The 72,089-nt window shown below is 46.3% G+C and overlaps 1 protein-coding gene, 1 non-coding gene and 1 pseudogene across 2 annotated transcripts; 1 reads left to right on the forward strand and 2 right to left on the reverse strand.

Moving 5' to 3' along the window:
• Window positions 1-5,649: 5,649 nt before the first annotated feature.
• Trnas-gga lies at window positions 5,650-5,730 on the reverse strand. The gene has a single exon. It is a non-coding gene; the product is annotated as a tRNA-Ser (tRNA).
• Window positions 5,731-32,147: 26,417 nt separating this feature from the next.
• Window positions 32,148-35,476, forward strand: LOC115316418 (annotated as a pseudogene).
• A 1,110-nt stretch (window positions 35,477-36,586) lies between these two features.
• Window positions 36,587-49,410, reverse strand: LOC115328797. Its single transcript, XM_029990202.4, has 11 exons — window positions 48,990-49,410; window positions 48,466-48,703; window positions 45,545-45,677; window positions 43,729-43,797; window positions 42,999-43,377; window positions 42,652-42,816; window positions 40,983-41,169; window positions 39,331-39,573; window positions 39,100-39,271; window positions 38,890-39,035; window positions 36,587-36,992 (listed from the first exon to the last, which is right to left on the reverse strand). The coding sequence occupies exons 1-11, from the start codon at window positions 49,323-49,325 to the stop codon at window positions 36,814-36,816; spliced, it is 2,247 nt and encodes a 748-aa protein (XP_029846062.2). The 5' UTR covers window positions 49,326-49,410; the 3' UTR covers window positions 36,587-36,813.
• Window positions 49,411-72,089: the final 22,679 nt, after the last annotated feature.

Raw genomic sequence — 72,089 nt, forward strand, 5'->3', positions numbered from 1 at the left:
TTTCTACATTTTATTCTTTATTTATTTATTTTTTTGATGGGACTGCCGCGTTCTCCAGGTGTCTGAAAAGGTTTTCCCATCCTGACGGGCTTCGCGAGCACAGACAATGGACGGGTGGGCTCTGACGTCTCCCCCCCCCCCCCCCCCCCCCCCCCTCGCCATCTTGGTTTGGGGACGAGGGGCAGTGGGGCGCGCGCCCATTCTTTCGCTCGTCACCTCCAGTCACCACTTGGGCGAGACTCCGCGAAGAACTTTTAAAGTGGATTAATTTGTAACTTTATTATTGGAGAAGCGTCGCTACTGCCCCCTTACCTCTCCTGCCTTCCCCATTTCCCTTCTCCCATTTTTCCCTTACCGACCCTCCCCTTTCATCTGAAGTGAATACCTGTTGCCCGCATTTTTTTTTTTTTATTTTGCTACCGTTCTTTTGCTACGACGCTCTTCGGGGCTGTCAGTGTTTTCTGTTATCCATTTTCGCGTATATCCGATTCTTCGCGTTCGCGTCACGCTCTGACTGTCCGATCTGTATCTCCATTGTGAGATCCCTAGTCGAAATAAGAAAGTTGGAAGAACACGTCGGAGGGTGAGCCTGTAACCGCCGTTACTTCTTGTCCTTGGTTTAGGGGCAGAGGGACAGCAGCGCTATGCTGTGGTCCGTTCCCTGTTCCCTCTGACTGGGGGTCAAAGCTACGAGCCGTCTGCACCAATCCCGTACCCATAGCACTTCATGTGAGTCATTTGAAGAGCCTTTTTTCTGTGGACATAAGTCACGTGACACTTTAGAAGACATCGTTGCTGTCAACCGCCCATAGTTTTGGCTCTGAGTTAGAGGGAACGGTGAACAGAGCACGAGCTCGCCATTTGTTGATGGTTTTTTGAAGAAGTTGGGTTTTATCTGGAATATACTTTTATTTTGTACGATGGCCGGCTCTACCTGCAAAGATAAAGAATCTGTGATGAGTCAAGTGTGGCGCCCCTGCTTTGCGACATTTCCGTGAATAAGCACGACTTGGCCATACGCGACAACCTAGATGATGAGCGTGTATGAAATGTTTTTAGATACGTAGACAATCACCTGGTCGTTTTAAATAGTTCTGAGTTTTTCGGAGGACAATACTGTCACGGCAGTTTTGCATGTTTGCGCACAGTGTTCTGAAGGGCTTTCATTCGCTCTCAAACTCCAGGATGTTTTGTAGAACTTATAGACATCAGGGCGAAATTCACGGGTAGTCACGTCACGTCTCAGAATTAACATTTGGCCGAGTTGGTAGGAGCCAATAGTGAAAAAGCGCGCGACTGGGATGACGACAAAGAAGAGAGGTACACTGGACAAGCGCTGACAAGCAACTGAAATCTAATTTGAACAGAAACACAAAATTAAGCTGATGTTCGGGGAGGCACTGGCATGACGCGATCTGGCAGGAATACGAGATCACGCAGGCACTGACAAAGAAGTGTTTAACGATAATCATGTCATAAAACAGCTGAGACTGTGGTGGAAGAAATCGAAACTTTTTAGTAGAAGGAACAGACATAGAAAGGGACGTCTGAAACTCAGCTAACTGGGTTATTTACCGACTATCCTAGATATACCCACAAAGCCCTTCCCAACCCCACTCTACGCAGAAATCTCCTTTGTTGAAAACAGTTCCAAATGGAGAGAACATATACGACACACAAAGAGATCAAGCGCACGCACAGACAAAAGAGGCCCTTATCTGTAGGACACCTCGGGACATGGCAGTGACCGTGATAAAATTGTCGTCGACAGCACACATAAAACGAGGACATTGCAGAGCATCGCAGTGGCCTTGAAATTAAAGTGCCGAACTATCCTAAACAGTAGAAGCAAAATCACACGTACTGTCTTTTCACTTGTTTAAATATCACGTCGTGCCAGTGCTTTCACAATCATCATCGTCATTTTAGTGTGTTTTTCTTCTAACAACATTTGAATAAAAAAGTGTTTGAAGACCACGTCGTACCAGTGCCTGCACGAACATCAGCGTCAATTTTGTGTTTATATTCTAAGAGGGATCGGTGGCCGAGTGGGCTAGCGCGCATTATCTCGGAGCACGTATTGAGAAAGCTTGCGCTGCAGATCCCAGGGATCGTGATTTCAATCCGCACCTCTGTTCGCTTCGATTTGGATGAGCATCGTACCGGCGTGTGGTCATGCGGTCGCGGTGCAGTGCCTCTCCCGAGTCATTAAAGTTGATTATGATTATGTTTCACCACTACGGGGTTCACGTTAAAGATCCAAGGCTAGTGGTTGTACTGCACTGGCTAAATATCTCATCTACAGCTGAGACACCACGAGCCCGTTGGGGTGTCTAACTTCCGGCAGTATAGACATACACAAAACACATCTTAGATTGTAATAAAATTTGGAGAAAGAACTGTCTGAAGATCACGTCAAGCCAGTGACTGCGCGAGCATTATCGTCAATTTCGTGCTTTTTTTCTGACAAGATTTTAAGAAAGAAGAGTGAAGATCCCGTCGTGTCTGTGTCAGTGCGGGCACCAGCGTCAATTTCGTGTTTCTGTTCTAACAAGGTTTCAGTAGCTAGTCACTGTTTATCCAGTGCATCTCTCTTTTTGGTAACCGGACAGAAGCTCACCGGACAAAAGCTCACCGGGCGAAAGCTCACCCATTTTTTCACCAAACTCGGACAAAAGATCACCTAATTTTTTTTTGCTGCCCGGGCGAAGCACGGGCTTGGATAACGTGCGGACACGATACCAAAATTCAGGTCACCGAAACTGAGTGGAGCTGATAAGATCAAGCTTGCTTGACTCAACGTATGTCGGAGCACCCTTGTGCATCGCCCAAAAAACTTCTTGAACCGAAGTTTTTGAACCCGAAAAGTGACCGAAGAAGCGAAGTCACCCTTCGGTGAACTCGCTTTTTCATTGCGCTTATGTTACACGAAACGCGTATATAAAGATTAGGCTCAAGGTCTCTTCATTACTAATGCGTGGGTTTTCTTGGAATTCAAGGTAATATTTGAAGTGAAGGGGTAAGAAAATTAATTCTTTCCGTCATTGTGCGTCGTAAAGGTATTTGAATATTTTAGTGTCGCAGGCATGCACCTAAGTTGTCCGCACTTGTCTTAAGACGAACATTAAATTTTCTCGTGCTGAGCTTTTGTCCGGGTCTGTAAAGAAATGGGCGAGCTTTTGTCCGATGAGCTTTTGTCCGGGATTCCTCTTTTTTGTTCTCGTCCCAGTCGAGCTGTTATCCACTATAGTTACGATTCTTGGTCATATAACAGGCGTTCGGAAAAGGATCTCTTCCTCTTTGTTTCCTCACACTCGAAACTAGTTAAGAGGAGTATAGCTTCGTCTTCCCCACAAGCCGCATTTGAGAAGTCGTGCCAACTTGCGATGCATGAGAGTTTCGGCAGGCAGGCGGAGCGACTAATCGCGACCGGGTTTTCAATGTCAGTGCTATTGCCTGTGGCGGGGACGTTGTTTAAGAACGGGAGGGGAGAGTTACGGCTTCAGAAAAAAGTCCTACGAAGAGGCCACATCATCATATAACATTCCACAATCTAAAGGAAGTAGTGCAGCTATGCGGCGTACATACGATTTTTTCTGTACCGGACAAACTGAGGCAACCGTTGTCCAAGAGTAGCCAACAAAGGAGGGACGAAGGGTATTTGTTCAGTAAAACATAAGAACAAAAATGTGGCGTGTGTGATAGGCACCGTGTACTGCATTCCGCTGACATGCGGCAAAATATACGCTGGCCAAAATGGCAGATGTATCAGGGAGTCTTTGCGTGAGGGCACTTGTTCTTTGTGGCTGACAACGGGGGGCACTTGCCTCTTTTATTGCACAAATTATGGAGGCTACACCGACTTTCATCACGTCAAAAAAGTCGTAAAGGGCGGAGATCTGATGAAGAGATAAATTTTAGACGCGTACACATAAAAAAAGACGTTCTGCATAGCTGAGAGGTTATTATCTGGACACGTGCTGATTGGCCATGATGGTGTTGTTTGCTCTTGTTTATTTCAGTGTTTGTTTTTTAAAATTATCTCTTAAGTTGAGAGTCAGCGCTTGTCTTGCTTACCCTCGTTTACTTAGTTTTCGGTGTTGAAGGTATACGTGTATGCAGGTTGGGAGTCAGCGTGCTTTCAGATGTGTTGTTTTAGTTTCCAGCTGAGTAACCAGGCAACTGGAGAACAGGAGTGCTAGCCCAAGGCCTGCCACAGGCATTACCCATTGGAACTGACAAGGAGGGCCAACAAGAGTGCTTATGCAGCGACTTAGAACTCTGCCAATGGCCACCTCTTTTACGGCAACACCTGGATGGTAGCTCAGTGGAGCAAACAGAGGGGGGGGGGGGGGGGGGGGGGGTAGAGCCTGACGCCGCACGTGGGCTCCGGGGAGACTGCCGACCGACCACGCAGCTTGCTGACACTCTCGAGCAGCTCTAGTTGCCCTTCTTTACACTGACTACTTCTGTGCACCTATTTTGTATCCACTTCCCGATTTCGGTAAAGAACTTTATTCATGGGGTCCGCAGTGGCGATGCTCCAGAAAAAAGACTGAAGTGCCCGGTGCGAACTCTAAGCTCTTACCGCGTGTGCTTGAAAGACGGGGGGAGTTGGTAAAGAGGCGATCGAGGTATATGGAGAACGCTCAAATGGACAGTTACCGAGAGCGTGGGAGGGTTAGCGATACCTTGCTTCTGCTGGCTGCTTGCCCAGGTGGTCCCTGCCAACAAATACAACTGATGATTTTTCGAAGAGGCTTGGGAAATGCTAGGCTGTTAGGTGCTGCTCGCACAGGCAGCGCGCTATACTTTGAACCATTGGTCGTTTTGCTAGGAATAGAAATGCCTTTTTTGTTGTCAGGCTTCCAAATCTTCCAACATTTTTGCGGATGAGTGTGTTCTGATTTAATATTTTGTTTCGCAAAACAATCTTTAGCCCGCGTTTAATTGAAGCCACAAGAAACTACAGTCTGCTTGCTTCCTTGAGTTTAAAATCACGGAGAATATCTTTTTTACAAAACGTAGACCAGTTTTAAAGGTGCCATGAGGAGATTTTTTTTTTGACATCGCTTAATATGGCGGTAACCCCCTCCTTCTGGCTCTACGCTTCCTAGAAATCCCTAAATTATAACGATACGTAGCCCATTTCTATTAAAAAAAAAATCAAAGACTTCAACACAACGAGATGATCTCCGGCGATGCAAGGAGCCTGTTCAGAAACCAGGACCACTCTCAGCCAATAGTGAGCGAAGGATCCTCGCGCCTCCAGCTGGTGGAATGGCGGAGTGATATCTCGAACGCGCTCGGCTCGTTGCCCATACAGCCCGGACTACGATTCAACCCAGCAAGCGCACGCTCGAGCTCTCAAGAGCTGATCACCAGACAAGTCACTCCCATGAAAGAAAACGACAAAAACACACAAAAAAACTAAAACACAGTACGTTGTTTTTGAGACAATTTTTGCAGTACTATTTCCCCTGTCCGCAAAAGATTAACATTTCTGGACTTTTCTTATTAGGGGCGAAGCTCCTTAGCGTCTAGCCTTGTCCGTCCGGCGTCCGTGCTCACATCGATCTTGCTGGTGCTCGTGCTCCTGCTCATATGCTCGTGTAGGGCAAAAAAAAAATGATAAAAAAAATTGTTTTGCGCAGTCGACACGATTCGAACCTGTGCGGAAAGACCCAATGGATTTCCAGTCCATCGCCTTAACCACTCGGCCACGACTGCGGGACGAGTACGGGGCTCTGAGATGTGGCAGTAACTCAAGAGCTGGGGTTTCTGTCATGGATGAAACGTTGCATGTAGCCGCTCAACGTCTATACAGGAGATGGCGCTGCGGTCAAATGCGTATATAATCGCGTTAAACTTCGCATGCATTGGTTCAACCTTTATAGACGAGAGGACGCTGCGGTCAAATGCTCAAATGCGTATATAACTACGTTCCATACTACACATTTTCTTTCTGACATGGATGAAAACGAACGAAAATCTCAGCATGCTGCGGCTCAGCGTCTACGCAGACAAGCACCACCAGAGCTTCGCCCCAATCAACATCATTCGCCACGTGGAGATGCTGTCATCTTTTTGCTTTTATCATATGCAAAAATTTACCAATTTACACGTTAACCCCAAAAAGTAACTAAATGCCTTTGCTCCTTATTCGCTCAAAAAGTAACTACGGTAAATACGTTACTGGTTACCGATTCTCAAAAATAACGCTTTACTTTACCTCTAAAGTAACGAGTTGCATTTCTCGTTAATTTGACGGCCAAGTACAAAACTGTTTTGTCTCGCGATTTTATTGGTTTCTTTTCAGTAGTCGTTGCGCTTCAGCGGTAGCAAGTTTTTATCAGTTGTGTTTCTCCGCTTCATCGAGAATGCACCTCCGGCGTCGCTGTAGAGTCGTTTCACTGATGTGCTCGAAAAAAAAAACGGCAGTGTTGTGCTTCAGGGAGACCCGGTGAATCTTCAGATTCCCTTTTTCTTGTGTTTAATTCATTATCAAGTTTACAATGAATTATGTGCCTCCACGTGTTGGCGACCTCGGGGTTTACATTCGGTATGTACACGTGTGGTGCCTGGAGCGCGTCTCCGCCTTGTGTGTTCGGCGTCCTATCCCGCCCATACATCCAAAGTGGTCCCTAAGTGGCAACAAATGACGTCACAGAAGCCGGAGTGTCATCCTGTTTCCTGTCGCGATCCTGGCGGTTGGCCGTAGAAATGCTGGTGAAAAGCACGAGCGAACGTGAGTGTCGCTGTCGTCACGGCGTCCCAGGCGTCCCAACTTCCGGCTGCTCAATTGCTTCCGTGACCTGTCACAGTGGAGAGCGACCTGCAGCAGAACAGCCGTCTGCCATATACAACACAGCTGCTGGGACGCCGCCCGGGTCGCGACCGGCGACAGCATGACACTTCTATGACGTCATCAGGCGGAAATCGAGGGACCACTTTTTCGGCCGTGGTAAACAGTCCAGTCGGAGACGCGTTCGGAGCACCATAGTACATGGTTCCAGAAGGTTCAACCTTCACCCCGACGAAGCTAGGTCCCCTAGTGAAACTTCGGCACGCCGTTCCAAGGTTCACCTTCACGTTTTTCTGACAGCTTCGATCCCCTTCGTGTTTTGTTCGGACTTCTGGAAAGGTGAAGGAGATTCCTATCTGTAGAGTTCGACTGACGTGTTCAGCGATAAACATTGCTTCACTGTCATACTGTTTAGTGGTTCTTCGGGTTGCCAATCTGCCTTTATCGCAATGCGGCCTGCAAGTTCGCCTGTTCCTTGCTCACCTCATGTTGTTTGATTGCCCTCGAAATGCTCCCACGTGCTTTTGTTTCTCCCCGACCTCAACCACCCGAAGAGGCGCGCTTGTCTGCCTCGTCGTCGTCCCTCGTTCCGTGCCTGTTCTCGGGGTCGGCCTTCGATTGGCGTGCCCGTCCTGACGTTCCGGTGCACCAGACACGCATTTTGGGACACTTGCTGACCACATAGACGCATTCTCAGGTTAGAATTAAGGCTCGTTCACACTCTTGCAACCGAGTAAGACCGAGAGAAACAGGACCGGTTTTTAAGCCTCTTGCTAAGTCTTAGGACCGGGCGCGCTGCTGCAAGGCTGGTCCTAAGGCGTCGTAAGAGGATTAGAAACCGGTCTTGTCTCTCTCGGTCGAACTCGGTTGCAAGAGTGTGAACGAACCTTTAGAACGAGGCTGTTTAAATGTTGTTGTACACGTTACTCCCCAAAAGTAACGAAATACCGTTACTCGTTACTTGGTCTTAAAAGTAGCTAAGTATGTTACTCAATTTTGTTTTCTTAAAAAAGTAACTAAATAGGCTAGTCGTTACCAAAAAAAGTAACGAGGTAGAAGTAACTCGTTACTAGTAACGCATCACGTAAACGTCCCCATTTGGCACACCTTGCAAAATTCTAGCTCCTAACGTGCATACACGAAATTAGGCGTGCGAACGTAGTTTCGAATGAATTCTTATGCCTACTTTTTCGAGGGTCTCAGCTCGAAGGTAGTGAAATAATAAAAATAAAGCAAAATGGGCAGCCGTGCATTTAATGTGTCGTGTACAGCCTGTTCGTCATCTGCCCACTGATTTACGAGCTCGTTCCGAGGTGGTTTGTTGAGTGCAGAGACGCTGAAAACCAATAGCAGAGACTGGTGATGAGCGAGATAATCGCGATAATTAATACTTGTAACGAAATATATGAACAATGATCACCGGGAAGCAAGTTGAGAAACCAGTGTGCAGAGGAAAACCATCCGGTATAAGGCATAAGAAATGCACGACCTCCCGTTTTCGCTCTATTCTTAATATTTTATTACCATTGACTTGAGTTTTGAAAAATTACCTTAAAATGTTTGGCGAAAATACTTTCGCGTGCCAAAGTTAAGTGTGCGCGTGTTGGTCCTTACGGCCACACCCTGTACATAAATAATAAAATTATGTAAGACACGGTGTTAAGATAAAAAAAATGTACTCGTTTATGCTTAAGATACAAAGCATTTTAAATACTGCCAAGTCGTGTTTACCGATAACAAATCAATGCAATTCGTGAATTCTTTTCTCGTGTAGAAAACATTGTGCAGCAGCTTGAATTGAGGTTTATATTTCGTCCGTTCATGTGGCGAGTGCAGACATCCCCCGCTCCCATACACTTCCCTACTTTGTCTGCAGAAAGAGGAAAGACCAACCGTCCCCCGTTCGTATCCAGCTGGCCTCTATATGGCAGCCGGCTTTCTCCGTTGCGGGGGAGTAAACTCGAACGGCGGATTAAGGCAGACCGGCACTCCAACGAACCGTCCGTCGATCCCTGCTGTTTTGAAGAGGCGTCGAGGCTTAGTGACCGGCCTAGTTTTTTTTTAAATAAAAAAATAGGTTATTTTGGCTGAAGAAGCATTATTCACACTTGAACGAGAGACCCAGGAAGAGGCCAAAGAGAGGAAATAAGGCTGGTCCACACTGTCTCATTTTCTTCAGTTCAGTTACATTACGAAATATTACCTTTAAGTGACCTAGACCTCTGTGCTTTATATTAAGCGAGGCTACCAGTTCAAGGAAAAAGCCTGACACGCGACATTCGAGACACGAATGTTTCGGTGACTTATAAGTAACGTCACCTAATGGAAGAAAATGGGGCAGTGACAACCAGCCAATACAAGAAATATTGGCGGAAGGCCTCTCCGGAGCGCAAGTTCATCTAGTTCTTGCACAGGGTTTGCGGTAATGTCAAAACGCCGAGCTCTTATTGGCTGGTTGATAAAATGGGGGTAGACCTCAAGGCATCTAGCGTTGAGGTCTACCCACCATCCTTTCAATCAAAACCAATCAGAGCTCAGCGTCGTTCTGACGTCCCCGAAACTCTTGCGCAAGAAGGAGACGATTCACTTTTCTCATTTGTTTAAGGGGGGAAAGGAAGGGGGGGGGGGGGGGGAGGCAACCAATGCCACACAGTGAGTCCGGCGTGATCCTGCGCTTTTTTCTCGGCTTGATTGGTTCAGTTTGTCATAAGAAACGTACAAAGACAACGAGAGCCGTTACGATGCACTCTTGGTGACACTTGATTGGCTGCATCGGATCGCTAAGTGCAGAGTCGCTGAAAACCAATAGCAGAGACTGGAGATGAGCGCGATAATCGCGATTATAAATACTTGTAACGAAATATATGAACAATGATCACCGTTCCGGTGATCAAGTTGTGAAACCAGTGTGCAGAGGAAAAACATCCGGTATAAGGCGTAGGAAACGCACGACCTCCTTTTTCGCTCTATTATTCATATTTTGCCACCATTGACTTGAATTTCGAAAAATTACCTTAAAACGTTTGGCGAAAATACTTTCGCGTGCCAAAGTTAGGTATGCGCCCACTTCATAGAGAGTTTGAGGGAACCGTCTTCGCACGTCCGAAACGATGTGACGCGTATACGCGCAATTTGTGCCGTTTTGGCTAATTCGATACGATACGATTGGCCCTACGGTGCGAATTGCGCATGGGCGAGCCTTTAGCGGTAGCCCATGTGCAGTTCGTACCAGATAGCCCATCGTACCATATCGGATGTCGAAAAACGGTTCTGTAAAACTCTCTAGTGTGAGACGGAGTACAGTAGGAGATATGCAAATGGTCGAGATAAGCTGAATGACTATGCCATGCATAGCAGGCGTGGATCCGTTGACTTGTCCTGGGGTGCCCTTTTTTGCTCATCAGACGTACGATACTACTAGCATTGCGCGGTGGCTGATGTACGCAAATAGGTTTTCAAAATTCTAAAACATTTCGGAGTCGGTGATTCATGAAGACAGGCGATATGACCACGCGTTTCTCCGAGGTTCGACACGAGAGATGAGACGAGACGGCTGTCTCGTCTCATCTAGCTTGTCCCTCTACGTTTGTTCCCTAAGTTCAGGTTGATTTTTCCAAGTATGTACTAACTCTATCAACTCAACCCCGTAACTAAGGTCGCTCCCATTTCTGAAAAACGCAGTGAGACGACGCAACGTGGCAGAAGCTCGGGGAACTGTCCTTAATCGCGCACACGTTTGCAAGGCCGCGAGGCGTGCGACCGCTCCTGCGCGTGATGTCCCAGTCCGGCAGTGCCGCTGTCCTGAGGCACGCGAAGCCCGAATAAAATTTCGGCCCCCTTTCCGAAATTTTTCCCACAGATCTCTATGCGGAGCACAAGTTCGTCAGCTTCTGCACAGGGGTTGCGATGGAGTCGAAACGCCGAGCTCTTATTGGCTGAATTAATAAAAAATAGTGGGTAGACATAAAGTCATCTAGCGTTGAGGTCTACCCACTACTATTTCAATCAAGGCCAATGAGAACTCGGTGTTGTTCTGTCGCCACCGGAACTCCTGCGTAAAATGCAGATGACTTGTTCTCCGCCTTCTTCTACGGTGGTTAGAAGTAACAAGTTAAAGGGATGCAAAAAGATAGGTCACGGATGCGCGTAGTCAAATGCCATGGTGTGAATGGGTATTCTAGAATCTAAAAAAAAAACCGTTATGTCTTTATCTGGTAGAAAAAAATAAAATGTTACATTGATTGCCTGATTGCCCAGAACAGTTTCACAAATAAAACTGAAAACACGGAAGGTAGAAATTGCGGAAGTCTCGTTGCCAGCCACATCAGCAAATAGGAAGCGCCTGCGTAAATCCAGGAACATTCGTCGTCCAGCGACGTGCCGAGACCGTTTTTCTGACATCTTTGAACTATAAACATGTCTCTTCCTATCATATTTTCTGCTTCGCTTCTTTCTAGACGTCTGCCTTGGCGTTCCATGACAGAAAGTGCTTTATTAGCGCTGGCGGTCAGCGGTCATAGAATTCGTCCATGGCGCTGAACCACGATATATGTCAGCCTCTAAACACCAGTTAAACTAACCCTACTACACCGCTAAGATTTGTTATAGTCGGTGACAGGTCAAGAAGGAAGTGGAAGCTCTACCCACCCCTTTCCACTTTAGTAGAGCGAATGGCGAAAAGGGCGAAGAGGAGGTCGCCTCCTCTCCAGCGTCCGCTCTGCCAAAGTGGAAAGAGGTGGGAGGAGCTTCCATTTCCTTCTTGACCTGTCTCCGACTATAGTCGCCTTCCGAGTCGGTCGGGCCAACTAAGCCCTAAACACGGTCCGTAAATATCGAGTGCTTACTTAGCCATGATTACCACCAGCCATTTTCGACAGATTTCTGTCGAAAATGCTCTCATTCAACCACCAGCCACGTGATCAGTTTAGTTGACGTCTAATGAATACGAACGGGAACGTTCAAGAGCAAGTCTTTATGTAATGCAAACTGTCAGAGCAATAAGCTTGGATATCAAACGTCTACGCAATCAAAAGGACGAATCCTAAACCGTCCGTATATGAAAGGGTCAAATAAATGGCACAATCACGAATCAATTGAGATGCTAAGCGCCGGACACATGCACGATGAAATGCATCGTAGATGAATGATATCGGATCATGACCCTTAAGTTTCACCATGCGCAGTTGGCGCACCGGCAATCTCGGACTTTCCAACGCGTCGTATAACTTGTCAGACGTTTTGTTTGTTGGTTAATCGGTTCATCAGCTTGCTCTGCTTCCAAACTACCACAGAAATTCACTACCCCAAAGCATAGAGTCCGCGATACCTGATGTACAGAAAAGAGCGAGGTACTTTTATTTTATGCTTTTTAATAAACGGTTCTTTTGACTGAAAAAAAAATAGGGGAATAAAATTCACTGAATTTTGATTGTTTCCTTGATGAACGTTGAAGGTCAATGAGTTGAAGTTGATATTCATTCGAAAATGCATTTATCACGGCGGAGACTGAAGTCAGTAAGAATAGCAAGAAAATCGCAGGTGTTTCCGATATCTCACCACCAAGATTTTGGAACACTGACCCTTCTGGCAAAGGTTTTGAAATTTGAGTTTAGCCAAACAACTGCAGACATGGCTATACATGATAGACAAAAATCTTACAACATTTATTATTTAGAATTAAAAAAAAACCGAAAATGTATATTACTTTTTATTTCTAGGTTTAATATATTGTTTCCACCATTCTTTGTGATATTTGAAATTTATGCCTACCACATTGAGGAACCTTAATATTCCTGATTGTATCAGCTTCAGTCCGATAGCACGTACGCTTATAAATAATAAAAAAAATATTTCTGTTAACATCTTTTCTTCAGAAGAAAACAAGGTGTCCTAAAATCTTGTTCCTGCTCCTTGAAAAACCACCAAATATTTTTTGTATGTTTTGAGTGGTGTTTTAAACAACATGCCTTAGGTATGTTTTGAGTGGTGTTTTAAACAACATGCCTTAGGCATGTTGTTTAAAACACAACTCAAAACACACACCCGCGTCAAGTAACATATCCATCGCAAGAAGCAGAAACTCTGTGAGAATATGACGCCAGCGGTTGGGATAGAAAACGAATGCTTGAGAGCATACGTCACTGGATAGAAAGATAGCAAAGAAAGACCAAACTCTTCTGCCAGTTGGCATCCACGAAGCGGCTAAGATTAATGTCAAAACACCAAAAGCCATTGTTTGCACTTTTAGAATTTATTTAAGAAAAAAAGTCAGCAAAAAAGAAAACAATATTATCTTTTTTTGCTGCTAATTGTTCTTTCACCGATATTAACACCACATGCGTTGACAAGGTCAGCACTTATTTTGACAAAATTGGGCTCAGGTTTACGTGCTTGTGGAAGATTTTGTCTTTCTCATTTATCTTGTGATTCAAGTGGTGTCTTGTTCTCAAAATGATGATGAACAGAACTCAAAAGGACAGAACACAAGGAACGAACACAGAATTCGCATACGCACTGAATCACAGCTAAGATATAAAAAGAAGAAAAAATATAGTAGGACAACAAACGTAAATTTCAACCTGTCGTTCGAAAACAACCACCAAGGTTTCCTTTCAACCTTTCATTGTAGAATGTAAAAACGCGAGTTCCTTTTCTGATAGCGCTACAGATGGCTGGCCTGATACATCGGTCTCCTTACCTGGAAATGGTGAAGGCTTCCAGAACTTCCCTTGCAATCTGATCTTGATAGTAACCATGCAATAAATGCGGTACCAGAAAGTGTTGCGCACATCCATAGGAACTGCAATGAAGCGGCAAATGCCCTCCCACGGTGAATTTCAAAGGTAGATTATGGTTCCGTAGCGTAACATTTATACAGCATCCTGTTATATATGTATATATATATATATGTACAAGGTGTTTTTTTTTTAATTAACAGATTTGTTTAAAAAAGCCGTAAAAGTTACACTAATGCGGTTTGTGCAGGTGAGTTATACGGCCAGGTGGACATAGCATAGGGGACTAATTGTAACGATCTGTCGGCTAATCAATTAAAATTTGTTAAATAACTTTTTAAATAATTAAACTAGATTTATGGTTCCAATCAGAAACTTGCTCAGTGTCATCACCGCAAAATCAACTCTTTTTAGAAGGATATGGTGTAGGGGCAGCACCTTACGGCGTTTTAAAAAGCGCTCAATTTTGACGCGTTTCTATGTTTCGCTTTTTTATCGGGGCGCATTTTTGCGCCCGCGGTCCTGCCCCTCGGTGGTCGCGGCGCGAAGCCACACCCTCGCCTCCCTCGTAGCATGGAGGGAAGTATAGGGCGCATGTGTGTTGCGCGTCTCAGCCACTGGGCAGCAGGACCGCGGGCGCAGAGATGCGCTCCTATAAGAAATCGAAACCTAGAAACGCGTTCAAATCGAGCGCTTTTATGGAACGCCGTAATATACCGCCCCTGCTTTATTTCCTTCTAAAAATAGTTGATTCAGTGGTTTTCGATGACGCTGAGCAAGTTTCTAACTCGAACCATATGCCTATTTTATGAATAAAAACTAATAAACGAATTTAAATTAATTAGCCGACTGATCGTTACGAGTAACCCCCTATACTATGTCCCCCTGGCCGTATAACTTACCTGCACAAACTGAATCAATGTAACTTTGAAGGTTCGTTTTAAACAAATCTGTTAAGTTAAAAAAAACAAAAAAACACCCTGTATATATATTTCAGTTGTGAGAGAGCGCGTGTGCTTTGTGTTCGCCCCTTGTGTACCGTCATTTTGAGTACTGTTTATCATCATATTTATCGAATACCAGCTATCCCAGCTTAAAATTATGGCCTCAAACTTTCGCGTTTTCCTATCCCAACCACTAGCGTCACAATCTTATGGAGTCTAAGCTTCCTGCGATGCGTAATTCATTTACGCTGGCCGAAAAAAAAAAAACGTAGTTGCTTTTCTTTCCCTAAAAAAACACCCGGTACATTTCTACCGGCTACTTGCTCAAGGTAACATTTCGATTATCCCTCGGCAACCCCAGGCGACCGTTGGAAAAGAAGCATCGATCAGTGCACCGAAACCGCAGTCTTTTGTTTTACCTGTTACCTGACGGCCTGCTCTGAGTTATGCCGTCTTTCCAACAAAAAAAGCAAAGAAAAATAAATAAAAAAAGAGAGAAAGGAACAGGCAAAGAAGGCTCGAGATGGATCGTGTGTCCCCAGATGCAATTCCGGACCAGGTCGGCCCCCCGGGGGCCCATAAACAGGAGCAGCCGTTAAATTAATCTACCGGGAGAAATGATGCTGCTTCTGCCGCTCGGCCTTCTTCGTATCGCCCGCCTTATATGAGTCCCCTGCTCCCGCGGAAGGAGCCCTCACCACTCATCTTCGGCAGACACACTTGGCTGCAAATGGTCCCGTACGCGGAACTATCCGAAGGAGGGAGGAAGGAATGCAATTGGTCGCCCGCTGCCGCCAATGGGCACTCGAGAGTTCTTTCCTGGGCTTTTTGTGCCAGGTGGCATATGACCCTGGTCTCCCTATTGCGAATGCTTATACTACTCGTACTACTAAATATACGGGCACACTCATAACACTTCATACAAAATATTGTCTGCAGCCACTGTCTGAGGCGTAGTTCTTCCATGTATAGCAGTCCTTTCGCATTGATAAAAAAAAAAAAAAACTGCCTGTAGATATGTTTGAGGCATACATATTTCCGCGTGCATAGCCGAAAGGAATACACATGGCTGTCGCGCAGGCGTCCGGGGTTCGACGCCCGGCGCGGGATATTATTTTTATTAATCCGTTCTACTTCATACTTCTAGAAGATTCGAGCTTATTCTTAACACGAATGTTCGGCGCTCGAAGATTCTAGATCGAATGTTCTTGATACCGAGTGTAGTAGATAAGAAACCCAGCATGGCCTTGCCGAGGCAGTCCCGTTCTAGACTGCTGTCGCGCCGACAGCTCGATGCTCGTTCTTTCTTTTATTTTCTGCATAAGATTACCAATTAAACATTCATTTTAAGTTTTGCGTTTGTCTATTTATCTTCATCCGTGACATTTATGGTGGAGGTGCGAGGTAACTCTCTATGCACCCTCCGCGTACACCCCCAAAGAGCACCCCGACCAGATCGATTTGAAGAAGCGGAGGGCTCCCTTTTGTGAACAAGCCAAACGAAGCCCGAGCAAGCCGCCGTACTCATGGCCGATAGCCGGAATTCGGTTCATTGGGGAAACAACCCAGAAAGAAGTCGACGATCCCGGAGATGATTTCTCAGGAACAACCGACCGAGACCCCTGCTGTTGCCTCCCCGTTGCGTTCCCGCCCGTCGCACTCCGTGCGCCGACGCCCTTGTACGGAGAAGTTTACGAAGACGTAGACGACTGGATACAGGAGTACGAAGGGGTGACACAGCATAACCTATTGAGACTAGAGAGCAGCGCCCAGAGCATCTACTTCTTACGGGATGAAACGGCCCCTCTCTGGTTCCAAAACCGCGAAGTGTCAATCTCTTCCTTGGAAAAGTGTAAAGACCAGCTACGCCATGCCTTTGCGAGCCAGCAGCACCTGGAACGCGCCGAAGTACATTTCCTGGCGAAAGTTCAAGGAGTCAAGGATGAAATGAAAGCGTTGTCAGCTTCGTCGAAGGCGTTTTCTGTCTATTCAACCGCGCGGATACTCAACTGCAGGAAGCGAAGAAGCTCAGGATGATTATGCGAGGGGCAATTGAAAACATCTTAAGAGGTGTCGTGCAAAACCCGCCTGCGACCGTCGAGGTTCTGTCGACGGTGTCGACAAACACCGAGCAAGGGGGAGCCACCTACCCAATGTCGATGCCCCTGTGTTGGCTCGTTTCAATGCCGGCCCCGGCTTCCTTCCGGGTATTCGAGAAAAGATCCTCGCCGTCCTTCGAGAAGAACTCCGGAAATCGCTGCCTGCTACCGATCACTTGGTTCACTTTCCGTCGCCGAAGTAGTACGAGAGAAAGTTCACCGAGTCGTTCAACTGAAGGCTCCCACCAGTGCTACAACAGCACTTGAGGAAGCGTCGTCGGTGACGTTACCCACGATTGCTGGAAGGCCACCATTAGTTCCCCGTCAGCACCTTGCGCCGCCTCGACATGATAGCCAACCGAGGGTAAGCGCTTATGGCCCAGCTGACTCAGCAGATTTTTTGGCTAAGCCGCACAAGCCATCGTTGACCAACTGCCTACTATCCGAGACTAGCGGATTGACAGAACGGCTCAAAAAGGCCATCCCCAACATGATATCGACGTACGTAAATGGAGAACACAAGACGTGGGAGGAGGTGTTACTCTATGTCACGTTTGTCTAAAACACGGCAGAAAGGTAACGACAATGCTCGACGCGATGCTGCCCCACAGCCCTGCAGACGACAACGCCGACGATGCTCAGTTGGCCACCCAGCGGGCAGAAGAGGTACGCCAACTAGCCCGCCTTCAAATCCAGGCCCAACAACATTTCGACGCCGGCCCGTACAACCTTCGTCGTCGCGACGTCGACTCCGAGATCCGAGGCAGGGTGTGGGTGTGGATGCTTATTCGCCGCCGCGGCCTTGGCGAGAAGCTATTAAAACAGTACTTCGGACCCCACAAGGTTATTCGCCGCCTAGGGGCTTGAGCTACGAGGTACTCCCTGACGGAAGCCGATCACAAGGACGCCGCCAACCGCGATCCGAAGGGGTGCAAGTCATTCGTTTAAGCGGAACTATGATCGATAAGGCTTAGCATTCTTTATGGTTCAGAGAACCCCGTAGTTTACTGGGTACGGTCATTCGATTTCACTTCGCGTTTTTTTTTCTTTTAAAATGGAATCGGGACGATGTGCTCTTTAAAGGAGGGTGTAATGGAGCGTGCATGGTCGAGAGAGAACGCACGTAGCTCTCGCGCAGGAATCCGAGGATCGATGCTCGGTGGCGGACATTACTTCTATTAATTCGTTCGACTCCCTTCTCCTATAAAATTCTTGTTTATTATACCAAATATTTGACGCTCGAACATTCTAGGGCGAATGTTCGAGATACCGAGTGTAGCAGATAAGGAGCCCAGCATGGCCTCGCATAGGCAGTGCGCCCTCGCCAGCTGTCACGCCGACAGCACGACGCTCGCTCTTGCTTTCTCGACGCTCGTTCCGTCTATTGTTCCTGGTAGAAGTTCGTTGATTTTCAGTTTTTCGTCTGTCTATTCATCTATATTCGTGTCAATGTGCGTGAAGCAAACATGCTTCAAATACGCTTGAGGCGTGCCCTCAGATAATATCGTTATCATATCTGTAGCGAACACCCTGCCTTTTGTTGGATGCTTGAGCAGTGTGAGTGCGGCTTAGTTGACAGTGCTATGGCAGCTACGTGCTCGTTGGCCCAGTCAGTCGTCTGCCTTTTGCCACACAATCCATCTAGCGCTCACTCCCATGCGCAGGAAGCGTGATCAGGTGATGAAAGGAAGGCGGTTGGTTGGGCTGGCGAGCGCGTAGCGCTTACCGCGCTCGCAACTTAGGAGTGAACAAAGTATTGTGTGGCATCTGGCTCTGGCCCCTATACACTCCGTGCGGGAACTATAGGGGGCGCTTTGAAAAACGCGCAGAGCGCCGCTAGCGGAGGAGCTGGCGTTCGACTGTGAGGCGCGTTCAGCAGCCTGCGGCGTCTTTTTGCATGCCAAGCTGTGGCGGCGGAAGCGCGCACGGACGAAACTTTTGCTTTTTGAGCCGATAAGTTCAGTATGACGTTGCATGAGTGCTGGGGCAGAAGGGCATTTAGCTGTTCTCTACTTCTTATATATTGAGTTTGAGTCGTTATTAGGGGTAATTTCTCTAGTTGCGGCCGAAAAAGGAGTTGGAGCAATTTTCCGAAAAACAAGACGGCCGCCACCATGATTGCTCTGAGTGGGAAATTTATTTCGCTCGTCGCTGTAAACCTAGGACTGCTGGAACGATGATATTTGGAGGCGAGTGAGATGTTCACTAAGTTTGTGCACGAAGAGTGCCAAGTTTCTTTAAGACAACAGGTGGGAAAGTTATGTTTCTGACGAATTAAGAAATAAAGCTGTACGGGATATCCAATATTGGACCCAAAATGTTGTGTTATAGCGGGCTGTGCAAAGTGCAGATTTGGGCACACAGGTGCTTGGACTTGACAGTAACATGACACAGCACTTATTATACAAAAAGAAAAAGGTGGCATAGGGAAACCAGGTGAAAATTTGGTTTGGGCGGCGTACCTCAATGGGAACCGGTTTTGACCATGAAAAGGCTGTCAAGAGAATACCACTGGTTGGGGGAGGTGGGGACTTTAGAGCTAGGAAGGGACTAGTGGACTGTACTTCCAATTGAAACAACTTTATGAAAAGTGGTTCCAAAGCCGAGAAAACAAAGTTGTCGGCCAACACACGGTTTGGCCGCCAAGGGCTTTTGTGGTCAGCTGTTGTGTAATAACCTGTTGTGCGAGGTGCTGATTCTCGGCGCACAGGTACTTTGACATGACCGTCACTTGGCACGACACTTATTATAACAAAAAGAGTTGGCATAACGAAACCAGGTGGAAATTTAGTTTGGGAGGCGTAACTAAATGGGAACTGGCTTTGACCGTCAAAGGCTGTCAGATAATACCACTCATCGTGGGAGGTGCACACTTTGCAGGTAGGAAGGGACCAGTGGACAGTACTTCCAGTTCGAACCACTTTGCGATAGGTGGCTCTAAAGACGAGAAAAAAAAATGTTGTCTACAGAACTCGGGGTGTCCGCGTTTTCACATCCAAAAGGAGGCTGATCAAGAAAGAAAGCACACCACATAAACTTTCATACACAAACGTCGATTCTCCAGTGATTCCGAGTTTTATTGTTGTTTTCTTTAGATTTATATTTGTCACTTTTTTTACCGTTCGAATCTTTCTTCATGAAGTACAGATTGCGTGCCATACTTGTCCGGAAATATCATCAACACATACGATGAGGACGAAATTTTTTGGAGGGCATTCCTCCAACGAAATTAGCGGCGAGATGTTTTGGTTGCGCCCACCTATGGTTCCCCCTTGTGACATCATTACCTTGCGAACAACAAGTTCGATGGTGTTTGTAAATAGTACGGTGGAAGCCTGAAATCATTGCGCTCTCAAAGCAACACTGCCAACAACGTCGAAATTAAAGTTATTTGATTCCTCTTATTTCCGTCGATGGTACACCCTTTCCGACGTCATAGTCAGCTTTTGGGCCAATCGTAGAAGGCCGACCACAGCGACGCTTTCGGTCGCGCACGTCGCCAATTGGCACTGCATACCCGCGAGTGTGGGATGACATTTCAGTTCGTCCCATCGGCGCTGACACATGTAGGCGTTACTGGTACGAAAACAAACGCAGAGCGCAAAGCGGCAGTGTAGAATATGTCAGCCGTGCCGACACAGTGGCAGACATGATCGGGAGACCAAATTTCTCATGTCGTACGGCACGGCTCCATCGTTGTCGCTGTCCCACAAAACATCGGCGAAGTGAAAAACTGTGAAACTTTGTCTCCGCGAGATACGACGCATAACTATTGAAGCACTTAATGACGCAGCACAGGCAGCACTTCATGCTGTGAACCCAGCGCAACCGCACCACTCCGACTTTAATGCGTACCAACGTACGCGGCGTGGTTTCGGTTTCGTTTTCTCTGGGGTTCTCACGACCCGCCTTCGGTACCGGCCGCGCGGCGGCGCGCCAGTCGCGTCGCACGGAGTGTATACCCCTTTCTAGCACTTGTCACCCGGGTGAAAAAAAAAGCAGAGTCAATGTGCTGTCGACGTGTGCTCCGCATCTGCAATTTAGCAGAAGTAGCCGCGCATACCCAAAAACGCTACCTAGATTCCAGCAGACATTGATGACGGCAGTCGAAAAGTCGTTATTGAAATGGATTATATACTCCGCTTCGCTTTACTTAAAACCGCAGCCGGCGCTGCGATCAAATGGAACAGAACAAGCAGCGCCAATAAGGCATCGTCATGGTGCTCGGTGTCTATGTGAGTTTGGAAACATGGGCTAAACCAATCGCGAGGAGAAGGATCGCTGCGCACTCATTTGCGGGATTGGTTGATTCGGTGATAAGCAAAAGCACCAAGACAACAAGCGCCGTGGCGATGCACTTTTTGCGCTGCTGGATTGGCTGAATACGCCTCGCAAGTGGGCTGATTTTCGTCTTTTGCGCATGAGAAAGGAAGTAGCGGTGACGTCAGAACGCCGAGCCCTGATTGGCTGATCGCGACCCCCTATCTCAGCGTCGTCTGCTCCTTTGCAACGTCGTCTGCTCGCAACATCGTCTGCGTCTGTCTTACCTTTCCTGCGACTCTCGGAAGTGCAGGTCTTTACGAGCGAGCTCGACTTCGCCTTTCAGAAAGGGCTGACGAAATAACTCGAGCGGCATGCTGTTTTTGTCGAACAACTAGCACACGCGCATCAAGGAGGGAAGTCAAGGGACTCACTGGCGAGGTGTCCGAGGCGCCGAGGTTTGTTTGCTAAGAACCGAGAGTGAGCGTGCTAGTGTCCGCAAGTTCCCTCCCTAATACCTTTTCCCTCCTTTCGTGTGCGGCGAGACCCCTCATTCTTTAATGGCGTCGGCGGGCTGGTGCAGTTAACGTCGTCTGCTTTACGTCTGCTAGTCAAAGCGATGGCTGCTTTACCTTTCCTGCGTCTGTCGGAGATTCACCGCTTTTTCACCGGCGAGAGTCACCGTTGCCTCGGGAAACATCGAATCAAGGAGATAACAGCAGGAAGAAATTGACCTCTTAATCTAAAATTGAGGTCAGCGATCAAAGTATAATACGGGAAGGGTTCACAAGGGGTCGCGCGGGTATATTCCATTCAGCAGGCCAGCCGGTCGTGGGCAGACGGTCGCCGAGTCGAGGAGTGCCTGCTAGGCCTAACTGCCGTGCTCGCTTAATCGCGTTCGGTGAAATCGTGGCCGTTGGAGCTTTTCCCGGGTGTTTGTGGATCCAGCGTTCTTGTTCGTCGTGGTCTGTTTCAAGTGCTTCTACTTCTTTCTTGCTGCTTGAAGTCGGGACGCGTGAGAAGCGCAAGTAGAAAAATAAACGTCCGTGGGTCGTCGCGACCGCGACGCTGTCGGCCATGCTGATTTGATTGTAAGAAGTGCGTAAGACAACTTCGGAGCTGTCGTAGGATTTCGTCGTAACGTGCGCAAAACTTACGAAAATGTCGTTTCGTGAATACGAATTTGTTCTTAAGTTTTGTCTTACGCACATTTTTGGCGTAAGATCGTTTCGTGAATCTGGCCTCTGCACTTCCGAAAGTCGCAGGAAAGGTGAGACAGACGCAGCGGACGTTGCGAGCAGACGTCGTTGCAAAGGAGCAGACGACGCTCAGATAGGGGGTCGCGATCAGCCAATCAGGGCTCGGTGTTCTGACGTCACCGCTACCCGCTGCGCAAGAAGCAGACGGACTTGCCCTCCGCATAGGACCGTATACCGTCGGCTGCGGTCAAACCTATAAGAGAGCTTCAGGAAACCGTGTTTCCACATCCGATACGGCACGATGGGCGGGAGTTCCAAACTGAGTTAATCTCATAACGTTGGGGCAAACTCAGCCACGTCCTAATTCAACATGACAACCCCCCCCCCCCCCCCCCCCTGCTGAACCGAAAAAACTGTATACAGAGCGTTTTTTCGTGGCGTCCGCCGTGTTAAATTTTGACGTAGCTGAGTTGAGGCAAAATATCAAATCAATATTTTTTTTTGCCGATTTGGAGGCTCTAGTGTAAGTTTGTGCCGATAGTTCTAATTTTTTTCTTGGCTATACTTTTATATTGCAGTTTTGCTTAAACTATTTAATTTTTGTCGCGTAACACAACTAGCCCATATTTCAACATAGCAACAGTCACACGAAAACTCTTTATATGCAGAGTTCGAAACTTTCGATCTTTCTGCTGGTCATAAGATGTTGGCTTCCTTGGAGCCTAAATTTACAGGGAAGTGAAGCAGCTACAAAAGAGATTAAGAGATAAGGAGAGATATCTACGCACTCTCCACTTGATAGCATGCGGAGACAAACACAAAACAGTTGCGGAAGTGGCGATGAAGGAGGGAATATGAAGACGGAGTGACGAGGTCATGCAAAAGTGGAAACCGTCAAACGTACTTTTGAGCGTCATACGACCGCCTTTCATAAATTCTCGTTTCAGGCACCAGCAAGTACCAATATTTATCGTGGTCACGAGTAAGCTGTACCATATAGTTTTACAACTACATGCCTTCTGCACGAGCAGAGAATGAAAACAAAAGTGTCGGCACTCTTAATGTTGTCAGGTTTGGTAAAGTTGCCCGTCCGCCTTTTCCATGGCAACCCCGCGGATCAAGATGACACCTTTGTGGAGCGCAATCATTAAATTGACATCGCTTGTACGAAATGTTTTATATCGTTCTTCAGTTTTGCTATTATACCTCTTGACAAATCAGACGTCATATACAGTAAAATCTTGCTATATTGACCACGCGATTGTCAAAAATTGTGGAATCCTCGAAAGCGTCTTCGTTGGTTATTTCTACGAAAACGACGGCACCAAGGGTCTCAAAGAGAAAAGTGTCGCTACATGTTTGCTCTCCGATCTGCAAGAGTGGATCAAAATTTTACTGCGCGTTGCGGACGAAACAACAGGTTGTGGAAGTAGGTTCAAAAACATCTTGCCACAATGGCCAGTCGCCTCAGAGAGAAACCTTTTTCATATAAAGTTATAAGAGGGTCTATTACAAACCTCTGACCTCATTCAACGCGGCCCGATTGATTGTTTTGCCAATATATCGAATGGGTAGCCTCAATTATTTTCAATCACCGTAGCTCGCCAGATTTTAAAATGACTGGATAAGAATGTATTTCTCTTTTTATTTTGTACTGATTTCACAGCTACGAATACCGTTGGTTTATCAGGTTTCCGATAGCGGTAACTTCACGTTAAATCCATAGCTATCGTTTGTTTCATTTGTTGATCGCTGTCCTTTTTAAGCTTGTGTTTTCGATTGAAATTAAACTAACCTTTATCTCCTTCCAGAGACCAGGGATGAGAGGCTGGTGTTTTTATCACCTTGTTGTTTCCGTCAGAAGTAGTCCATATTTTGTATATAGACTCACCCCGTTCATCCGGAACAGACTTTAGTTCGGCTAGGTTTGTGGGGTAGCCTTTAAACAAAGCTGGATTTGTTTTTATGTGGGTTTTAGTAAAAGGAATTTGTCTTACACCCATCTAAGAACGCTATACACATACAAAAATAGACTCTGTTTCCTCTCTCCGTTTCATAATTATTGCCAGACGTTCCTTATGCAATTCCATCGGCCAGTTGAAACGATGACATCCCTCTTGGGATCGGCGAATAAGGAAAACCGTTTATTGAAACGAGCTTCCACACTCAGCCTGCTGCTATTACTCATAGGACAGACTCAAAAATTGGAAGAGTTAAAGCATGGCACTACTTCGGTCATTTCCTTAGTAAACGAGCCTGCGCCTTCCAGAGGCGGGAAGCCGCAAAGCGAAACAGCCTCGAATTACCCTCACGCCCCTACCAGTATCGAAGCGGCTGTTCCCTCCCCCCTTGTCATCACCCCTCCGAAGCGGAGGAAAAAACACACACACAAACCCGGCAACAATGTGACGCTTTCCTGGAAGCGGATAGACGCTTTCTTCCCCCAGACACAAAAATGTTTCCAGTCCACAAACGGGTTTGCCCCCTTTTTCTCCCCTCCAGGCAGCGTCCCCCTCGGCGCGATTGGGGACAATGCGGCCGCACCGAGGCGCCATTCACGCGGGGGCGCCACTTGCCGGTAATTTTGACGCGACGAGAGATTTATAGGCGCGGTCGGAATCTAATATACTCACCGTCCCCGATGGAGAGCGGTCAGAGATACTGAAGCCACATCGTCGTCTGCCACGGTGTTCCCTTTTCCTCCTTCCTGCCGGTGTCCCTTGCAGTTGAACGTTGGTCGTCGAGCCGCTCCCTCTTTTAATAGTCTTGGGAGTGATGCGTTACAAGTGACGTCGTTACTGGTCTTTTGTTGAGTCACGGTCACGCTGGTCGTACACCCAACAGAGAACATGGAGTTTCTCCGCATACATCATGACAGATTCAACTGTGCACACACCTCACGCATCTTCGAATCATAGTTGAGAAGGAATCCATTACTTTTTTACGTAATTTCGGAATCGCCACGTTATTTTTGGCGACAGTAATTTGTTGCTGAAATTGGTTACCGATGTTTGTAACGAATTATTCTAATTACTCGTTATATTAAAAAAAAAACGTGGACATATTACAGAAACTGGAGCAAGAGGACTGTTCGACCGCCCGCTTGATCGGAGCTTAAAAATAAACGAGTGCTCGCGGCCATGCACTTATTAGTACTGCATCGTGGGTTTCCCCTTTGGGGAGTACCACATAGAACCGCAGTAGGTGCCTTGGGTCCCTAAAAGAACCTGTTTATTTGACGAATATGCCACACGTTTGCCCGAGGACAAAAAAGTCCGCGATAACGGCGCTGTCTCTATTGACAGTACCACATCTTGGGGTCCGCGTTGCCACTACATATATATATATATATTGAGAGTAACACGGAAGGGGGAGGGTCACAACAAGAAGGCACGGCTCTGTCGAGCAGACCCTGCCCCGGTGAGAGTCGCGCCTACGTCGTATTTTTCGTTCTCTAAACGATGCAAATTGTAGTCATGGATACACACAAAAAAAAAAACACAAAAAAAAACACAACGAAAAAAAAAAAAAGATATTGCTACGCGCGGGCGCGCCTTTTTATTCTTGTCACCCTTATCTCCCTGGTCTCACATTTTCGCTTCTTTTTATTTGTGACGTCAAAGTTACAAAATTAAGAAGGTTTGTAAGCGATATTTCTATAATATTTAATAACAGCTTTAGTAAAACATGCTTTCTTAGTTCAATGGCGAACAGATTACGGCCCTTCTTTTTGAAATACCGAAAATCGGAGTCCGGAGTGATGTCGCCTCCTGGCTTTTTATTCTCCCTCGGAGAACATGGCGGCGCTCGACGCATGTAGCACTGAGGATGATCGGTGAGTCGGGGAATCGAAAGAAATTCTCTTTTTGGGGTTCCCGACGACCTCTCAGACTTTGAACTTGAAAGGAAATCGTCGAACGTTTAAAAGAACTGGGTTTGGCGTGTGCGTACCGAGTTTCGGTTGTGACCCTGCCGGGGCAGCCTTTCACGCAGAACCGGCACGACGTGGCCTCTCACGTCGCTCACAAAAGTTGACTGCGCGTTCTCCTCGACCTCACACCGTTTCAAAGAATTGGAAATCACTTAAAGGGCCCTGAAATGAGTCCAAACTCATAAGTTAAGCGTCGTCCCCTCACTGCGATAGGCGGCAGGCACGGAGAAGAGCGTGATCGCGAGACGCGACCGAACACTACACTCTGGGGGTCTGGACAGTTCGGAGGCGTGAGATAAACTGGAGTTGCAGAACGACTCAATGTTTGACGTCACTGCACTGGCGCGGATCGCGCGGGGACTTCAAATTCGGCTTTGGGAAATTGTTTTTTACTTCACAAAGTATTTCAAATGCACCTCAAGTGTCCTTAGACTTACCAGCATTTATTTGTAAGAAAAATGCGCGGATGCTTTTTGTGTATGTTCATTTTTCAAATATTGCTGTATTTCGGTGATTTTCGGACGAACGTTAAAAATAATTATTATAATTAGTACAGGTGAATACATTCCATGAAAAAAAAAAACTGAAAGCTGAAGTCTGAGAGGGGGGGGGGGGGGGGAGTTCCTACAAAAACACTTTTAGCTAGGTCAAATATATCAGAAATGGGTGTCCTTTGGTTTTGACCCATTTTGTATTGTTGGCGCCAACGGTTGTTTACCGGTGTTTTGCGGATGAAACCCGTTTTGTTACAACGGCGGATGCTTATCGATGTTTTTCAGTTAAAACCGAGAAGAAAACAGCCTACTTATAAGTTCCAACGAAGGGGCCTTCTCCAAGATATTGGACGTTAGAACTGTAAAAACAGAGCTGATGCGGTTCAAAACGTCATATTCGGACGCTATAAGTTGCCTTGCACGCTCCTCGCGCCATTTAGAACAGAAGATAATATACGAGAATATATTAGAATGCAATATTTTTGTACGTAAAGGACGAGCCTGTTGTTATGGGTACTGCAGAGTATAAGGAAGGCACAAAGGGACAAACTATGGAAGTTGTCGTTTGTCGTTGTTGTCCGTCCCTCTGCCCCTTCTTCATATGTAATATTATTATTTTTAAAGATATAGATTTTAAACACACACTACCGAGTTAGCTTAAGCCTCATGACGTTGTGCGCCTGGCTCGGCAGGTGTCGAAAACGGACCGTTATCTTTACTGAAAAGTTTCCACATAAAAAAAAATTAATTCACGGAGCGACACTCTAAATAGATCAGGACCTATTAAGACACAACACTAACAACAATAAATACAAGGAGTTTAGTGAGAAATAAAACCAAACCAAAACAAAATTATGTTAAAATGTTTTCACTGTTCTATGTTTCATTGCGCGTTATTAAGTCTTGTTTTACCTGATACAAAGTAAAGTGTTTGATAAGTCGTCGAAAATATCAGACACTTAACATACTCGCGTACGTTTACCATATTTCGTCCTAACACGCGGCATATCAAATCGAAGTGAAGGCGTAAGTGGGCGTTTTGAAAGTATGAGGTATTTCAGAGGTGTCGAAACATGACGGTCTTTGACAAGGCGTAACTTTGGTAGATCAGTAAATAGCATAAAAGTTTACCTCTCTGGAAATTGAAATTTTCAGAGGTTGTCTAGAACAGCCGTGCGGAAATATTAAATTACAATTTTCTCCCTTTAAACCTTCTCACTCCTGCATACAATAAAAAGACTAGAATGAAAGGGGCGACCGGCTTATAGCCTAAATTGTTCACAATGCCACACCCACATCTTCTTCCAGTGGGCTGTTCTTTAACAAAAGGCAAGAAACTGAACTGTTCCTTTGCTCCTGTAGTTTACCCAAAGTTGCGCACACATTTTCCGTTGATCCTTATTCTGAAGGAAAAATGGCATAATTATCATGTTCGTCATTTGTTGTTTCGGTCATGCTGTAAAGTGTTTTAAATAGCAGTAAAAAGTGCAGTATTGTGCTAGCTCAGTGTTTATTTTTTACTAATGTTTGTATAATTGAAAGAGCAAGCAAATAGTTTCCTTATTTTCCTCCTCCTTCCCTCTAACCCTACTAGAAAAGAAAGGCCGCTCTATGCCACTGGAGCCCCGTATCATTTGCAGCGTCCGCCCGTCAGAACACTTTGACATCGTGCCGTTGTATCGGTTTTTATGGTTTTTCATGCCCCATACTTCCAATAGTAATAAAAAAAAAAGAATAATAAAAACAAGACGAAATACGAGGGAAGATAGCTACCGAATGTGCGGGATCTACGGGACGGTACCTCCGGAGATGCCGGCAACGGGAGGCAAGTTTAGGGGAGACGGTCTGCGCATGCGCCGAAAGTTACTGGAGATAGGTCCATTCTTATGTGGGCACAACGTTCCAAAAGAACAATGCCCCTCCTTTTCGCACAAGTTCACTTTGAGGCCGCTCCAAATTAATATAATGAAGTGACTGACGGTCCAACCTCGCGTCGCTGCTTCAGCAGCCCGTTCCAAGCATAGGCATAAAAAACAAGAAGAAAACAAGCCGCCACAGGATAGTAAAGAGAACGAAAGAGTGCCGCCAAGAAAAACGGCAAAAGAGGCACAAACAGAGCGGGGAGACCAGTCGAAAGGGGGCGGTGGAGAGAAAGAGATAGGGAGAGACAAAAGAGAGAAAGGGAGAGTCCCCAAGTGGGCGTCTCTTCCCACACACACAATGGCGGTAGCAGCTGGGACCGGCACTCGCGGAATGCGAACTCGGGCGGGCACCTCATATCCAGGATATTCCCGCCGATCCCCGTTACGACACTGCGTCATCTAACTTTCTGACAGTTTGTTATACGGGAATATGAGGCAGAGCTTTAACACGACTGCGCTCCTTTTATTTCACGCGGACGGGGTGAGCGGCGGGAAGGGAAAAAAAGAGAGCGTCGCAGATAGCGGACGAAACGCGCATTCCTGTCTCGCCCCCTCCCCTACGCCCACCAGCGCGCCCCCTTTTAATGCGCTTCGTCTCCGCCAGAGGGCGCGACATTACCCAGGCAGGAGCGACACCTATTGACATTCCTGGAAGCTCGGATAACTATATCGCTTATTAAATTTCGTCCCGACCGGGCCTCTGTTTCTGTCGCTTTTCTTTTTTTGATAGACCTTTTTGGAGAGGGAGAAGAAAGCGCAGGTGTGTGTTACTTTCGGGGTCTTTCTCTCTCCCTCTGTCCCCCCTCCTCCCGCTCCTCCTCCCTTATTCTTTTTCCTTCGATTTACTCCCCCTATAAAAGAAGTGACTTCCTTTTGTCATTAGGTTTCGCCGAAGCCGATCCGCTAATCGTTCCAAGAGCCGAGCGAAGCCGAAAGTGAATCGACGGGAAGAGTGAGACCACGTGTTCGACGCGCGCTTTGAGGAATGTGTCATAAGCGACGCTGTCACGTGTGCAGCGTCGGATGACTCTCGTTTGGCGGGGACTGAGTGGATATCGCGGCTTTTGACGAGCATCGAGGGAGGGAGTGCGAAAATGTATAGCAACGAGGAGTCATTATTGTGTCCTCGTTGCTTTGTGTTTTTCTCCTCTCGCGCGGTTTATAAAATTGCCGCGTTTGTTCATAAGCTAAGCACGCGAAACACGTGGGTGCTTGCCGCCTTCGGATATGTGCTCATCGTAAACCTAATACGAAATAATTTGTATTATTCTTTTTGGATAATGTGAGTTTTCATTTCTTTTTGTTTGAACGCCCGGTTACTGCTCACTGTGCATTCCATTACGGCGCTTAGAACGGTCTCCAACTGGCGTGCTTAGCGTCCTACCTCGCCCATGCGTCAAAAGTGTTCCGGAAGTGACATCCCAAATTTGTCAGAGACACTTAAAGGGAGTGTCCGGTGAAATCCGGAAGTTCGTAAGTTTTCGCGCTACTCACGTCGAGGGAGCCTAGATATAGACATATGCAATTTTTATTTTACAAAAGGAGCCCCGATATTAGTTTTAAATCAATTATCAGCGTGCATACGAAACTGTACAGCGATTTCCGCAAATAACAATGGCCGACGTTGCGATGGAGTCGTGACGTCAGATCAGTGATAGAAACATCGGGTTTGCGGTTGCAATATGCCGTTTGGGTGAAATCTACAATTAATACTGCCTATATGTGGGGTATGTAGCGCTGTGTACTTTGTAATATAATCTCCGTAGTGCAGTCCGTAGGCGTACGGAAAGCGGTTCGCGTTGGGTTTGTCGGGTTATTAGTAAAAAAAAATCCAAAACAGCCGTCCGTCTCGACCAGCTGCGCGCGAGTCCCACGGGCTGAAATACCTTCTCGGCAACGATTTGCTCTGTCTTTGCGAAGGAGAGTGATAAGGCTGCCAGTATTTTTGACAACACCCAACTGAGCATCAAGCGGAATGGCCAAATGTTTTCGTAATTTTGGTTTTGATGTGTACTTGATACGTTAGATATCATACGTCGCTGGCGGCTTTTGATATCACGTCGCTGGCGTTACAACGCCATGCCGTAGAATGTCTAGTCACAGAACGAGCACGGTATATTTTGCCTCAAGATTGAGTGAAAGTCGGGTTGCGAACGCGAGTTCATACGTTTTTACTGGAGCCCTCATTGCAAAAACACGCGTCGTCCAGCTGTCGCAGCAGATGAGCGATGTTGGGAGCTCGGGTGAGCCACCGAGGATGGGCTCGCACCTTCGATTCGACCGCTTTGCCCCTCATGACTATGTATTACCCCTAATGCCTTTTTCTTTCTTTTTTTTTTTTTTTTTATACTTACTGTTAACCTAGGTTAACCTTTCTGTTCTTCCTCTTCTGACCTTTTCTCTCTTTTGGGAAAAAGGCGGAGTTAACGTCGCTGCAAGCACTTGCTTTGAATACTTTACTGCTTGTAAGTATCTCAGCCTAACACTAGAATGATTGGTGATGTATTTTACTGTGCGTTTTGCCATGCCATAGATCAAAACACAAACTAGCTTCCTCTCTACCAGTATAGCAGTGTCATTTTGATTTTTTCTTTTTTTTTTTTTTCAATTTCTTTGTTTTGTTGCACAAAATGACTTCACAGCTCTTGAATCACATGAGTAACGCACAGCAGACCAAATATAAGAACCCGCAAATTGGCCCTTATTTATTAAATATGTGTGGTGCAAGGAATGCAACTGTTTCATTGGTGCCTAAACCCATTTGCATCCCATGGTAAAGGTTACATTTGCAATTGTATGTGCATTTGGGTGCCGATGGAACAACACATTTGGGTGCCAGATCATAGTGCCGAGCTTGCTGCTCGGCACTAATCTATGATCTGGCACCGATTTCGTAAATGGGCTGCGTTGAGAGCTCTGGAGCCTGGAGCTACAGGTTCGTCAGACTGACTTGTCTGGTTTATACATTTTTGCAAAACTCTATCATCACAAATATGAAAGTTAAAACCTTTACAAGCACCTGTAAAATGTATTCACAGAAAAATTGAGTGGAAAATCTATCAGTGAGCAAGGAAGTCCACCAATAGGAAAAACAGTACACAACCAATGTTTATTCTGGAACTCACTTGAGATTTGATACAATGATAAGCAATTAAAAAAATTTCAAGGGACAGATTTCTACCAAGGTTCAAAGAGCACTGCCATACTAGAGTTGGTGACAGGTGAAAAGAACGATAGGTGCTCTGCCTACAGTACGTAATTTTTGGCCTTGATAGCACGAGCGTGCACGCTCAGCCAAAGCTTGGCAGAACGGGATGAACGCATTCTGCATGGGAATTCGACTGCACTCTTAAACTGTCACCAACCATAGATAACCTTAGGAAGAAAATTCAAAAGCAATTGAAATAAAGATTTAAAAAAAATACTATCGTAATGGTATGACTGGAATAAATTTACTAGCAAATGGCTACAGCACAGAAAAATGCACCAGAACTGTCCTACTCAATAAATATGGGATGTTATAAAGCGGAAAAGCATACACAATTTCACTGTTAAAATGGTCAGAGGTACCAGACCACTGTTCATACTGTTGTGTATAGCAAACTGTTGTTGCGCGCTCTCGAGAAAGGGCGCCACCTCACCGGCGCACAGGCCAACGAGGAGACGAAAAGAAGACTGACGTGGCCAAGATGGCGTAACGAATATATCAATAAACACATTCTCTTTTGACGTAAGAATGTTCGGCCTTGGAAACATGACATGGTGGGAGCGATAAAAGAAAAGAAAGAAATGAGTAACCTCAAGAACAAGAGGATGCCATCCAGAGATGGGTGAGCGCCCACCAACTACTCAACATGCCGGACAAAGAAGGAAACGCCTCCAAAAAAAGGGCAGCAGCAACGCAGCAGCAAAATGGCCGGAACTTCTTCAACCCGTACGCCATTGAACTTCCAGGAAAGTTGGACTTCCATGACAAAGAAAATCAGGAACCATGATTCATCACAGCAATGGTGGAAGGATGTCCAGTGCACTTCAAAGTTGATGCAGGAGCGGATGTCGGTGTTATTCCTCCGTCCCAGTACGACAATAACCGCATCGAGAAACCAAGGACACCCAACAAGAGGCTCTTTGGACCTGGCTGAACACCCATCACGGCAAAGGGAATGTCGGACACAAACCATTTCATGGCACAGCAGGTCAATGCACCAACAAGTTTTTATAGTGGAAGGGCTACAGACTGCACTGTCGGGACGACCAGCCATACAAGCTCTTGTCTTTCTGGCACACTTGGAGACGGTGGAGACAAAAACACAGGAAAACCCGACTCAAAAAGGCAAGTCTCCCGAGGCAAGACGAGTTTAGCACGCTGTTCACGGGACTGGGTGAAATGAAGACAGCCTACAGGGTGACGCTCCAAACGAATGCTACACCTTATCCAGTGGCAGCTCCTTGACGAGTACCTGTTCCACTCCTGCCCAAAGTCAAAGACCAACTCGAAAGCATGTAGAAACTGGGAGTCATCAGGCAAGTTGACCATGCAACGCCCTGGTGTGCGCCTATGGTCATTTCAAAGAAAAAGAATGACGAGATCAGAATATGCGTCGACTACGGACAACTAAACCAGAAAGTGATCCGGGAGAGAGTCATCATACCAACAGTGGAGAAAAACCTGGCAAAGTTGGGCAATGTGAAGTTCTTCAGTGAGCTCGATGCCAACGCTGGCTATTGGCAGACACCCCTTGCACCAGAATCTAAAGACGTGACCACTTTCACTACGCCATTTGGGAGATTGCAATTCCTGCGGCTACCCTTTGGCATTGCAACAGCTCCAGAGTTCTTCCAAAGAGAAATGCTCCGCATCCTTGAAGGACTGCCTGGACAAGCGTGCCACCAAGATGACATTGTCGTGTTTAGGAGAGATCAAAGTGATCACGGAGCTAAACAGTGCCTCAGAGAAGCTGGAATGACATTAAATTCACGCAAGTGTGAATTCCGGAAAACAAAAATAAAGTTCCCTTGACACGTGCGGGGACAGAATGGTATTGCCGCAGACCCGGAGAAAGCAGAAGCCATCAGAAAGATGCCACCACCAGAGAACATGACTGACCCGAGGTCCTTCCTGGGCATAGTGAATCAGTTGGCCAAATTTCTTCCAGGACTGGCTGAGAAGACAAAGCCGCTACCAGAGCTGCTGCTCAACGAAACGAGTTGGTGTTGGCACCAACCTCCGCAAAGAGCGTTCGACGAGATCAAGGCTGACCTGACAACAACTCGTGTCCTGTGCTATTACTATTCCAGAAGCCTCTGACACTATCAACAGACGCTTCATCATATGACTTAAAAGCCATACTCCTCCAAGCCAACAACGAAGGGAAGCAACAAGCCAGTGGCATACGCCTCCCAGGCTTTGTCACCAACAGAGCAAAAGTATGCTCAGGTAGAAAAGGAGGCTCTCGCTGCAACGTGGGTGTGTGAGCATTTCAGGATGTATGCGGTCGAACTGCACTTTGTGATTGAGACTGACCACAAGCCACTGGTGCCTTTGTTCTCGATGAAGAGCATTGACGAAATGACTTGACTTCAGCGTTTTTGCATGTGCTCGGATACGATTTCACAATCGTGCACATACCAAGAAAGGACATGCACACTGCCGACGTCTTGTTGCGAAAACCACTGCAGTGCCTAGATGAAAACCTGGCATCAGCAATCGAAGAGTACAAACTACTGACGATTGAGCAGCTGCCAGCCTCCACTGACATGCTAAACAGGACTAGAGCCGAGCTGCAAAAAGACAAGATGACATCAAGCGTCATGCACTGTTGTGCAACAAAATCGCCGAAAACGGAGACGTTGACACCATAAGTGCACAAGTATGCAAGTGTGGCTGACGAACTGTCAGTTGTACATGGTCTCCTGCTCAGAGGAACAAGGCTCGTCTTTTCCCCAAATCTACGTCAGGAAGTGCTGGAAAGACTTCACACAGGACACCAAGGTACCGTCAGGTGTCGCACAACAGCACTATAGTCTACATGGTGGCCAGAGATCGGCCAAGACATCGAGGCGTTCGTGAGCAGATGCCCAGCCTGCGAGAGGCACCGCCAAGCACCAACTGAGCATCTGCTTCAGACTCCTCTCCCAGAATGTCCATGGCAAGTGGTCGGCACCGATTTGTTCTACTTCAAAGGAAGGAACTACATCATAGCCATGGACTATTACTCAAAGTGTTTTTAACTTGAAGAGCTACACGGGACACAGATGAAGCGTGTTGTACATTTCTTGGACGACCTGTTCGCTTGCTACAGCATCCCAGATATCATTCAGTCGGACAACGGCCCACAGTATAGCTCACTCCAGTTCGCACAATTTCTGAGTGGCTGGGGCGTAGAACATGTGACATCTAGCCCACACTATCCAAAGAGCAATGGTGAGGCCGAGAGAGCGGTTCAGACGGCCAAAAATATTCAGAAGGTCATTCAAGGCCTTCTGGTACACCCAGCAACGCCAGGCCCCGAGGGCTACTTCCCTGCCGAACTTCTCATGGGCTGCAAGCTAAAGACAAATGTTCCTACAATGCCCGGGGGCATTGCAACCAAAGTGGATGTACCAATTCACGTATCGACAACGAAACAAGGCCATTCGAGAAAGGGAGGTGGAAAACTACAATGTCCGACACAGGACGAAAGAAAGAGCGCCCCTCCATCCAGGTACTGTGGTCCATGTTAGGCAAGGCACCCAACAACAAGGAACCAATGTTGGACCAGAGGATACACGGAGATCATATATCGTCCAGACAGCCGTCGGGAATGTCCGTCGTACAAGAACACCTACAAGCAGTGCCTCAAGGAAATCTTCCTAACAATGGAAAACCGGGTTGCCCAGAAGAGGCGAGGCAAGTCACTGCAGCGGTCGAGCCGCGAGACCACCAGAATGTCTCGGCCTCTAATCAAGCCAACGACTCGCTTCTCAAGCGGGGCAGGTGTCGTGTATTGCAAAATGTTGTTGCGCGCTCTCAAAAGAAGGCGCCACCTCACCGGTGCACGGGGCAGCGAGGAGGCGAAAAGAAGACGGACGCGGCCAAGATGGCGTAACGAATGTATCAATGAATATGTTCTCTCTTGATGTAAAAATGTTCGGCCTTGGAACTAAAACTAACAATGCCAAGCTTCAGTACACAAACTTTTGGCAATGCATGGCAAGATAAAGTATCCACTAATTTCAGTAAAAAGCGAACACCAAGTAGGTTGTTTACATCAGAACAGACAAGAAAGCTCGGTGTAAGTCGGAAAGCGTCTAGGCTTTGAAGAACACTCATACCAGAATGTGCACGGAAAAGGCCTGAACACCACAATCTAGATCAAGGTCCAAACATCCTTACCAAACAGTCACAACTCACGAAAAACAACATAACCATTATTTTAAATATTCAATAGTCGACAATCTTTCAAGACAAGAACATGTGGCAATACATTAACTTCACTGTTTAAAATAGTCAAAACTATATGCTACAGTCCTCTTCACACCAGGTGTCATCAAAGCAAACCAATGCCAAAACCCGAGTGTAAACATCTGAAAGAAGTGTGTCTCGGTAAGAGCTAAAATCTTCCAACCAAGCAACTGCACACGGTTAGTCTCAATATCAGGGACGACTTGTTGGCTATTGAAGAAACGCCAACCGACAATGTAGCAGCATGGTGCTCGGCAGGTCAGCCAGTTTACATCAAGAATTTCTCCGAAACTTCACCTTGGATCCCAACATTCATCATAAAATCAGCAGGCATTCGGTCATTCCTCGCGGAAACAAATGACGGGTGGCACCAACGTCTGAACCTGGACCACATTCGCCGGTGTCAATTACGAAATCCAGCTGAAAACAACAGGAAAATATCTTTGCCATCTTCTGTGTTTCCTACCACTTGGATACTAACGGATGAAAAAGAAGCCCATGGACAGCCGGATAACCGAACAAAAGAGACGAGTGAGGCCAGCGGCTCAGATGCACCAGAGGTCCATCCACACACTGCGACCAGACAGCATGGCTGGATGATCAAATAGCTGACACACCTAGAGTACTATGTGTTGCAGTAGTGCATACCAACCAAGAAGGGGAACATATGTAATGCCGTAATGTGGGGTTTCACTGCGCGACAGCGGGGCAAAGTTCTCCGGCGCCCCACGCCGGCTCGTTGGGCCATACACCGACACGGGCCTGTACAATGCTCATCCAGATCAAAGCTTGCAGGGATTTGGACTGAACCCAGGACCCCTGGGTTCAACCCCGACCCCTGACAGTTTCAATCTTGATTAGTGTCGTACTGGCTCTTGTTAGGGTATCACTACTACCTGAGGCATGTTAGAGGCACCCCCCTGGTGCATCTAACATGCGTTATGATACGTCACTGTAAGGCCACCAGAAGAGACACACATCTCAATGCCTTCGAAAGCGTGACCGGTGAGTGGCTAGAGCAGTCTCCAGGTCAGGCCTCTGTGCCAGCGTGCTGCCCAGTGTTGGTCGTTTCTGCTTCGGGAGTGCTTCCTTCGCTGCTGCGAACGTTGGGTACCTCTCAATGTGTTCAAAGAGTCCAGTTAGCAGCTTCTGGATGTAACCTAAGAGCAAAAAATTCACAATAAGAATTAAACATAATGGGATAAAACAGTGCATAAAGGTACAAAAGGAAGCGACAAACCGGACAGGAGAGAGCACTGACTCGCAACTAATATGTATTTTTACAGATAGACAAGGAGAAAGACAACACACATTGATCCACACATTCACACGCACATCATCTACCGATGATATCTACGCATTACTGCACGTGCTGGACCTTCAACGTCAGTTGCAGGAATTTTAGCTCCTTACTCGACAAAGCCACTGACGCTGAGCTAATGCAGTTTTTTCGACCACTGTGGATGTAGAATGCCTCAAGCACGTTATGTGTCACCTTTTCTTTGTGCCTTCCCAAAATCGTGGTGGTATTGAAAGACGGTTTGCACAGGCACTCTTTACAGTGAACTGAAAAGTGCACTCCCACTGTGGCTCCGAGATAGTACCTGTGCTCACGGAGCCCATCGTTCAGAACGATAGGTTGTGTGAGCACAAGTACTACTGTATCTCGGAGCCACCAGTGGGAGGGCACGTTTCAGTTCACTGTAAAGAGTGCCTGGGCGAATCATCCCGTGAGGTGCTTGAGGAATTCTACATCCACAGTGGCAGAAAAAACTGCATTAGCTCAGCGTCAGTGGCTTTGTCGAGTAAGGAGCTAGAATGGACCTTTTTCCAGTAAGCTTCTCCGCATGCGTACACTTCCGCTGTCGCCATTTTCACAGGACACCGGGACGCGGCGCCCTGCGAAAATGGAGACAGCAACATTGTCAGCATCTATCTTCGTGCGTATTTAGTCTATATTGAATCATGGTTTTTTTAGTATCGGTAGTATGGGGTATAAAGAGCACTGAAAACTGAAAACGGCACGACGCCAATGTGTTTTGACCGGCGGAGGAATGTTGGGCTGCTCTTCTATTGTAGTTCGCAGACAACTCCCCAGACGGCGCTTGTTACTCGAAAAAGGTCCATTCCTGAAACTGACAACGAACGTCCAGCCTGTGCAGTAATGTGTAGATATCGGTAGAAGATCTGCGTGTGAACTTGTGGAACAATGCATGCTGTCTTTCTCCTTGTCTATCAGTAAAAATACATAGTTACGGGTCAGCACTCTGTCCTGCCCAGTTTGTCGCTTCCTTTTGTACCTTTTTGCGGTTTTATTAACCAGTACCAACTTGCCCAGCTGTCAACCTTACTACAATAAGAATACACTCTTCATCTTACTGTAACAGCCCCTTGACATCTCTGGCCCATACAGTGTGCGAAATTCTGTGGTGCTCACATTTTCAATTTCCTTGCATAACCAGGAGATGTCAAAAGTGCCCCCCCTCCCCCCCCCCCCTTTTTTTTTACTGTGAACAAGTTTATATTAATGATCTATATGACTTTGCTGGATTGCGCTTGCCTATCTCTGCGTATGTATGCAAACGTGGCCACTGGTTGGCCACGTTTATGGAGGCACAGGATGGCGGAGTTAGCATTGCAGAAGCTGCATATGCTGCCCTTCTCTGGTGCTGCGCTTTTGCAAAACTTTCGCCGGATACTGAAAATGAAGCTTGCATTCTTACTGCGTGTACAGATATTGTTTCATCGAACGGCGATCAAGAACAAGATGTCAACCATTTCTATTTTTTATAGTAGCCTCCAGAGCGCTAGTCAATCATCTTATGCCTCCAAAAACATGGAAGACCGGTGGCCTCATTCGCGAAGCGGGAAAGCGTGATCCAGCAAGTTGCTGGCCAACAATTATTATATTGTTGGCCAGCAATTATTCAATGTAACTCGACTTTCAAGACCAAGCTGAAGGGACTCGGCTTGGTCCAAAAGTATGTAAATTATATCTATGTGTGGATGGTAATGTTTATAACTTGTGTTTTCACATAGTTTGTGAATACAGCATACCAAACTTGGTGTCTTCCATGACGGGAACAATGGTCCACTGCTTCCTTGCTCTGGAAAACTTCAGGGCGTGTTTGTCTTCGCCGTCTTCTGTGGGGCGCACCTTCCTGTCCGCATTGCAGTTGTAGTGGAGCGCTGCAATGTATGTCCTGAAAGATGCAGCAGAGCGTAACAAATTAGTAGTCCAGATGCCAGGCGAAGTGCAACACCCACCTTGCCAGCAGTCCATCATATCGGTAGCTAACAGACTTGGGGGCAAAATGAATCAGCACCCCATGGAACGCCTCCAGTCCGAACGTCTGCTCGTTCGAGGACAGCTTGGGAATGTCCCGCAGGAGGTGCTTAGAGAGCACAACCGATTCCAACTTCTTGTAGGTTTCGGTGCCTAAAAGTAAGAGCAACTATAAGCGAACATTCTCTACAACTTGCAACCCAGGAGCTCACCCTCCTCAATCCAGAGCCGATCACTGACATCCCCATGGAAGCACGCTGGGTGCAGTGGGTTCGGGTGGTGGTGGACATTGCAGATGTGCCTGGTGATTGACGTCCATTTTGCCAGGATCAGGTCCCCCTGGCCGTTGCTGGTGCGGGCGCACCAGTACAGATGTCTCGTGATGGTGTCCAGCCATTTTTCCAATGGCTTGTGGCGTGGCGACTTGGCGATTGCCACAATCTTCTTTTTAATGCCTGTAAATATAATTCCCTTTCAATGCTCCAATGTAATGCGGGCAATGAGTTTGAAAACACTTTCATTGTTGTTGAAAGATGATTTCTATAAACTGCATTATTTTCTACTGCTGTATATAGATTATAACTCCACAAACCAGTGGCAGAAGGATGATCTCATAAAAAGGAATGCTCCTTAGTCCAGAACTGTCAAGATATTTCTGAGGAAATTATAAAGAGGCTTGAATGTGCTCTAACTGCAGCTGAGACAATGCTTTGCTCAATTGCGGATCCTCAATTATATTTTGCTAAGACAAAACTTATAAGCAAATTTTATGCAGGGCTTAGGTGTTCATGTGGCATACTTCCAGCTCCAGGCTTCACCGGAACCTATGCTGGTGAAGCTGTGCCCTATGCTCATGTATGGGTGGAGGCACACTTTTTCTGCTAGCTCCACAAAAGCATTGCCTGATGTTCCATTTTCACTCAATGGCAAGCAAGCAGACTCTCCTCTGCAGATGCTGTTGGGTCTTGGAGGGAGGAAAAAACCTGGAGAACATGGGTTCATGCGACCTGTATAGGTCCTCGGCAGGGGCGGATGCAGGAATTTCCTGAGGGGGGGGGGGGGGGGGGGGTCAGCTGTTGGTCAGCGTACCCTATGTTTAGAAACCCCCTCCCCCTCTCCCTCGTTTCACGCCCTAAATTTTACACATGCAGAAATCAAGAGGGGGCTCAGGACATCCGGACCCCCCTTCTAAATCCGCCCCTGGTCCTCGGTCGTGTTTCTCGAGCTCCATCATTGGTGTAGCCCCTCAAGATATTTCCAAGATTTTCCAACACCAAGAGTGACAGAAGAAGCAATTGTCTACATGCAAACTAATAATAAAAAAAAAGTGGAAGGTTTTAAGAGAATGGTAAAACACGAGCAGGAGATAAAATGTGGTTTCGTAAAAGCACCCTATCCCGCATGCAGCCTGTACAGAGGCTAGGGTGGATAAAATGGTCTTTCCTAAAATGTCCTTATACCGCAACCAGCCTATCTTCGGTTCATGCAGCTCAGCAAGTATTTTGGCCTGGAAAACTAGGGACTTCCTGGCAGCTCCTAAGCCTCAAACCTCCAATGTTGTGCTCCCTCTTTTTCATTAGTGATTTATCACAATAACCTTCCTGAACTGGCATCACAAACACCACTGGTTGGTGATAAGCATGCTTAAAGTGCAACTTCAACCTCTGCTTGCCTGCACTTGGAGCTGTTTTATCTTCAGAGATGCAACAATGCATTGGTAAACAAAGATATGTATTATTATAATCATCTCGTTGTTGTATTTGGCCTGTTTTTAGTTTATTGTCCTGGGGTTTCTGTTTGACCAGTCAACCTTTATTTCAGTCAATTTCGTGGGATATGTGCTTTTACTGTGATATTGGCTTACCTTTGCTGACATGCCAGATATCAAAGCGGTGCTGGATGAGGGGATGCTCTCGCTTCATGTACGCGCTGACCTGCAGGTGCCTGTCAGTGACAAGGACCTCCACGGTGATACCCAGTTCCGCAAAGTAGACTAAAGACCTAGTCAGCCCCTCCAGTTCCATGTGGCAACTTGACTTCACCTCAGTCGACTGAAAAACAACCGGTATACAAATGCCATGAAATCTGCAAGTCCATAGTAGTAATAAATTTCTAGGATTAACAACTTCATTGAACGAAAGTGTAGTATAAGTGTAAAATACCCCAAAAATTAGAACACCGGTTCTGAACAATTGCGTCCGCTGCCATTGCTTATAAATCATTAAGAACATTAATTTTTTCTATTTAAGCAACATTAAAAACTATTGAATTCCGATTTAAACCCTTTCCTCTTTGAGAGAGTGAAAGCATAGTTGTGAAATAAACTAACTTGCAATACAAACATCATGCTATAAAGGAATTACTAAAATAAGGGAACATTTCCAAACTAATGTCAGGCATAACTAACATCAACTTCTATAACTGAAGAGAATTGACAGGCGAGCTGGGATAAGATTCCGATGGAGACCCAAAAGGAGGCGTGAACGAACAGACAACACAGAAATGTCACGTGCAGCTGTACTAATATGCTCTGAAGCAAGATAATGGACAGCCATAGCTTTAATGGCATGGTTGCCATCCACGGACCAATGTAGACGTGACACGATTATGTCCACTTCAACTGACACATTCCCAACCGGTCCTTCGATGCCGAACATCCCGCCACAGTCCATCCAGCGCCATAACTGCCTCAAGGAAATCAGAGGTGACAGCGCACTTTTGCTTCCCGTGCTCAAATCTCGAGATCTGCCTAACATCTCGCCTCCTTCGCTGCGTCTTCTCGGGCCCGCACTGCCGCATTGGCACGCATTCTGTATTTTGTCCTCTCGGCTTGAGCTTGTAGCTTTATCCCCGCTACAGTAGCATTTTGTTAATTTCATTATTGTAATTATAATTTTATTTGCACAAGAACAGGTGCATCCACGGTGGCATGCTAAGCTTAGCAGAAAGGTGAAAACCCTTACACGTGTGCACCTACTAGCCTGCCGCCATGAATGTTTCCTGTTATTGCTTGGTATTCTCCACATGAGTGAGTGCTGTCTGCATTGGGTACTTCAAAGAATACACTTTTTGAGTTGACAAGCATTATAGCTGAATGAGAAGAGCATCGTGCTGCAAGCCGTTGGATACTAGGATCAATTTCCCGCAGGCTCTATCTGGGAACACATTTTTGTAACATTTTCGTCGAGGTGGAGCACGCACACACAATGCGTAACTAGAAAGAGTCCCACTAACAGCTATCACTGTAAAATTTCACATGCAGCTGTGATTTTTCGAACAAAAATAGCACTCGGATAGATTGAATGACAAGCATAGCCTGGCAAGCCTTCCTTCAGCACCTGGAAGGAGACCTGCATTTGGTCCGTCCTTCTCTTCTTTGCATTGCCTGACCATCTTTTCTTCTCTATTAGTCTCTAGTCTTTACAATACACAAGTAGTATGCAGGTAGTTCCAGGGCCAAAACTCACCTGCACGCTCTTGTGACACTAGATTGGAGTGTTATATAAATGGTGGAAAACATTTGCAATGCCCACCTGTACAAGTTCCAGGTGAATAATACGGTTGATTGATGTCTCCAGCAGCGAATAAGTCCCGTGCAGGGCAGAAAAGCCAGGGGAGTCCGATCGGCCGTCGCCGGCCAGCCGTAGTGGCCGCCCCTCCAGGCTCTTGACAAGAGTGCGCTGTTCAGCTCTCCATACCTGTTGTAAAAAAACAGAGCATTGCTAAACAGAAATTAAGGAGCATGTAAATTTACAGCAATTGATCAGGAAAGTAAAAACAAGGACAGATGACAACAGGGGAGGGTTGCATCCCTTGTCTTTGATTAATTTCCAAAATTGCTGTGCATATTCTAAAAGATAGCACAATCTAAGCTGCTTACGTTCATCACTGCTGGGAGCACGTAGCATCTCTGATACTCGTTGAACTGTGTGGAATGGATTCTGGCGACGCCCATGATATCGAAGAGGCGGAGCACCTTTGTTGGGCAGCCTCCACTGAAGATGATCCCGCTACACATTAAGATGTTGCCCTCCGGCTTGCCATGACACTTAGGCTGGCTCTCCCAGATGCTGGTGTGGCCAGCGCCGCAAGTGGTGGTGGCCTTCACCATGGATCCGACGAGGTCAAAGGAGACTTGGGTGTTCATGGAGAAGCAATCCGAGCACCGCTTCAGGAGCTTCTTGAGGCAAGACCCAAACACGATGTACTTGTCGGCGGCTGCTTCACTTTCATCAGGTGCTGCGCCAGTTCCTGGGGCCCTTTGAGATAGAAAAAAAAAAAGAGGAAAATTAAACTTCAATCAAAAGAAAAATGTATAGCGCCTTTGTTGAGTGGTTTGCTCAAACAGGGTTTGGACGGTTATAAAATTTACCGGTTATAAGCTGCAGCCCTGATTGAGCAGCTCTCGCTGCTCTACTAATAATAAACTTAATTTAGGCTCGGGAAAGCCATATAGCTTTTATAAAAATCATTTAACTTAAAATAAGGTATTTCTAGCTCTCTCTCCCTTTCTAAGAGAAAAAGAAACAAGACCAACAATGGGGCACTAATAGTGTCATGCTAAATACATCATAACGAAGTTCCAATCACAAAAAGTTATTTTACTCAACTCTTCATCGTCTGAGTAGTTTGGACGGTAGTCAGGATCACTTGGATCCTGAAGAAGACCCAGAGGATCACTGCAAAAACACGAGATGTTTAAATGAATATCTCCACAACCAACACTCATTTCCAGACGTCTGCGTGCCGAGGTGGCTCTCATGCAAATTTCAGTACACAGATACACAAATGGGCTTGAACCCCAGGCCAACACACAAATCCCCATATTGTAGGCTTGAAATCGAGCCAAGATGTCTGTAATCTGACAGAAGCTTCTTGACTGAGATTTTGGCTTTTTGAGCTGAGATTTTGGCAATGTGTAAAGATCACAAGGCTCATCCGAATTCATCCTTAGGTATGCCGACACCGTATGCCATTCATCAGTCTGTACATGATATTTCCGAATTTCATTTCATTCCCAGAGTCTAGTATTAAGAAATCTACAAGTTTTGAATAAAGGGGGTTAAGTGCCACTAACTGGTCACTCAAAGTAGAAATTAAAACTGTGGAAAACCTAAGTTTGAAATAAATGCAAGGGTGCAATTGAGCTGGTGTACATTAAACATGATTTAAAAAAAAAAAGGGACTGCAGGTAACGACACACACACTCAAAAGTCTCAAAATACAAAAATTGGGACTTGAGTGCGTGTGTGCGTCACAATCTGCAGTCTCGTTTTTTTTTTTTTTTTTAAAATCATGGCTAACTTTGAGGCCGCAGTAACTAAATCAGATAGCATAAATCATGTATATAGTTTGAAGGACGAGAAATCTGATCTGCAGTGCTGTCCATCTTCCCTCAGAGAGCTAGCCGTACTAAACTGCTTCAAGGGAGCCAAGAGAATCTCTCATGATGCTCTTCGCACAAGATGTCATATGCCACAAGATAGCAACATTTTTCCTTCAGTGCATTTCGGGTTTGCATATATGGACCTTTGTGTAAAGCATAAAGAAATAAGAGCAAAAGTGAACTGAGGATCTCTTCTACAGAGGAAAATTTTCCTCTTAAAGGGTAACTGCAAAGAAAAAAAAAGTATATTTTTAAACAGCCTAATGGACCTTTTCCGAGAAGCGTACTGCGGACGCACGAGCGCCCGATGCCAAGCGGCGGAAGTCAGGAACGAAAAATCGAAGAAATTCGGAAGGAGGCTGTATATCAGCGAGTAGAACACGTAACTGCAGCATATATATAATTGTGTTACACAAAAAAAGAATGTCGACGGAAAGGAAAACCCGACGTTTGGGAGGGCGCTGCTCAGAGAGCAAAGAAACTGGTAGCGTAGCTCCTATTATCGATTGGTAGTGCAGGTAGGTCACTTCCTCGATTTTTAGTTCGTGCAGCCACCGCCTGGTGCCGTCAGTATGTGGAAAAGGTCCATTGGGACAAGCATGTTTCAAAAAAAATTTTTCTGCCAAAAACGAAATTGTTTAAAGCAATATTTATAGCGCGAGACTCATTTTAGTTTGCGGCTATTTCGTCCGTTTTAAATCACGCGCCACAAAGTTTGTATTCTACGTCACGGAAAGGCTGCTATACGTCATGGGTAACGTATTCCAGCCACTCCGCACGCACTTTGAAAGAGCGCGAGTTTTAAATGTGGAAAAGTTGTAACTTCAACTAAATTACGTCATACGGCGTAAATATTGCTAGAAAAAATTTGTTTTTTCGCGGAATATTTGTTTTGTGACATGCATGTCCTAAATAGGCTGTTTAAAAAAAAAACATTTTTTCTTTAATGTGGGGTGTCATTTCACGAGTCAAGAGGAGCCATAGTGTTGCACATATAAATATGCATGGCAAAACGCATTTCAGTGTGAAGGCATGCTTACTCATCTGAGTCCGAGCCATCAGCGTCGTCTATTGGAGCCTCTGCCGAAACTGGATTTTGTGTGGCTGAGTTCGTTTCTTCAGTAGTCTCAGTCTGCACTTCCTTGCTCAGTTTAGCAAATGCTGGCTGGGTACCTGTAACGGTGAACAATCTTCAGGCATTAGAACAAGCTCAAATTTTGCAAGGGTAGCATTCAAAGAGCAATAAATTACACATGCTGTGCGACCTCTTTTGTCATGCGTATGTGGGTAAGGCATTCTCACCAAAATATTTTTTGATCACTCATAAACAGGTTAGACCTTTTCCTTGGTCGATAGTGCCTGCCTAGCCAACAAGTGGCTGAGACGGCTCTCAAGCCTGGTACACATATTAACGTTTGACTGCATTCGAAAGCAGAATGGCACGCTTGCGGTCAGTTGCAGAAGCGTGTCGCCTAGTAACGGGACAATGCTTGCCTTATTGCACAGCACTGCAAGGAAGTTGGACTCGGTTTAACTTTGAGTGCAGAAACACTTGAGGTGTGTTGCAATGGGCCAATCAGAGGCCCGCAGCAACGCGGGAACAGTACACCATGTTGTTTGTTTATCCCCATTCGCCGGCGTCGTCGAGTTGTCGCTGAAGTGTGCTTCTATGAAGTATTTCTGCGTTTGACAGCAAGGATTACCGCAGGATTATGTTCACTGGTGACAGTGGTTGGATATATTCACGCCAGAGGTACTTTTCGCTCCTTACTTTATCAGAATATAGACTAACTCATGTTTACAAGCAAACTGGAGCACCCCTAGCAGACGCCACCGGCACTGTGCATGCGCGATGGAAAGTGGACAAGAAGCTCGCCGTTGCCCATAAACAAACTATTAAAATGCGATGTTGTCGGCGTCAGTGTGAGTCCTCGTGCTCTTTTTCGTATTGGAATTGTTGATTCTTCGTCTTCCTGGCAATGTCTGACTACTTGAGCGGCCTCAGCGACATTACCAAGGCTCGCTACACCGCAAAACTTTGCATGAATAATGTGACATGTGACGATACATTCCATGTAGACGCTGCAGAATGGACGCTAAAGCCTGATTTGTATGATGATATTCTGCTCGCAATTTTCAGTTGCAACGTCGCTCGGGCTTCAAAAGCGTGAACCGTAGCTGAGGTGGTCGCTGTCGATAATGAAAATCGCAAGCATAATCGGACCAAGTTAATCAGGCATAACAAGTCGGTAATGGCCACTGGTAACAATGATCACCATCTTTTTGTATCTACTGTTTACACCAGGCTTGCTTACCCCAACCAATCTTTAAACTATTTTGAGGCATACACTTACTTCTTATCGCAATTAGCGGGCCAACATTTGGTCTACAAGCCGGTGTCGTCTGAAAGAGCAGACGACAAGCAGAAATGTTTGAAAGAGCAGACGACAGTTTGAACGATCAGGCGTCTGAACTTGAAGATGCACTGAACTAAGTCCGCAAGGGGTCCGTCCAACTTAACGGTTTTCCTGCGTTCATGTTGGTACAAAACAAATATATCTGATGACCACAAGTATCCGTGAATTTAACACAAAGTGCTTCCCGCCCAAGCAATCGTGGTCCGACAACGTCGGGATTTTTTTTTTTTTTTCACGGCACGTATTTACATTTTTGGACGAACTGAGCACATGAAAACTGACCTTCAAGCCCTTCTCAACTCCTTTGGAACTGCCCCAGTCACGGCGTTTTGACAAGAAGGCAGGTTTTTCTCCGATTTCTTTCAAAACAACGCAGGAATGCACGTCTCGCATGGCAACTTCCGCCCACAGCCCCAGACCGGAAGTGCGCTTGACGCGCCACTACCGCGCTGCGACATAATAGAGTTGAGTTTGTGTATTCTCTCGCTGGTGGTAGGGGATGTTCGTGTTGTTGCTGGTACTTTCAAGAGTTTCACCAGCGTATCAAAGGAATATCAAAATTATTTCAATTCCCATCGCTACTGTAGAAAGGGCTAATGCAGACTTTGTGTGGCATGACGTTTAGCTGAGCTGGCACTGTTTAGAGATAGTGACTGCCGGTCGTGCCGCCGCTCTCATCAGGATAATAAATATTTTTGAATGCTATTTGCCTTTTCCAAATTTTTTTTGTTATTGTCACATTCGTCAAACCCTCATCAGAATTTGAGATGTTCTCAGATCACAATCGCGAGGTCGTTTCTTCAGACCCTTTCATAAAAAGTTTCTAGTGGTAGCCGATGAACATGCGTTTTTGTCACCGCAGTCTTCAATGTGACAATGGACAAGATCTGTCTTGTTCCGGAGCACATCAGGACTCAGAAGCAGGTCTTTCTAAGGTTGGGACAGTATGAGTAGCCAGAGTCACGCGGACCACCAGAGAACTTCAAAAAGCCGTGTCGATGTGGCTGCTGGCAGCTGACATGCTTTTGGTGGATATCGCTTGCTATTGGTGAGCCGAAAGCGTCAATAACGTTCTACACTACTGTGTGTGCATGCCTTCCACAAACGACTTCTGCAATGTTCTGCATCCGCATTTCTGCAACTGACCACACCACACTCGAACGCAAATGTGTGACCCAGGCTTTACTTTCAGCGAAGACAAAAATCAGACTGCAGGACTGTAACTGAGCTGATGAAACAAGCCCTTGCCTGCAGACCGTACACTGCTGCTCGGCACTGTCTCTATGCAGAAAAGATTCAGAGCCATTCTCAGATTCAAATTAGATCTCTGGTTCTATACCTGCTACAATGATACTGCACAGGGCAGATTTCCCACTTTGAAATCTTAACAACCTGTTTCTGCATATGCATGTGGTATCCACACCTTAGATATGAACAAAGCACAATGTATATCCTGATTAAAAAAAAGACGATCACAAGGAAGTGCTTGTTTTTTGTCCACTTGCATCACGAACCAACTAGCCCAAGTACTGATACATCCTCACCTATGCACCTGACTTTGATCTTGGTCTGGTTCTTTCGCGTGCATGTTTGCAGAGGCTCCGTTTGTGCGCCGACACAGACATTTCGTGGAGTCGGTTCAGTATCCGGCTCAGAAACATCCATGGAAAGCTGCTCACAGTCTGGAACAAGGGCTCCATTTCCATCTGGGCAGGGGTTTGGGTCCGGGACCGAATCGGCGGCACCCGTCGCAGCGCGTTCGGCGATGGCTTCGTCGACAGCCTGCGTTTATAAACAACGTCGCACATCGCATCATTCGTCTGCTATTCTCACACTTCAACAAGCAAAACCCGAAGTCGGCCAATATATAATTACTAAAACTTGTCAAAAGTACTTGTGAACCAGTAATGAGAGCAGAGAAAGCGCTCGCGCGCATATGGATCAGCTCCCTGTGGCCTCAATAGCGAGCAAAACGGCAGGAGTCGGAGGTAGTGTGTGTCATAGAAAACACGTCGTGACTTTTTAACTAAAAGAATTCAACGCTTTTAGAAACCAATATTTGACTTACGTCCTTGCGTCTCCTCTTCGCAAACGCGCCACGGAGAGGGGTTGGTGGTGCAACGACGTAGTCGAAGATGGTCGGTACGGCGTCCGGCTTCAGTCTCGGAGCCCTCTGCGCTAGACCGAATTCTTTTGAAAGCCGCGAGCTGAGCTCGTAGCTATCGTCTGTGAAGTGCACGCTGCACAAGCGAGACGCTTTTGTAGGAACCCAGTGCGCCCGACGCACTGCGGCAATCCATCTTGCTCGCCGCGGCAGGTCTCGCGGGAACACATGAAACGTCACGTCTTTTTTCGCACCCCGATCGTTGTGGCACCCCACCGCACAACAAAAGTCACCACCCATTCATAAAAATGAAATCTATAGCAAAGCCACGCTATAAAGAACGGATCAGGAACAACTCCGCAGCGCTTGATAGCACACGAGGACGGCCGCGATCACTGATGTGACGTCAGAGCGTCTGCTCTTGACAATGTTGCCAACGCAAACGCCGTATATTTGCAGGCAAAATTTGAGCAGTTTGGACTTGAATGAAAATTCAATTACCCATGCAAGGAAGCATAAGAAATTCAGGATATTGTGCGGAAGGTATATCTGGACGTAATGACAATACATTTCAACTGTTTTATTGAAGGCAAAATTTCACCGGACACTCCCTTTAAGACTACCTACATGTAAGAATGCGAAAGCATTCCTACACGCAGCGCATTCCTACAAGCAGCGCGTCACTTCTTCCTTTTTCACACGGCGCTCCGGCGGTGGCATCACGGTCCTCCACTGCTCAGGCGCGGTGCCCCCTCCGGTTCTAAGGCTTGCTGGACGATGCATCTGCGTTGCTGCGCTTTTGTTTGTGTTGTATTTCTGAGGCGCGTCCGCTTTGACTTGGAGCGGCCCCGATGGCTTCCGTGAAGAAGCATCTGATATGACGCGACGCAGCCAATGAGAAATTAGGGGCCGTTACACTCAGCCATTGGAGACTTCGGTGCCGTTTTCTGCCTGCTTCACTCCATGGGTCATTTAATGCTTTCGTATAAAAATTTGAAACGGCAATCAAGAGCGCCAACAACAAAAGGGACGTAGAAGACACACAAAAATGGATGGGTGCGCCGACCAGCTCAATCAGAAGTTTTAAATAAACATAATGACAACTTGAAAATGTACGTTTAATTGCATAGACGTTTTCATGGCGAAAAATTCCTAAACAAGAACTGCCAGCCATGCAAAGCACTCCAGGTCGTAGTCTCTTTATGAACCAATTTTTGACGTACAAAAAAAAAACTACCCGCGACCTTTATTTTCGATGTCCTATATAATGAATTGGATGCAGTATTTGAGCAGTTATCGTTTCAATTTGTAATGCCCGCGCTAATTAGAGCGGTGAAATTTACATCGTAGATTCAAGTTGTGGTGCCACCTGATACCATGACGTCACGGGAGGTCAATTCAAACGCGAAATTTATTGGGAACGTTGACGTTACGTGATCCAACGACACGTGACGTAGTCGCGTGACTTCACATTATATATCTTAAAATGAAGCATTAAAAGAGTTGGCTATTCAAACTTGTAATTTACGGCGCGGAAAAACAATTTACGCTGAAACACGCACACCAGTGAATAGCAACCTTCACGCAATGTATATATATATATATATATATATATATATATATATATATATATATATATACATACAGGTTGCGTAGTGTATCGCGAGTAAGGCCCAGTTGCAGCCGTTAGTCGCTCGCCTCGTTCGTTTTAATCATGGCTCCCGCCTGACCGAGACCCGTGGTTACAGTGTCCCATGCTCTCTCAAACCGCGCGTTCTCACAACGTGAGGACCGCGCGCTTCCCAACATGTCCCGCCATCTGCTATAGCATAAGCAGATACATCACAGGTTGTTTCACGAAAGGTGGACAAAATCGATATTACGAAAACTACGCATCGCACCAAAAACAGGCTTATGTCGTTTTGGTGCTAGGCTGCTGCACCGCTCCGTATGTAGCGATTTCAGGGCCCTAGTTGCAAGCATTTTACTCAGCTAAGTATTTTCTGGTAAAGTTTCATATACAGGATGCCATAAAAAAGAAAAAAAGATGCCGTTTTTTTACTCAAAAAATAAACTAGGGATTGCCTAACGCTCATTCACCGCCCAAAAGTAGCGCTAGAGGTCACAACCAGATGCCACAGTTTCAGCCCGATCCGATACCTTATTCAAAAGTTATAAGTAATTTTCTGAAAATTTCAATGAGAAAATGGAGCCCATTTTTGCCCGTTTTTGGTTTCTGGTGCCATAGAGCCCCATGTGTTCGAAAACTCTGTCGGCCGCCATTTTCCCATTGAAATTTTCAGAAAATCACTTATAACTTGTGAATGGGGTATCGGATCGGGCTAAAACTTTGGCATCTGGTTGTGAATTCTAGCGCTACCTTTGGGCGAAGTATGGGCGTTCGGCGATGCCCAGTTTATTTTTGTGGTAAAAAAAAAAATAAAAAAAACCTGTGATCTTGTTTTTGTGACACCCTGTACAATATTTACCAACTTCATGTACTTCTGTGGTAAATCCTAGTGAAATAAGTGGAAAAACCTATTTTTGAGGTCCTTCCAACAGGCAACGATCCCTTTGCCTTACGCGGTACGTACCAGCGCTGCATCAATAAGAAAAAAAAAAGAAAAAACTAAAATAAATTTAACGTTTTACTATTTGTTAGAAAAAAAAAAGCAAAAAAAAAAAACACTCACGGCAAGAACCGTTTTTAGACCATTTTCCAGTTCCGAGAACAGGGGCGGGGAGAGAGGAAGACATCATGAAACAAAACAAAAATTTACGTGCCTATAAAAATAAAAATACATATCAAAATCCCTCGATACTACGAATAGGGAGTGGGGACACTTGCCATGGGGACAGGGACATTCACCGCCCATCAACGTCAACCGCAGACACCCCTCTGCTGTTTTATGAACCGCCCGCTCATAAAGACGCGGCAGACGCACTACCAGCAAGGACCAAAAAAATTAAAAAAAAATTAAACGTAACATGTGACTTAATTTCGTTCTTCGTAACATCCCACGTAGCTTCTGTGTCGCTTCTGCGGGCAGCAGGCGATGGCTTACGTGTCAAATTTACGGGATTTCAAGCGGTTAGAGGGCGGTGAAGGGAGGGTCAGAGCTTCTCGAAACTGCCGATGTCGTTATGCTGGCTCCTGGACGTGTGCACGTGACACGCACCTCTTGCCTCCTCCGCTTCAGGCAGCAGAGCGGTGCACATTTGAAACTGTGCTGCTTTTTGATTCAGGGGGATGATGAGATTCTCTAGGTTCGTTCCCTAGCGACACTCTGCTTCTGATCAGCGCGCCAGGCGTGTAGAAAATGACACGGCTCTTGGACTCTTGTGCAAGAAAAAGCGTTGCCGTGATCGGGACCTGCTTGTACATGGAGAGTTCGGTAGTGTTTTGAAGATGCCGCCTGTGTATAGCAACTCCGGTCACGCGAAGCCCGATATACTACTGAAAACTGTCCCCGCGCTGGGTTTCCTGAAGAGCATACGAAAATACTTGCAGAAAGACAATCAGCGTTTTTAAAAAACCCGTCGTATTTAAAACTGCCTGTGGCTAACAGGACGTGTGAATGCCTAATTGCCAATATTGTAACCGACATGAATGATGTTGTGAAGTTACTGCGCAGAATTGATGCTGCTAAACGACCAGATGAATTAATGGCATTTCACCCGTTTTCCTCAAATTTCAGTAAATGGTAGCGCCATGTCATTTTGCTAGAATCATAAAGCTATACACCAACTCAACTCTCCTACGTCACGCCGCGGTGGTGGCGCGCCGGACGCGCTTCCGGTCTCGGGCGGTGGGCAGAAGTCGCCGTGCCAGGCATGCATTCCTATGTTCCTTTGGAAGAAACGAGACAAAAAACCTGCCTTCTCGTCAAAATGCTGCGATGGGGGCTTTACCAAGAGAGTCTGGGAAGGTTCGAAGATCAGTTTTCATGTGTTTTTGTACCCTCCGTTCGTCCGAGAACGTGGATAGCAGCCGTGAAAAGGGCAAACCTGACGCTGTCGAACTACGATTGCGTGTGCGGGCCACAATTTGTAGTCGCCAGATGTATTTGCTTTGTTCCAACATGACCGAGAGAAAACCCCCAAGTTGTCCGGACCACCCACGGATTCAGTGCGTCTTCAAATTCACACGGCCGTCTGATCGTTCGAACTTTCGTCTGCTCTTTCAAAGTTGCTTTTTGTCGTCTGCTCGTTCAAACAAAAGCGGCCCGTAGACCAAAGTTTGACCCGATGATTGCAATAAGAAGTAATTGCAGGCCTCAAAAGACTTAAGTAGGCTCGGTGTAAACAGTAGATACAATATGTTAATTATTGGTACCGGTGGCCATCACCTACTTGTTACGCTTTCTCTCTTCCCGCTTCCGATTTTCAGTATCGATGTCGATCATCGCCGCTACCTTTTACACTTTTGCAGCACGAGCGACGTCGCGACCGAAAATAGCTACAAGAATCACATCATGGTTTTGGCGTCCATTCTGCAGCGTTCATGCGAATAAATCGCCACACGTCAAATTATTTACGGAACGTTTAGCGGCGTAACGAGCCTCGATAATTTCGCTCAGGCGATTGAAGTGGTAAGACATTGCGATGAGGACGTAGAATCGACAACTCCAACGCGAAAAAGAGTAGGCAGACTCACAGAGACGCCGACAACGTGACATTCGAGTGGTTTGTTGACGCGGGACGCCGTGCTTCTTGCCCGTACCCCATTACGCATGCGTTCGAACTGTCGTCTGCTCTTTCAAACTTGGCTGCTTTTTGTCGTCAGCTCGTTCAAATGACAGCGGCTCGTAAACCAAACGTTGACCCGGTAATTGCGATAAGAACTAAGTGCAGGCCTCAAAACACTTTCGAAGGTTGGTTGGGGTAAGTAGGCTAAGTGTAAACAGATACAAGATGTTTATCGTTATTGTTACCAGTGGCCATCACCGACTTGTAATGCCCGATTCTGCTTGCGGTTTTCAGTATCGACGTCCACCATCTCAGCTACGGTTCTCGCTTTTGCAGCCCGAGCGACGTCGCGACTGAAAATAGCGAGCAGAATCTCATTGTGGGAGTCAGGTTTTAGCGCCCATTCTGCGGCGTCGACGTGAAATGAATCGCTGCAAGTCACATTATTCACGCAAAGTTTTGCCTCGTTAGTTTTGCTGAAGCCGCTCAAGTAGTCAGACATTGTTAGGAGGACGTAGAATCAACAGTTCCAGCGCGAAAAAGAGCACGGGGACTCCCACCGACGCCGACAACAACGCAATTCAATGGTCTGTTTATGGGCGACGGCGGGCTTCTTGCCCACCATCCACGGCGCATGCGCGGCGCCGGTGACGTCCGCTAGGGGCGCTCCGGTTTGTTTGTAAACATGAGTTGGTGTATAAAGAGAGGGTGGGCTCCAATTGATTGGAAAGTTTCAAACGTCACACCTGCTTTTTCCGGAAAATTTAGCAGAAAATATTCCCGCAAATTTAGCGGAAAATTTGACCACCGAATATAACGGACAATGTTCCCGACAAATTTAGCAGAAAAGTTTACCACGCGGCCGTGGCGGGGCTCGACTTGATTCTGGGGCCTACGGTAAAGGTCAAGGTTGTCTGGGTCCCGGGCCACGCGTGTATCCAGGGCAACGAAGCGGCACACCGGCTGGCAAGGGCGTCCATGACTTACCCCTCGGCCGGTCGGCCGCTCCTACGCCTTTTGGATGTTCTAACCTCCGGCTCGGACACAAACACTGACACCTCACCACCACTCCACCCTCGCACCGAGGCCAGGCGGCGCCTGTCCACCAGGTCACCCGAGTGCGCGGTCCCAATTCCACGGGGATATCCGCGGGCGGCCGACGTCCGACTTTGTCGTATCGCGACCGGCTGCGTTTCGACACCACACCGCCTCGCCCGCATCAGACTACGTTCCCCAAAGCATCCCGGTCGTGACCTTTGCTCAACTAGCCCCGCTTCTCCTCAGACCGAGCGGACCGTAGGCCTGACCCCTGATACAGCATCTAGCGACCATCCTTCAGCGCCTCTTGCCACCTTGGATCACCTGCTGTGGGAGTGCTCAGCAAGACGACAGGAGAGGGAGGCTGCACTAGGCCAAGCTCAGCCCTGCGAGTCGACCCAAAACGCGAGAGGCTTGGACGGCACCAACAGGTTCCAATGAAGCAAGGAAGCTTGTCTTCGACTCGCTGTTGGGTTACATCAGAACGGCCGGCTGGTGTAGCCGGCCTCATATAGTTCTTCCTCCTCCTCCCCTCCCCCATTTCCCTCTCCTCTTCCCTTTTGCGGCAAGGCATGCAACCAGCCGCGTCGTACCCCCCTACACCTAAATAAAACGTTTTCAACAAGAACGCTAAATTTTACCTCCAAATGTAGCGGAAAAGTTTCCCGGCAAATCTTCCGGAAAATTTAAATGGAAATACGTGACGTCGTGTGACGTCACGTGACACGTGACGCTACCGACTGGACCACACACACACGCTTGCACGGTTTGGGAACGGGCGCGGATTTAACGGGAAGGCTTTGCGAACGTAGCCCTGTAACGCTATCGCGTTCCACTCTTAAAGGCGAAGCTTCAGCGTCCCCCAAACTTTTAAATCAGGGATTCACTACAAATTATTGTCGTTGCTTAACGGATCGTATTGTGCGCCCCAGACGTCGCTTTTGTCCTCCGGACATTAGTCTGTCACTCGATAGTCGTACAAAAGTGGCTTTTATTGCTCTTTCGCCCGTGACTTTGACATCAGTACATGCAACGTGAGAGAGTCACGTTTCCCCCTCGGATGCTCCGATTGGCTCACTGGAACCGTTGCCTTCACCATTTGCCAAGTTGCAGTGAGAGGGAGTACAGAGTTGCCGAGGGGAGAGGAAGACACAGACAGAAAGGGAGGGATTAAAAGAAAAGCAAAGGTGCTCCTAGCTAAAAAAGAGTAAAACTGAAGATGAGTTTACGAGAATAAGAAGGATAACTAAATAGAACAGAGAAAGAAATAAAGAGAGGAAAGCTAAAAAGCAAAAGGGAAGCTAGGGAGGAGAAGGATTACTATAAAGAGAGAAAACGTGAAAGGTGAACAAGAAAATGGGCAAAAAACACTAAATACGGAGGGGTCGATGAAGAAAGAGTCGAATCCAGATGAACTCAATGGAAAACAGAAGTCTCTCGTATATGAGGATCTCCATCGGACCTGGTAGATGCGACACATTTTTGCAAGTGGATCACCAAAGGCGGGGAAACAGAAAGAAAGAAAAAAAGAAAAGAAAAAAGCAAAAAGAAAAGGCGAGGAAAGCGTCGTTTGGCGAAACGAAGGGGCGATCAGTTGCAGCCCGTTCGGGAGAAACGGTCCTGGTGTTCCTTCTGTCAGTAAAAGACAGCCCCGTTGTGAGGGGCGGCGACCGTATATGTCCATAACATCGGCCACACTCGAGGACACCTGCGAGCAGTCTTACAAAAGCTTTAAGTAAGAAAGAAGCCACGAAACGTTTGGTGACCGTCCAGAGGCGGCTTTATTTATGCGTGTCGTGCGAATCCTGAAGGCGGAGATTCTCGCTGCGGTTCCGCGGGTTGAGTATAGTTTGGCTTCTGTATCAGAAATGAAGTAGTCGACTGTATTATTAATGTTTAGATTCGGAAGTTGTCAATCGCGTTCGCCTTAATCGTCTTAATTAAGTCGCCTTAATTTAGACTCCTTCAAGCAGTATGGTGTGAGCTAGACGTAAGGGCTTGTCACGAACACCAACAGCCGCCTTTGAAATTGCAAAGCAACCGTGATTCCGTTGCTTGCCACCACCTGATTAGGTTAAGCCCAAAAAAACTTCTGCCGATAAAACAAAATCTCCGTACGAATGCTCTGCAGATATTGTTGATGAAGAAATTTCCAACAAGATTGCACAGAAGCCATAAAACGACTGCAACTGACTTGAACCGGCTACAAAACTTCAACTACAAAACGAGGCAAACCTTACACGTTTCGTCATGGACACCAAAGATGCCGACACTCGCTTACCCGACCCTGTACAGCCTGTTTCTTAAATTCAACGCTGCCTTTCCATCCAGCGCCACAGTGGAACGTCTTTTTAGCTTGGCTGGGGACGTCTTTAGGAGGAAAAGGGAAAAGCTCTACGATAAAAACTTTGAAAGTCAAATGCTTCTGCGAGCGAATAAACTGTTTTGGTGAAAACGCAAGCCATAAAATGACTGCATTTATTTCAGGCTCTTAAGTTTTTCACGGATCAAAACTGCTGTTCATTTTGCTATCACAAAAATATAAAAAAAGTAACTTTGAAAGTAACTTCAAAAGTAACTGGCTACTTTTTTTATAGTAGTTAGTAGTTTACTCAATTACTATTACAAATGCATAATTTCTACTTTACTCGAATTAATTTTGACGTCGATACTCAGTAACTTAACTACCTTTTTTGAGTAATTTGCACATGTCTGGTGTGAATTGCCATCTTGGAAAGAAATGGCAAAAGTCGTTTGAATGAAGTGTTACGCGAGCTGTTTCACCGTAACAGCAGACCGTTTCTATGGACTTCACACTTAGTTGCTTTATAAGGTGAAACATTGAATTTTTTCTATAAATGTGTCTGACACACATTGCTAATAAGGACTCAATTAACCCGTAGTTCCCACTGAGATTTGAAAGTCACACACCTGATAAATGCAAAGTAGCCCATGGATTTGTCGAACGGCTTCTGAATTCAAACTGTGCAAACTAGTATTTTCATAGACCACTATTCATAAATAAACAAATTAAGGGCTAACCTAGTATAGAGTCGCCTGTTAGAAAAAAGGTCAAGGGTAACATTTCTGTATTTTTGTTAAAGTACTAAACAATCCACCCGTACGTTTTCTTAAATTGTATTTTTTGCTAATTTTTTTATACCCCCCCTCAATAGACCGAACACTTATTTTATCCGGAATTAACCTACCTTGTCTTATTCAAGTGAAATATCTTATTACTTGCGTATGCAAGATTGTCATCCTTTTTCCATTAAGAGTGAAAAGGCTGGTCCCAAAATGTGGAACCGGCTGCTTCTTTAAGTGAAGGAATAGATGGGATGCATGATATATGCTCAGCAATTAAGAAACTTACACAGAAATTATTTCTGCACAACTTTACACCTGATTCAAGTACCAAGGTCATTAGTTATATTAATTAAAAATAAATGTGCCTCCAACGTGTGAGGTACTGAAATGTTTTAGTTTTAAGAAGAAAAAGAAAGGCCAGTTGACCTTTTTTCTGACTATCGGATCAGAAAACTATAGAAAAAAAAAGAAGCTCAAATTGGTTTTTATGGACTTTTCCTCCAAGAACTTGTGGTGAACAGGACAAATTTTTTGTTTGAGGCAGCTAGAGATCCGGTTGTGCATAACCATTTCGAAATCGTTTGTGAAACCACAACATATAAACGAAACGGGGCGGTAGACACTAACTAGTGACGGATCACCAGCACTGAAGCTTTTATCGATGTTGTCGATTGAAGCAGCAGATTCCAAACCAGAATAGAAGTAACTAAAGTGATAAGAAAAACGATTGGCTATGCCAACTGACGAGGACAAAAACAGTTGATTATCGTAATCAGAAATTTCGTACATTGTCGCGCATGGGGTTTCTAACATAGGGCCAGAACGTCCAAGGTTTCGTAGTTAAACGTTTTCCCACATCAATGAGTGCCAAACATTGTAGCAGTCTTCCGTGCTTTTTTTACGAGAACACATTAAAAACTAAATTTAACGTACCAGACGGTAAGTCCAGTTTCCTTGCACATTCAATTATAGTGGAACTTTATACGAAACAGGCGCTTTATAGCTGTCTTGAGAACCAGCTAGGATACTTATATTTACGGGCTTAAGGCGGCACCAAGCGGACGGCGCACAAATTATATCCGGTGGGATGAATAAGTGGATCTAAGTACACGGCTGACTCACCTTGTAGCGAGTTCGTTCCGCACGCACTGGAACCGTGCGAGTTCTCTCCCAGAATACAGGGTGATTCAAGGAGAGGCCAGGCTCTTTAAATCGACCGCAAAATTTGGTTCCTTAACCTATCGCGCTACGACTTTGTGCCAAGTTGCCCACAGATGGTGCATTTTTTTTTGTAAAATTTCCAAAGAGCGAACTTACCTGAGGCAAAAGTAAAGAAAGAAAAAGGCTTAGCTCCTATGGAAACGCAGCGAAGCCACCGCTCTTCAAACAACACGGCGCCGTTTCGCACGGGAGACAAGAGATGGCGCAAGCGGTCACGACGCCAACTGCGGCCAACAAACGAGCATACGTCGCCAAGAGCTGGCGTTTTTAGCAGGTAAGGAACTGCTGTTCCTTGTTTTTACCGCGCCTGTTTTTGTTTCTGCGACTGTCGCCGCCTGCGGAACACGCGCCGCTTTTGAGTCGAAAAGATCGTCTGCTAAAGACGCCGGCTCTCGGCGCCGTATGCTCGTTCGTTGGACTTTACGTTGGCGGCGTTCATTTCGCCATCTATTGTCTCCCGTGCGAAACGGCGCCGTGTTGTTTGAAGACCGGTGGCGTCGCTGCGTTTGCATATAAAAAGCTAAGCCTTTTTATTTTTTTTACTTTTTCCTCAGAAGAATTCGCTCTTTGCAAATTTTACAAAAAAAAAAAAAAAGCACCATCTGTGGTCAACGCTGCACAAAGTCGTAGCGCGATAGGTTAAGAAACCGAATTTTGCGGTCGATTTAAAGAGACTGGCCTCTCCTTGAATCACCCTGAACATCGAACTCGCGGAGCGTAGCACGGAGAATCGGTCCCGAACGAACTTGCCGAGTGCAAACCTTTGCTGCCGCCACCTATGTTGTCGCAAGAGTACCGACCTCAAACCGAAACTAGCGTCCTGGTGTTTTACATAACAGGTGGGAACCTGAAACAGCGCGGTCGGTGAAACGTTCATATTTGCGTCGGTTGAACAACTTGATTGTCGTGAGGATAATTACAGATGACGCATGTTTTCGCCGTAAGCTGGCAACAAAACAACTGTAAAAAGTGACAAAAGATAAGCAATCTTTTAAAACATTTCAGATCGTTTGGCTGTTTACACTGGAGAAAACGTTGATATTAATCGCACAAAAGCTTGATCAGTTTTAAGTGTGAGCCACTGAACGGATACGCTTTCAAACTGGTTCATTAGAATCTCTAGCACTACGCTTCGCGGCACCTTCGATTTCAATCCCTTGTCGCATATACCTGGGTCAGCTTTTATTCCTATGAGAACGGTGAGATTGAGAGCTTTCTTGAACCAAAAAAAACAACAACAAAAAACAAAGAACTTAAATAACTGGTGTAGGTAAATGTTAAAAATGGTTATTTTATCTAAGACACGGTTAAGTTTATTATATCCAGCTTTCTCCACTGCTAATAGGACACATTACGAGTTCTGGTGGGCCAGCTTTATCGACAAATGGCAAATCATAAGTCCACAATCGGCTATATTTTTGGCGATGACGCCTCTTCCGTAAACCCGTGAGAGAGATCTCGCGAACGCTGATGCGTTGATCCGAGCCTTTCTTTGCTCATCCGTTGATTTCAGTGACTGCTAGGCAATAAAATTTGCAAAAGCTTAAGTTGTTGATTGCTTCCTTCATGAAATAGCAGAAAGTCACAGTTCCAGGTAACCTTCGATCCCGCCTCTCATAGGACCCGATTTCTAGCAAAACCCCCCCTTTTTTTTATTCGGTTCCTCTTCGTTCGAATGGCAGCTCTTATCAAACCAGTGGCAGACGGACCCCCGTCGTCTGTTCTCGCACCTCCCCTGTACGATACAAGGCGGGATTGCATTCTGGCGCACGCTCGATTTTTTCGGCGCAGCGAGTGCATGCACGCGTGCAGTGCCGACACCGGAACGAACTCAGAAAGTGCAGCCACTTGTGGAGTGTCGTCCAAAATCAACCCGCTTCACACTGTGAGTGGGCACGCGTGGGCAAGAGTGCAGTGAAACGAACCTGCTATTAATCGGCTAGTGGCTTGCACAGCACTAGCTTCGGTGCGACAAGCCAAGATACATGCCTACAATTCGTCTCGCGCTGATGTTTGTTTGCGTCTCTCTCTCTCTTTGTCTCTCTCTCTCTCACACAAACACAGACACACCCGACAGCCACACATGTACACGCAAGCGCGCACGCACAAACGCCCACACGCGCACATGAACACACGCACGCAAGCACACAGACACACGTACACACGCACGCACACCGAACAAAATGACTTTAACACCTTTTCGTGATCAAGACGGAATAGCCCTCCAGCAAAGCTTGCAGTGCCGTTCGCGGCAACGAACGGAATGCTGAGAAACAAACGGCTGCACGAAAGCGACTGTAGCGCACAACGGAGGCGATCTTGGATGGGACTGATAATACGCAGGCGAGCGGACGAAGACAGGCGAATTATAGTTCCGCACTTTCCGGACTATAGACTGCGAACTACATATGTGCTTGACAGTTGCGATATTACGTCGTTTGGAGCAACCACGGTTAGGGTTATAAAAAAAAAATCCTTTTTTTCTAGGTTGTCAGTTATGGCGAGACATGACGAATTTTGTTAGAACAGTGTATGTTAGTGATTATTTATTTATGATACAAGCTTCCTTGAGAGTTAATGAAGCCTATTTCTCAAGGCGTGCTGTGCAGAAAACTAGTTCTACGTGCAAAGTAAACAATAGAACTATGCACCGGGTGTGGACTGTGCACCGGACTGCCTTAGAAAAGCTAAGTTTTTCAACCTGGAGTCTGTGGTTTATACACCGCGTGAGTACTATGGTCTGAATAATTCTTTAGTAGAAATGTCTTTCTCGAATGTGATACTAGATGCACTTAGCTGAAGCCAAGGACTCTAATCTGAGGCAATCGCGGGAAGGGAAGGGTTGCATGAAGTGAGATGGGTGGGGGTAGAAATGGCGAGGCAGTCGAGGGCAAATGAGTAACTGCGCTACCATGCCTTTCTCTGCCTCTCCTTAGTAGAACGCTGTTGATGCTGCGGGGGAAAGGGGGTTCCCTTGGTGACCCTTTTCAAAAATCTATCGAGCGACGCTGGCGGCCACCACATGGTGGGCATTTAATTTGGGAAAGAAAGCATTTTCTCAGGCTAGGTGGTGCAAGCTGCCGCCCGTTACGAAGGGCATAGCAAATATCATCCATTCATCTATGTATGGGCATCGCTTCCTGCGTCAAGCGTCTGAATGGTTCCGAGTTCACGCCGAATGCTGACGCGGCACTCGTGTCCAATACACGCTCTAAGTACATGCCCGAACCATTGCGGCTACGGATAATCAACGCAGCAGCAGCTGGAGGCCCCACACGAGCGCAACTAGAACCACTCATTGGGGAAACTGCCATAGAGCCTGCTCCGAAAAAGTGGCACCGATCCGTACTCGCGAACTGAGCAAATGGCGATCGCAACACCGCCATTTCTCCCGCAGCGGCCACTAGAGGAAATGCACGTTACTTCTATTTTGGCTTTAATCGGCCATTGGGACGCAGAAACAGATACGATGGCAGGGGGTTTCAGGGGTGCCACTACCCGTTTTCCAAGCGGACGTGCCGCGAATTACTACCGAAGTTAGAATGCGCCTAGGTTGGGACGTGCTACCTGAAATCGCCGCTGAGGCATGGTTGTATAAAAACAATATTAATTGTGCCGCAAAACCTTGAAAACTAAAGATTAAAAAAAAAAAAGAACACCACGCGCCCTTTATTTTCTACTAAACTGCAATAAAAGTTACAACAAAAAGAGTTTTTTCCGTTGGTTTTTACTCAAAAGCATGCTTTCTAAAAGCTCAAGGTACCACAGTAAAGACAAATAATAAAGAGTGGCGCTATTGTCGTACTTAGCTCGGTCTCGGCGGACGCCAGTGACCTAGGCTTTAACTCTGAGTTTCCCAACTGAGCGTTTTAATAACGTTGCCTCACACTTTTGAAAATGCTGTAATCGCTTTTGGCTTTTCTTGCAAAAGGTCTATTCGTCCGTCGTTGAAGCGCGCATTCTTTGTTTCCCCCGTGTTGCCAGACTGGAAGCGGGGCCCCGCCAGCAGTGGTGCCTCGGACGCCTCGTCGGAGCCCGGGGGCAGCCGCTGCAGCGGGTCCGGCAGCCCCTGCCTGGGACCTGCCAGGAACGCCCCGGACTTCAGGGAGGACGAAGACGACGACGACGATGACGACGGCGGCGGCGGAGGCAATGGCTCGGCGCCCCGCCGCGTCGACGAACACGGGGACTCCACGGAGGCGGCCAGCGACGGCTCGGCATCGCCACACGAACAAGAACCCCTGGCGCTGGACGCGAGGGCGTCTGGAGCGAGAACGGCGGCTTCTAGTGCCGCCTCCGACGTGACAGGGAGGAGGAGGTCACCCCTCGAGACGCTGGCCAGGGTCTTTCCATCCAGGGTGAGCAGCGGAGAACATTACTTTATTAAAGCGTGAAATGCTTTTCAAAAAGAACTCTGTAATCCCACACGCTTGTCCATTAGTCCTTCCGACCGCCCATATGTTCGTCCTTCCGTCAGTCCATGTGTTAGTCCGCACATTTCCTCGCTAATTATAGTTTGGAAATAGACGTCACGTGACCTAAACACCAGTTCAGTTTCCCCTGACAAACTTAGCGGAATAAAATGGCATCGCGTGACCTATGTATGAAGTCAGTTTTTCCGCTAACTTTAGATGGCGCATAAGGGAGTTTTTATAAAACGTTGGTAGCTATCCGGCAACGGCCTTCTTAACCCTCTACGAGATTCGGAATTCTGCAGACAAGGCTAGCGTCTCTCAAACGCAGTGGCGGCCACATCGCTGTCGAGAGCATTGTGGATGGGAGAAAACAGACTACGAAAACCCCCTATACTGATGTGAGGTTGCCAAAACCCAATTCAGTCTTCACGCTAAATTTAGCAGAAAAACCAAGATCACGTGACCTGTGCATCCATTTAGTTTCACCACAAATTTGAGCGGAGAAATATATAAATACATATGGATTCTTCTTCAATACCAAAATGAGTATAGGATAGAGAGCGTTTGTAGACCGCTCTTTCACCTCCGCTACGCTATATGAAACCCAGATGCTACTACAGGCCGGTTCACACATGAAGCGAAGCGCTAATGTAGCGCTTCTCACGTGTCGTCTGCTACTTATTGTCTGCCATGAACAACATGATTGACGGTGCGACACAAAGCTGGTGAACGCTCCCGTCAGCACGCGCTTAGGGCGAGATCAGCGGTACGAGTGTAGCGCTCTGCTACATGTGTGAACAGGCCTTACTGTGCATGCCAGCCGCTGCAGAGCCTGGGATGTCATAGGAGGTTGGAGAGAACGTTGGGGGACGGAGAAATAGATCTACAGAATCTCCCTGATTTCTTCTACAAAAATTAATGCGACTGCTCCTTAAATATTGCGTTGCACGCATTATATGACTTTAGAAAAAGAAGGTCGGTGCCATATTTTCTTTTAACTAATGCAAAATGCATTTTAATGAATGCCAAGTTAAGATTTGTGTCGCGTCGTCGCATCGTTCTGTCATCAACTGAATTTAGCGGGCGCGCATTCCCTCTAATTTTGCCGGACGTTAGCCCGCTACATGTAGCAGAGGTAGTCGCGTGACGTCAAGTCACCTGACGTCCCTTTACGCATACTAGTAGCAATCACCTAACCAAGTCACCAGTTAGGTCACCACAGCCGTGTCAGGGTTATGGCCGACGGCAGAGTTGTGCTGACAGATCCAGAAATGCACACTGATCAATTCCCGTATCCACCTCAAAAAACACCAGTGATACAAATCACGGTTTCTCCCGGAACGCACATGAAACCTTTTTGTAGAATATTTAAATGCTTTTAATGCACCTAACACCCTTTATTAAATTGTTACTTTATCAAAACGTATCCGTTCGTAAGAAATATTTAGCACAGACGTAAGTGCATCACACTTGCGTATTTCTTGTGGTGGCAAGAAGTCTGAGGAATAAACCGTAAACACACTGCTCATACATCAAACAGACGACACGGTGTCGGTGCAGACACGTATTACAATAGGGAAACGTTTTTGCACATTCGATTCGCTACAATAAGCTCTCCGGTACGCACTCCACATATCCGAGGCTTCTGTGGTAGCCCATGCGCAGTTCATGCTGGAGGGCCCATCGTACCGTATCGTATGTGCGCAAACGGTTCCCTAATACTCCCTCATATTGCCTGCGGACAGGCCCCAAGCATGCTCGAAGGACGTTTGTTTTATGCAGACGTATGCTTCAGAAATGTCTGCATTCGGTTTTCGCATGACCAATGTAATAGGATCGTCAAACGAGGAAGAAAAAAGCGTAAACAAGTCTACAAACTGTCTTTTGTGTGATGTATGACACAACCTCACACGCAGCAACCAGCAGAGTTCTCAAGGGAAAGGAAACTCCGCTGATATCTCGTCCGTGTTGGAAATGGACAAATGGTTAGTGAGCAATCACAGCTCATGTGGGCACCATGAAACACTTCAAAAGTAAATGCGGTTCAACCTAGGTACTTCATGAAAGTAACTGTAACTTCAAAATTAATTCTTCGAAATGGCTTAGTGGCTCAAACACGGCCATATAAGAATGTACTACGAGCTTGGAGTCTTGCAACGCAAGGGTTAAATGAGGAAAGAGTCGTAAGAAAGTAATGGTTAATATACTTCCTTTCATCATAAGCTGACGTTACGAGCCACGGGGCGAGTTAACCAGCGCCGAAGCCGAGCATCGCGTGGCCACCGAGTATCTTTTCGGGCTCCTCTGCCGGCGCATTCAAGCAAGCGGAGAGGGTGTGCCGCGACTTGCTTCTAGTTGGTGTGTACGCGTTTGCATCTCTTTGCTATCACTCCAACCTAAACTGATTAAAGTGTGGATACATTGGAAGAAGTTTAACTTTATTTTTGACATTAATTGTTTGTTTAACTATAACATGGTTACTTTTAAAATATTTTACAGTTTCAAAAGGCACCACCTGTCCAGAATAAAATCAAATCGATATTGAAGAACCCTGAAACTGATTTCGTTTGACCTTATCCCACCTCTGTCTCCTCTTTCAGACACAGGCATCCTTAGCGGCTGTCCTGGACCGATGCCAGGGCGACGTCCTCCTGGCCATTGACGAAGTCCTCCAGGGCCTCCGGCACGAAGAAAGCCCCCCAGGTGTACCGCTAGGCGTCCTCCCCGGCGTCAGCCCGAGCGCCATGTCCTTGGCCGGAGCTTTTCGGCGTCCCCTGTACCCTCCCCCTGCGGCGCACGTGAGCCGCAGTCCACCATCTGGACTCCTGGGTGCCGTACCGGCCTACCCGGGTCTGTTTCCACCACCGGAGTTTTTCGCCCTGCCGCCGCCGAACCATCACGCCAAGAGAGCGCGCTTCGCCGCAGATGCCGCAGCGCTCTGGTCTCCTGGACCGTCCGAGTCACCTCCTGGAGCCAGGGACAGGCTCAAGAACGGAGAATGAGCCCATATCGTGGAAAGACAGGTCTTCATTATTAACGCGGCTGCAGTCTGGGGGTTGAGACCTTATGACTCCTCCTGGAACACGGGACAGGCTTGCGCCAAGTACAGGTATTCATCACTGACGTGTCTGCGATATGACCTTCTGGACCTTCGTAGTCACCTCCTGGAACAAGGGGTAGGCTCAACAACGAAAAATGAGCTCTCACTTCATCACGCCTCTCCCCATGGCTTTGTTGCTAACATGGCGGCAACCAATTATCTGTGCTCTTCTATAACTTTCCCCTCATCACGCGAAGACAGGTCAACCGGTCTTCATTACTGGCGTGGCTGCGATCTGACCTCCTGGACCTCCGAATTCACCTTCTGTAACCAGAAACAGGCTCATAGATCGTAGAATCAGCTGTACCCTCTTTGACTGTCTCCCTCATCACTACAAGACAACTCTTCATCGCTGATGCTGCGATCTGGAGACTTGAACCTTCGGACTCCCATCCTCTATAATGTGACATGATCAGAGATGGAGATGCTGTGCTTCCTTGGCCTTTCTTCTGGACGACGCCCAGTCTTTCTCGGAGTACAAGCGCCGGTTAAAAGTTCGCGTTAACACCCTGGGTCGGGTGCTTTGTTGTGCTGGCGCCCAGTCACGTCTGTATTTCTTTGAGGGTGCACGGCAGGGAGTTACTGCACGAGAGCGCATGGGCGTGCTGCCATTGCTTCTTGTGTGTATGAGAGTGAAAACAGCGTAGTGAAATTTAGATTTCGTGTATGCCCATTGCTCTCCCTCTTGGTATTACGCCGGTTTAACGACATAATATCTTGGAATGACGCGCTAGAGTTGACGGGTAATTTGCAGGCAACCGGCGATCCCGAGTCGTAGAAAATAACGTGTCTGAGATAACCGTTATTGTCATACGTAAGGCGTTAGTGGTGTTTATTACATTTTTAAAATTTGAGGCGCAGCTCTGTGACTCCGGAGGCGAGAACAAAATACTAGAAAATCTAACGGGCAAAAATAAGATAAAAATGTATATGAGCGACCACATGCTGGGGAAAAAGAGTAGGAGTAACTTATTGCTATTACTTCGGCTGCCTCGAAGCGATGGATGGATGAAGGTTTGGGAGGGACATGACACCTGGTGCAGTGTGAAAGTTCAGAATATTTTACTGTATGTAAAAAAAAACAAAACAACCTCGTTTCTCTTGTCTGTGGGTAGCTCAAATGTCTTCTTTAAGATTTCCGCCAATGATCTGTACGGCCACATACTCCGCCATTCGCCAGCCTATTTGGAAGAAGGGGAGTGGTTCATATTATCTGGACGCTTATAGTACTGAAAAAGGGAATCAGAACAGAGCAGCATCGTTTCTTAGTTTATATGCTGCAGGGACGGAATCAAGAATTCCGGATCTGTTTGCCAAAGATCCCCAGTGGTCAAACTAAGGTGATGCCAAAATGTAATTAAGAGTATAGAAGCATGTCAAATGGGGTCCTGTTTATGTGTGTATATAATATTTGTAATCCAGGAATGAAGGTCGAGACACAAACGCAACAGAAAGAAGCTAGGGTTGAGTGATTTTGCTTGCTTTGTAAGACTTTTGTTAGCCGTGACGGGCCATCGATAGTTTGATGTAGACACGGACAGTTTTTTGTATACCTAGAAAGAGGAGCGCATGCGAAACCGCGGAAGCGACAAGTCTTTTAGGGCCTTGCAGGATGACATATAGGAAATTATGTTACCAGCGTAACCATTATAAGCGCACTCACCAAAAAACCCGTGTCTGCCGCAATACCACTCGCGGACGCGAGTTGCTAGAAATCGTAGTGCTGCATCAACCGCAAGTGCGGGGATACATCATATGTTCATATATATATATTTATATTTCGCACTATATGAACCCGTGTTGTTTAAATCTCCCGACACGTGAAAAGAAGGCTTATTTTGGTGCCATTGAATACCTCATTCGTGCATCAAGGTTCGTTTTTCTTTCTATTAGCCATAATCATTATCTGTAACACTAAAGTACCGACATGCGCTGTGACACCGGGTGTTCTTCGCTTAAGAAAATGGAGTGCTACAGCAAGAACACCACATGATTTGTTTCTTCAATTGTTCCTCGGAACTAAGTGTTTGTAAACTCCGGGTATTACCAATTGCTCACCTTACAAATACCGTTCAGTATTGTAGCCATTAAAAAAAAACGCAAAAAACTCGCGCCGTTCTTCTTTCTTTTTTTGGGGCGGTGGAGGGAAGGGGGGGATTTTGTACTTTTATGGGGTTTCGTGGAGCTAAACTGTACAAAGTGTGGCAACTTTAGTTCATATATCTCGTACCTATCTGAATGGGAAACTTTATATCGGGCGTTGTTTGCTTTCGGAACAAACAAACGTATGGAAACAACATACGCCAGGGAGTGAGGCAAGTTCATCAATTGTCTGCAAACGCTGCAGTGAATATTGGTTAAATTCCGAACATTCCATGACATATGAGCGATATTCCTAATACGGCAACCTATCGTATTCACATCATAGTTTTTTTAATGTAATTGCTTAATGAGGGATTCCTCTTAACGAAATACATGAGTTATACGTAACGAAACGAACAGGCGAAATTTATTCCACAACGGGTCGCTCAAGCACGACGCATCTGTTTAAAAATGACTATAATGTCTACCAAAAAATAAATCAACTGCGATTAAATGTTAGCATATCAGGGATTTCGACTGTGTGTTATGTACACAATGCCGATTACGTATAATGTGCTTCAGTACAACCTCCAATGTTCCGATCGTATTCCTTGTTTGCCATTGTGTAACTACATTGCGTATATTTGCTATGATGTTGTATAAGTATGCGCAACACGTGAATAGACTTATTGAGTAGTAACACTAGCAGTAGAGTGTTTAAAGTGTACAGGGGGATGTGGGCGCCTGAAATGTACGACAGCTTCTTCACTCCAGCCACCCTATTTTAGGAAGGCATACTGCAGTCTTATAGTTGTACATAATGATCTGCGTTAATCTCTCGATCTCGATGTCTAACTTATTTTAAACGAAAACGTCCACACTTGATGGAGTTATGAGGCAAGGACCAACTTAAGCGCTCGAGATGCTTTTAAGAAATGTTACAAGCTGGTAAAAAAAAAAAAAAGAACAAAAAAGAAAACACGAGTATGGGAGTTTGTTTTTATTTGGACTATAAAATAATAATGATTGACTTTAGTCGCTAAAATATCAGGCAGGCAGCGTTTATTGAATCTCAGGTATTGTTTGATTAATTGAAACAAATATATTCCTAAGACAAGTTTAAGAAGAAAAAAAAGAGACAGGCAAAAAGACTCGGGCATAATTCGAGAGCATTGCTTGCTTTTCTTATTTCTTGTTTTATTTCAAAAACGTCACCAAAAAGTCAAAAAGAAAAAAAAAATGTAAAAAGAACAAACATTTTGAGCGCGGCATTGTTTCGAGCTTCCTGGCTTCTTGGATGCACTACACACGTCCTTTGCTTCCACAGGCTACAACTGTCTTTTCCCCCGTATTATTTTAATACCGGCGCAGTATTATAGAGTCACTGGACAACAGGTTTCGATCGACGTCCGTGGTCTCCAAGTACGCGGCGGTGCATCGCAGTGGGTGTGTTGAGCTAAGGCTGCTAGAATTTCAAATGGTTGCATCCAATGTCGTGCTCTGCTGAAGTGCTGCTGATGTACTCTCGAGACCGTTTTTAACGAAGTCAACTGAGATCGGAAATCACTTCGCTATAACCGCTATTTCGTTATAACCGGTCTCGACAGTACTTCGTTTCAGCTTAAGTCCAGACGCAGTTGACGCTACTAACCAATGGGAGCAATCAAGCAGCGTGAAAAGCGGAAATCACTGCGCCTTTTCTGTTTATGATTGGTTCAGCGATGATACAACACGTATGATGAACACCACGATGGAGCATCTTTGATGCTGTCTGATGGGTACGATCAGCTCGAAGCGTCGGCTCCGTCTGGACTTAAGGTAAAACGAAGTATAGTAGGTCTGCTTTGTATCGATTGATGTATGTAAACAGGGTTTGCAGATGTCGGCGTTTGCTGAAAAGAAGAACAATAAACTTCAATAACTGTGTGAGAGAATTTCTTTGGCAGATAAGTAAATAAAAGAAAGGAAATGTAGTGAACTTGTGGCTTTAGAGTTGGTTGATAACACGATGAACTTTTCGCCAAGCAATTAGTTTTTATTCCTTATGCCTTTATTGAGATTCGTTCGAATCTACGTCGAGAAACCATGAAGCATGTCATTGTACTTTCTTTAAGTGCTGTTTAGGGTAAGTGAATGCTCATGTGCTAGTATTACCAGAGTTCTTCAATACTGTATTGGTCATAATACTTCGGCCAAAATTTGGTACAGGGTCAACAGCTGCCAGCAAGGGCGCCATCGCCTCAGAGGAGGAATTTTCATTTGGTCAGCCCATTCTCAGTGAACAACACCAAATTAATTAAAATGTCTAAAAAGCGCGAACAAAACGAGGACAGCGAAGACACGAAAACAACACTACAGGTGCTAAGAACATTTAAGTTAGCATGCACGAAGTATTCCAAACCCAAGTTTTAATGCAGCAACCCAAAAGTCGCAAAAACAAGTTAATGAAAAAAAAAAAAACTTGTCGTGCAACGGCATTTTGTAACATCTGCGTTATAATCATTTTATGCAAGCACGCATCGTTCTCTATTGATCTCTAATAAAATAACTTCAAGTAAAATAATTGCAATTATTTTAAACAAAATGATGCTTCGAAAACGAAAGAGCCGGGCAGCGGAGCATGGCTGTGGCCATCAGCGGAGTGCGCGGGTTTGCACTGCCCTTACGTGATGGCGCTGCTCAAGGTGCAGATTTTTGGCGGTGATAGCGGTATTGAATATTCATTTTGCGGCAAGAAGAAGGAATGAAGAGTGATATTATTTTGGATCGCATTGCCGAAATGGAAGTTTGAACAGCTGACTGAGCGTACAGTGCTGAAGACGCTTTTATTAGCAAGAGACGCTGTCAGTGCGATGACCCGTCACCTCGATCAATTGGTAGCTAATAGACCTTCCCGGAAAATCCCGGGAGACCTTCCAACAAGTGGAAATGGGAGGCTGTTTGGATGTACGCTCGTACCGTCTCCAGCGCTTCGCTGGTAGTGGCGCGATTCATTATTTCTTATCATTAGGAGTTAAGAACCCACAGAATTAAGGGGACGGAAAAGGAGATCATCACATACTCTGTCTTGCTTTCCTTCTGTCTTCTCTCTGCGCTTTGAAATCGCGAACTGTTAAACCAATGTGAACTGCGCTTTCGCGTGTTGGATACTTCTACATGCCGTACATCTGAACGTCACAATGCATAAAGCACACGCTGGGGGCGCCACATATTTTGGGATAGGTCTATTTGGAGCGGTTTCGAATTACAATATCACTTTCTGGTTGCCAGGCTACAGCAGTGCTGGCTGGATTGGCGGCTCTAAGTAACCTTATCGACGCTAGCGCCGTGCGTGGTCGCGTAGCAAGTTCTCCCACACAGTTACTGCGAAGTTTCGTGACCAGCAGCGTTTACACCTTTCTTGAAAAGGGCTTCGGGCCGGTTCCATATTCA

Source organism: Ixodes scapularis, unplaced genomic scaffold (genome assembly GCF_016920785.2).
Source record: "Ixodes scapularis isolate PalLabHiFi unplaced genomic scaffold, ASM1692078v2 PGA_scaffold47__10_contigs__length_4178495, whole genome shotgun sequence".
NCBI lineage: Eukaryota > Metazoa > Arthropoda > Arachnida > Ixodida > Ixodidae > Ixodes > Ixodes scapularis.

Bases quoted from the DNA above. Each gene is read 5' to 3' on its own strand.
- LOC115328797 (XM_029990202.4), bottom strand. From the start codon at position 49,325: ATGGGTGGTGACTTTTGTTGTGCGGTGGGGTGCCACAACGATCGGGGT. The intron at 43,798-45,544 runs GTAAGCATGCCT...GTGTTTTTGCAG, and splicing joins GATGGCTCGGACTCAGATGA to TGATCCTCTGGGTCTTCTTC. The intron at 39,272-39,330 runs GTGAGCTCCTGG...TCTTACTTTTAG, and splicing joins TCGGCTCTGGATTGAGGAGG to GCACCGAAACCTACAAGAAG.